This window comes from Harpia harpyja, chromosome 13, assembly GCF_026419915.1.
Source record: "Harpia harpyja isolate bHarHar1 chromosome 13, bHarHar1 primary haplotype, whole genome shotgun sequence".
Taxonomy (NCBI): domain Eukaryota; kingdom Metazoa; phylum Chordata; class Aves; order Accipitriformes; family Accipitridae; genus Harpia; species Harpia harpyja.
This window is the reverse complement of record NC_068952.1, coordinates 21,663,886-21,735,974: the sequence shown is the minus strand read 5'-3', so window position 1 is coordinate 21,735,974 and position 72,089 is coordinate 21,663,886.

Here is a 72,089-nt window from a genome sequence, read left to right as displayed (position 1 = left end):
CCTCCCACCCCATTTGAATGAGGCTGGTTTTGAGACCTAGGCTGTGTTAGTCCCAATCCATGCAGTATTTACAGGTAATATAAAGGCTGTACAGGTGCCAGTATTAATATGCCTCAGATGGGGTGGTCTCAATCTACTGTGAATAATCTCCTTGCAACTGTTGTGAAAAGTGTGTGGGTAAGTGTAAGAGACTGTAAGAGACTGTGTTGGACTATATTTGTCTCGACTTTGCTGACCATTTGCTAGCCTCAGCATTCTGTTGCTGTGGGGAGTATGTGCTGAAGGCCCTGAAGAAATCACCATATCTGCCTGAAGCTAGCAGTCTCTGTGGAAATGGCTGAACTCTTCGGAAAAACTGCGTACTCGTCTCTCGAAAAAGGAACTGCAAGGGACTGGAAAAAAGGAACTGAAAGGAACTGCAAGGGATTGATAATCAGCGCTTGAAACTGGGACTTGTCATCATCGTCTGTTTTCTGCAACCTGGAGCTTGGACCCCCATCACCTGCACCGAGACTGAGTCAACGGGACGCTGCTGGCTTCGTGGTGGTGGTAACTAGTCTTGCTGCATCTCTCCTGTTTTCTTGCTTAGGTCTGCCTCTTTTTCCTTTCTTCTTCCCTCTGTCCTGTCGCTATTATCTGTTGTTATAGGAAATAAAACTTGCAAGGTTGTACGGCATCTGACCTCATTTGTGTCTTAATCTCGCTCTTGGGATTGTTTAAGAACCCTCCCCGATATTGGATCGGGACAGTAAGCCCTTCTAAGTGGACTTTTAAAATAATCACTTAGTTTCTTTAAAGACCCCATATTCCCAGAGTGCTTTTTCTCCTTTCAAGGAATAGGCTATGTTCAAATAGAAGGCTATGCAAATGAAAGGCGCAATACTGGCAGATCTAGATACTGCCACCCTCTGTTCGCCTCCAAACTTGGATAATCACATTGGAAAGCTTCCTTGTACGGCGCATCCCCAGGCATCTCACTCCTTATCAGAGGAGGCCAGCACCATGTGGCTCAGGAGGGAAGATGCTCCACAGACTGTTCTCCCCTTGGACTCTGTGAGGACTTTCTGCTGAAGAACAGAATAGAATTACAATGGACTTTGTGATTAAATTTTTTTTTATTTGTTTGGCTTATGGTAACATCCAGAAGCCTGAAATATGTACTTGAAGTTGTACAAGTTCAAAAGAAAGGTTAAGTACATATGATAAGAATATGGAGAAAAGAAGAATGTTCCTATTTCATGGATGAGGAACTGAACCTCTAAAAAAATAAATTCAGATTTCTAAGGGTTCTTTGACATCTAAAGGCACAAGAGAATTGTCAAAATTCAATGGTTCATCAAAATCACTTAGATCCTCCGCATCTTTAGGTGTCTGCATACTTTTACAACTTCTATACACAAGTTTGGGTTCATCTCCCTTAATTTTACCGACCTAGAAATGAGTGTGCAGAACAAGCTCTCTGCCTGGATTCCTGCTATAGGCTGTAAGGACAGATAGGTATCTTCAGTGGCTGATTCAGACAGTGCTATATTGTTCAGCAGAAAATGACTTGGTGTTTCCATAACCTATAGCTATTTGTCAAACATAAAGTACAGATCACATCTGTATCCCACAAATTCCAAACCATTGACTCATTTCATAACAAAAAAGTTAGTAGCCTTCCTACAGAAACAGTAGCATGGTGACTCTGTGTTGTAAACCGTACAGGTAGGCAAAAAAATTGGTTGTAACAACTCAGACTCCAAGCTTTATAAATCACTAGGCTTTAGGGACAAGAAATTTGTGGTGTCTAAGCTCATGTGGAGACAAAAGCACTAACAAGGCAGAGGTTGCATTAACCCTTTGGCCACATGCAAGGAAAAAAGCCAGTGAAGCATTGGGCTTTAATCCCAGTAGTGATGCTGCCATGCATTTACTTAGTAATTATATGTCTCAGCTGTCACATACTCTGGGTAAGAGGGTTGGGGGGTTACGAGATAATCTCTTCTGAACTTCATCTGTAATCCCTCAGGAAAAACATGTCTTTTTCCATGGGTCATGATCAAAACTTAATCTACATGTAGCTGCCAAATTGCTCCTGCTTGGGTTTGGGTGTAACTCCCAGCCCAGGCACTGGGGCTCCTGCCGAGGGCGGGTTGCTCAGCGACACAGCTTCTTCCAGCAGTAGCCTCCCCCAGCAGAAACAGTGGCTGATTTTTACTGTCATTGCTGCTGTATATTTATTTTCTGTAAAGAAGAAGCACTTGTTTTAACTGAACTCAGTTGAAAAACAGGCACCACTTAATTGCAGTTGAAAGCACATCGTGCAAAGAGACTGGAATCCTTCAGCTGCATAACAGAAAAAGCACCTCTCCTTAAAGATAACTTAAGGCGTATCACCAATAACCAGATCAAAACCCTCTTAAAAGGAAGGTCACCACAATCCTTATTGGACAGAGCAAATTACTCTGATGCCTTTTTCCTTCAGCTATGATTTTGTGCACTGACCTTTGGGAAGTATGGTCAAATAGCTTTTAGCAATAGTAGTAAAGCATAAGATCATTGCACGGATACTGACTTCATTAGGCAACCCTGTATAAATTAGCATTACTTACTGGGGGGTGTGCAGCTAATGGTACTGAAAAGAGGTGAGGTCTTTTCATTCTGTGTGCTATGCCTGTAAGTGAAGCCTTCCTGTCTCTCTGCAGAGACACAGCTGCCCTTCCGTGGTTTGCTGCAGGTGTGAGATGTTGTACAGAGTCCCTGTGTAAGATTGTTTTTTCTGGCAGAGACCATGCAGACCATGCAAGGGAGAGAGTAGCAGCCATTGATTCTTATGAAGCTACTCTGATTTAGCCCAGGTAAAGATTTCCTTCACTGTCAGATTTTGCACCCTCAACTGAAAAAAACTCAGGTCAGATTTGTCCCTCCCTAGTGTCTGAGCACTTTTCAAGTGAAATGGAACAAGCAACAGTGAAATCCCTTGTAACCTCCTAAGAGCATCCAGCACCTCTCCACCACAGGGGAAATCTGCCTGGAGTTTGGCCCTTCTGGATGTTTTTTCTTCTTTTAGCTCTCTAGGTTCAGGCATGGGAAGGGTTTCTGTTCTGGCAAGTGCCATTCTCATGATGGCAACAATTTTTGAAACAGAAGGCTTGTTGGACACATACTAAAGATTTTTAGAGCTTAGGTTTACCTGATTTTTTATAAGATTATTCCCCAGCTGAATCCCATCCACTAGGGCTGCCAGCGCTGTGCTGGCAAAAATGTCCTCTACATAGCTGAGCTCCCACCATTTAAATATCTCTAAACCTTTAAACACCCTGAAACCACCCAGCAGTTTCAGATTTGGTCTGTTTTAACAGATGGATTAGCATTCAGGGTCACTTTTAGTTTTTATGGACGAGTTTGCTAATCTCCTATGAGAAAAGTTAGCTCTGTCTGAACATCAGAGGAGGAAGAGAATGAAAGATTAACAATAAGACTAAAATTAATCAGAGAAAAGCTTGAATGAATTATAAACAACCTGCCAGTTGTGGCAACTGTAGAATAGTTACTAAGACTACAGAAGAGAAAAAAGCACAGTTCTGATAGAAGCATTAAAAATTCCCATTTCAGTTGCAATCCTGACACTCAAACTTGTCTAACTTCTTTAAATGATTGTCTAAGTCTGTCCCCTTCTATACTTCAACTAAACAATAGGAGCTAACAGATGAGAGAGGCATACTCTGCTACACAGTCCCTTCCTTTGATCACATTCAAGAAGCTGATGGCTGTCAGACCCCACAAAGAAAGTTTGAAAGGCTCAGGGGTATGTTTTGTCTTCAGTAACATTGACTGGAAACATGCTCTATATACTTTCTCCAGTTGCTTGAAGACCACGACTTGGAGCTTTGTTATCCATGCATGTAAAAATCATATCTCAAAAGGTAGCTTGACATATTTTCTGCTACTAAAGAATGGGCAATTTTCACTCTCTGCTTTACTTCCCCAATGTCTAACTTGATCCATGATTTAAAGTAGTGTAATGGCAGCAGAGTTATCTTCCTTACATATTTATGCTTGCTTTTAGGAAGAACTTAAAAATGCTGGGTGCTTTACTTGCTCTTGCTCTTCCAATTCAATTTTGCTGTGGTGGTGACAGGTGAAGCAGGGTACTCTGACACAAAACCTGGGCATGTGCAAACTTCAGACTGTGAGTTCACTTAAGCACAAAAACATGCCCGAGGAAGAAATCTCTCTTCTTCCCCCTTTCTGTGGACAGGGAAGCAGGAGCAGCTGGGGCTGAAATGGGGACAAAGGACAAAGTAAACTGGGTCTTGGTCTCTGCATTTAGGTGAGAGGGTGACCGAGATGCTCGGGCTCATCCCAGTCTTTGTCTGCAGCACATGCTACTATCTCCTTACCTCTATATTCTGTAGCTTGCCTTGATCTATGATGGGCTTTTGTCAGTATCTCCTTGCATTTTCATGGGCAAGCTAAAGAAATGCAGTCCATATTATACTATTGTAAGAAGGGAATTAAATCAATGTTCTTTAACTTAAGTTTCAGTTTGGATCCATTTGCAGCTGAGACCTTTCCATTTAATTATAGTCTGAGATCCACAAAGCTGCCCAGAACAGTTAAGGTTCACTTCCACTTCAGGAAAAAATCAACAGCTTGAATCAGTTTAGTCCGAGGCTAATCAGTGACTTTCTAACAATAGTTTTGGTTCAGGTTCAGTTTGAGAAATGAGTGATATTTCAGATTTTCCTTGAGAGGTAGGCTCACCAGATACTCTTACTATTAAGCAATGTTCATGTGTTATTACAGATCTGTCCCAGCAAATTCTCATTAGTAGTCCTCTGTCATACTGGAGGATGTCTTGAGTATGGTTTCAGAGGGTCTGGTACTATCCTGCTGTCTGTACTTCCATTCATAGACCCAGTGATGGAATAGAGTGCACTTTCTAAATTTGCAGACAACATAAAGCTGAAGGGGGCTGCAGCACTCCAGAAAACACTAATAGAATACAAAGTGATCTTTGCAGAAAGGAAGATCAGTCTGGAATTAAAAAGGTATAATTCAATAAACTCAAGTGCAAGATAGTTCAGTCAGGCAGGAATACACAACTGGCCAAGTGTTCACTCTGCAAGAAACATTCTTAAGTCCACAGTGGGTCACAAAGAGAATTTTAATGAATCGTGGCATATTACAGAAATCAAAAAAGTTCCCAGACTCTAACATCACCCTTAGGTGTACAAACAAGGAGATGATATATGACACTGAATATAACCCTTCTATTCATAAGACCTCAGCTGGGATACTGAGTCTGGTTTCAGGCATGGAATTTCAAGAAGAGTATAGCACATTTGGTCTGAGAAGATTGATGAGCATCAGAAGGCCAGAGATCTAAAAAATGTGACCCAATTTGGGGGGGGGGGGTGCAGAATAAAGAACGAAAAAAGGAATTACTCAGCTCAGAGAAAAGATGTCAGGAAAACATAATGTGGAATGCAAAATCACCCTGCAAGGAATAAAGGATTAATCTGTCTGTGCACCTGGTGGATAGGACAGGAGGTAATGTGTTAGGAGGTAAGGGACATTTTCTAACAGTAAGGTTAGGGAAGGACTGGAGAAGTTTCCTGTAGGAAGCAGTTCCATTTTTTCACTGAAGTTCTTGAAGAACAGATAAAACAAATGTCTGTCAGGGATGCTTTGGGTATAGCTGATACTGCTTTGGAGTAAAAGGATGGGTTAAGATGACCTCTTGAGATGGCTTCCAGCTCCCTCTTAGCTCTAGTCTCTGTTCATTCCACCATTTCTATGTACCTACAGCAATATATCTGAAGGCAGTTAAAACATTAAAAAGCACATTTCATATTTTTTCCTCCTAAAACTAGCAAATTAATGATACTAATAAAAATCGTTTGCTCACTGAACTCCCTTAGTGTGCTTTAATTACAACATTCTGAAATATTTGTGCTTCATATGGGAGCTCTGCTTACTATTGAGATCCATACTTGTGTCATCTGCTTTTTCATAGCTAAATCTGCAGGCAGCAATAGGCACAAAACCCAGTCCAATCTTAGTGAGACCAACAGCAAAGGAAATACGAGCTCAGCCATTAGTTATCTTGGCATAAATAAGTATATACCTTTCCCAGACTAACAAAAGCTATCATGGATACATGGTACACCATCACAGCTATTAGCCTGCCTACCCTTAGCTTGCATTGCCCTTTACCAAGTGTCACTGAGCACATTAGCCAAAACTCATCTTTCCTGACATTTCCCAGTGCAGCTCTAGCAGGTAATGCCCATGTTAAATCAGGTTCTTTCACTGGAAATGTCTGCTGGGTGCCCGAATTACAGCAGTCACGGAGTATCCCCGAGCCTGCTTGCCGGCACTCCCGCCTCCGCAGAGACTCAGCCAGCCCAAGCTTTTTGGCGACTGAAAGCAAGTTTTGTCATCTCAGCTATGCAGCAACTGCTCCCATTTGGCAGGATCTGACTCTGGCACACACACCTAGGCTTTTCCTGGTTATACTTACAAAAGGCTCCCAGGATGGTGCCTAGATAGGGTCAGGTTATTAATGCAGAGCACAGACTTAAAACAGCATGGCTGTCAGAGCAGCCCTCGGGATGCTCATACAACAAGAGGCATCCTCGATCAGATGCAAAGCCTTGTTTGCTCTGCCCCGACCTGTGCTCTGTGCAAGGGGCCATTCCTGGCTCCTTGTTTCTGCTCACACAGCAGCTTCATGCTGCTGGGTATCCTTGTGCACAAGTGTACATTTGGTCTCCCTTAGACGACGACTTTCCCAGAAGAGCAGCAGTCACATCGCCCTTGCCATGTGACCTTGAGGCAGGTATTAGTTGCCTCATTGTCAGAGTGGAAGTGGGAGGTGATGGTCCCACACGTGAAGGGGCAAGGAACGGTCCCAGTTCTGTGGCCAACTCACAGGGTCCTGCTCCTGGCATCCAGAGCCCTGCGCCTTTGACGTAGACATTCTTTTGTCCTATTTACTGGGGGTAGCAGCAAAAATTTTCCAGCCCAAATGAAGGCAATGCCTATAGCATACTCACAATACTGAGTAGTCCCAGCACCTAGTGCAGGACCATATCACAGCAGTCCTCCTGAACCTCTTACAGTTAACTGCTCACATACTTTCAGGAAACAAAATACATTTCTGGACTATTACCTCACAGTTTTACTCTATATCCAGTAAACTGCCTGGCCAAGAATAACAAATAAAAAGAGAGGATGTACCAATCTTTTATATCTGGAAGGAGAAAGAGAAGAAGTAAAAAGAAAATAAAAGGAATGGTTAACTATTCCACCCCTTCTGGCAGCCAAAATACAGAGTAAATATTGGGAGGGCATGCCTCAGAAGTCTTGTCTTTTATATGGAAATAAAGAATGTGCTGTTAAGACTAGATTAACTGGTCTGAATTAATAAAATACAAAACCTGAACATTTATACAAAATTCAGGCCAAACTTCAAGCTGCTTTGAGGTTCACAAACAAAAACAAAGACTTGTACTACCTCCCCTTTACATTTTCTTTTCCCCCCAGCACTGAAACACTTCAGTGCCTGGGCTCTGTCTAAGCAAATCCCAGTCATGCTGGAATGCCACCAGAAAATCCTCACACATCCATCCAAATTTTGCACTCTTGGGAGATTCAGGTAAGTGGGAAAAGATTGCAGATTCTTTCACCTTTCAGAAGCTTTCTTGTCTTCAGTAATTTTTCATTTTCTGAATATTTCTCTACTTTGGCACAGAGAGCAAATGCTAAGGATGTGCCATACATACTAACCACTAGTGAAACTAGGTTGAAAGAGAAAGCTTTTATCGATTAAGTTGTAAGGGGAATTAAGGGAAGACAACTCCTTTTAATCAGAGGAAGGAAGGAAGATTGTCCTTCCTTTCTGAACATAGGTATTTTAATACCGACAGTAAACCTTCCAAGACCATGGAGAATTATTAGCTTATAGCACACATCAGCCAATGGTATCTTTCTTGGTCTAAGAACAGAAAATAGATTCATAGTATTGTCTTCTTCCAAAGACTGTTAATACAATGACTTATAGGGAACACATCAGGCTAACCACTACCCATTTACAAAGACTTCTTCCCTTGCAACATCCTCTCCTTTCCTATATGCACTCTCCCGTGGGAAAAGAAAGCAAACCCATCCTTAACAGAGAATCCCCGCCAGAACCAGCAGCAGGAGAAATGTATGTTTCTGCATATACACTGAGAGTGGGGGTGCTGGATGTGAGAGAGTGTATCAGAAGGAAGAAATCAGAATTTTCTTTTATATTTAAATATAATACTCCTATTATACCCCAACATGGATCACAATTAAAACACTGTTTTGGATAATAAATGATCATGTCTACTAATTTTACTCCTTTTTAAAGTCTAATACATGGGAGTTTTGAAATAAATTGAAAGTCAAAGAATGAGAACTTAAAATAATGTCTTTGCTTTTCTAAATGACAGTGGCTCACAAAAGTGAGATTTGTTACAGTAACTGACTGGAGGAAAGCTTCTGACTGCAGTATAAGAAAACTGAAACATTATCCACTGAGTCACAATTTACCCTCAATGCTTTAATTTTAAAAGATATCAGGAGATAAAGTAAACTAAACCATAAAATACCGGCTATCATATCTTTTTGTTGTGGCACAGAAGACAAATGTTTCATCTTGTGAGTGTTAAGGATTTTCAGCAATGAACAGCTTTATCTCAGCTCTTGTCACCTCCTCTACGCTTTCCTTTCACCCTCCAGAATACCCTAGTACCACTGTTAATGACACAGGTCCTCTTGCATGTTGCTGCCATAAGTATGTCCCTGAAGACTGTATGACTCAGCAGCCATCTTATGCTGGCTGCAATTAAAATGCAAGAGTGTTACGGATGCACGACTAACCAAATCCAACAGGTGTTAAAACTCAGATTTGTTCTTCAGCAAAAGTTAGTTAGAAGTCCGGTAACATCTTATAAAACCACAGGCTCAATGATGTAAAGAGAATTAATACTACACGGCCGACTTAAGAATCCCCAAGATTTAAAGTGATGGCTCAAAATGCGCGTATCACTCACCTAAAAGCTGAGGGCTCTCTCCCTCGAGGAGTTACCTCGGGCGGTGCCCCGACCCGAAGGGGAGTCCCCAACTGCTGACCTGCTGCTCCGAGGAGGACTGCCAACATGTCCTCTGGTGGGACCCCGTCTATACCCCTGTCAAATCTGACCTGTGGTCATTTAATTCTATTGGCTAGGAGGGTCACCTTGGTGTACCTGGCGCATCTTGACTGGCCAGTTCAAATTTCAACCTGCAGCCTCCAGGGTTTCCTTCCCTTTCTCCCTTCCTGGAGAAGTTTTGTTTCCTGCTGGCAGGATGGGGGGTGGAGTGGTGGGGGGAATGTACTGCCACAAAGAGTGGCAGGAAGTTTCAAAGGAATTTCCAACAATAACTATTCTGAATATCTGTCACACCCCCTCCTCAAAGATCTCTCTTTTAGGGGTATATAAGTTTAATATCTTATTGCACAGACAGGGACCAGTTATTTCTCCGTGGTAATGCAGAATATCTGTTGAAAGTGGATTAGAACTCCAGTGTCTCACCATTATTTCCATCTTTAACCCTAAAATCATCTCATTTTTATGAAAGAAACACAGCATTTTGGATGAACCAAATTAACAGTGACTGGAAATTGCTAGATTGATGGCTCTTGGTGCAGATCTTCTATTATTGTGGTTCTCTAAAACATCACTACAGTTTTGATCATCAGAACAGGGAAGTCAGAGCTGAAAGTTATGAGAACTCTGTTGCACCAGCAACAGGGCTGAATCACTTCAGAGGGGATGTTAATAAAGTAGGTAGCCAGTGCTATAGATAACGGACGGATTAGCTGTGCTATAATGCACAGTTTTGAGGCATGTCAATGCAAAACGTGTCATCCTAATTTACAGAAAGTGGTGTAATGTCCATAATAAGATGTGCTAAGGGATGCATGCAGATACCTAATCCTGAATCATGGTGCTGCTAACAAGACAACAAAACAATGCTAACAAGACAACTGCAGGATGCTACAGTTAACAAAAGGGGAGTAATATATGTGCAGATGGCTCACCCTGACCCGGGGCACCACTAAGGGGCAGCTAATGTAAAATTGTAGGACACTATATCCAACAGTTGGGAGGTGTAAGCTTGGCAAAATTGATAACCAAGGTAGGAAATACCAGGGCAGCCCTATCATAAATACTACTTAAAGGTACATAGTCAACAAACCAGTGCTTAGAGGGGAAAGAGGAACCAGGGTTGTGCTTCTCTGGGGAGGGGATAATGGGAAGGACTTGGTGGTGAGCAAATGGAGAAAAAGGGAATGTAAAGTGAAGCCACTCAAATGATTGGGACTGACCTGCTGCTTTGTTGAGGGCATATGAGGTGCTTACCCTAGTGCTGACCAGGGAGTCTCCAGAGGGCATAGAGAAAACACCCTGACTTGTCAGTTCGCTCCTTTCCTTATTTCACAGTTGCCAGTGCACTGGTATTTGAATGTATACTGAAAGCAATGGTAGATGCTGTGTATTTGAAAGCCAAGGATGTTGTACCAAAGAAGCTGTGCTAAATCAATGACTGGTTTGCTCACCCTAAGAACACTGCATAAAGTCACAAGCCTCTTAGAGCCTGAAAGATGCCAGTAAATTAGAAAGGACACAGATAAATGCAACAACAAATGATTAAGAGACAGGTGGACTCCTGAAAAGAAATAATATTAAAGAAGTAAATAGTTGGGATAAAAGAAGGTCATGCAAGGAAAAAAACTGTAAATAACAAAGATAAATTATTTAAGACTGTAAAAGGAGATATAATCCACTGTCACTGAGCAGAGGAAAATTCAGTCAGCAAATCTGGAAAAAAATGTTTCTTTTCTGGTCCAGTAGGTTGAAGAATAGCCTCCCAAAGGACATGATGGGTATCCTATGGCCTGAAGAAATTTAAACTTAGAATTACAAAAATCAAGAAGAATAGATGACAGCAGGGGTGGAAAATCAGTCTGAAAATAGTGAGGGAATTATATGTGCTAAGAGACTGCCCTATTTCTCATTTCTCTTTTTTACATCTTTATTGTGGCAACAGTGGGGAAAATCGTATATGTATGTTTTATTGTTATTATTATTTGGTGTATGTGTTGAGGAGAACTTCCTTAACCTGCAAGCTAAATATTCATCAAGAAATTGTGTTTCCCTCAGAAATATTTGTATTGTAATGATACTATTTCAAATGTTTTGAAGTCAGGGATTGATCATGAATATTTTGAAGTTCAACCTGAATGTATTAGAAAGGTTAATGATTCATTTTCCTTGACTGGATGATCACTTGCAATGCAAATATTAGTATGTGAGGATTTAAATCTCTGAATTTTGGAAAAATGTATGCATGTAGCTTTGAAATTTGCCTTTTAAGTTTGTGCCAGTTGCACAACCATCAGGTGACAACACCAAGTGAATACACAAGAGAGCTGCACTTATTCTTAATAGAAATAAACTGATTAAACATATTTATTCACAGAAACTTTCTTGCAGTAATTTCCTTGTTCTAATTTAATTATACAGCACTGTCATTCCTGCTGAACAATAAAGATTGCTGCAATTTTTCAATAGACATACAATGAACCAGGATGTTAAGTACTGATTCTGCAGGGGAATCTGGAGTAGGCCCTGTGGCCACAGCTCAGGAAAACATTTAAATCCACGCATTTTCAATGCAGTAAAAATCAAATATTTTATCAGAACAAGAGACATTTTTAATTGCCTCCTGAACAAAGGACTTAGGACTGAAAATTGTTACATGTGGGCAAATGGGCCCTATAAATGCTTGATCCCACCATCATACCCTCAAATAATCATAGAATCATAGAATGGTTTCAGTTGGAAGGGACCTTAAAGTTCATCTAGTTCCAACCACCCTGCCATGGGCAGGGACACCATCCACTAGACCAGGTTGCTTGAAGCCCCACCCAACCTGGCCTTTAACACTTCCAGGGATGGGGCATCCACAACTTCTCTGGGCAACCTGTTCCAGTGCCTCACCACCCCTCACAGTGAAGAACTTCTTCCTTACATCTAATCTAAATCTACCCTCTTTCAGTTTAAAGCCATTACCCCCTGTCCTATGACTACATGCCCTTGTAAAAAGTCCCTCTCTGGCTTTCTAGTAGGCCCCTTTAGGTACTGGAAGGCTGCTACAAGGTCTCCCTGGAGCCTTCTCTTCTCCAGGCTGAAAAAACCCAGCTCTCTCAGCCTGTCTTCACAGGAGAGGTGCTTCAGACCTCTGATCATTTTCATGGCCCTCCTCTGGACTCATTCAAACAGGTACATGTTCTTCTTATGTTGGGGGCCCCAGAGCTGAATGCAGTGGTCCAGGTGGGATCTCACCAGCAGAGGGGGAGAATCACCTCCCTCAACCTGCTGGCTGCGCTTCTTTTGATGTAGCGCAGGATGTGGTTGCCTTTCTGGGCTGCAAACACACATTGCCAGGTCATGTTGAGCTTCTCGTCAACCAACACCCCCAAGTCCTTCTCCTCAGGGCTGCTCTCAATCCATTCTCTGCCAGCCTGTATTTGTGCTTGGGATTGCCCTGACCCATGTGCAGGACCTTGCACTTGGCCTTGTTGAACTTCATGAGGTTCACATGGACCCACCTCTCAAGCCTGTCAAGGTCCCTCTGGATGGCATCCCTTCCCTCCAGCATGTCGACCACACCACACAGCTTGGTGTTGTCAACAGACTTGCTGATGGTGCACTCAATCCCACTGTCCATGTCGCTGACAAAGATGTTAAAACAGCACCGATCCCAAAACCAACTCCTGAGGAACGCCACTCGTCACTGGTCTCCACTTGGACATCGAGCCATTGACTGCAACTCTTTGAGTGTGACCATCCAGTTAATTCCTTATCCACCGAGTGGTCCATCCATCAAATCCATGTCTCTCCAATTTAGGACAAGGATGTCAGTGTCAAATGCTTTGCACAAGTCCAGGTAAATGACTTATCCACCAACACTGTAACCCTATCATAGAAGGCCACCAAATTTGTCAGGCACAATTTGCCCTTAGTGAAGCCATGTTGCCTTTCACCGGTCACCTCCTTATTTTCCATGTACCCTAGCATAGTTTCCAGGAGGATCTGCTCCATGATCTTGCTGAGCACAGGGGTGAGACGGACTGGACTGTAGTTCCCCAGGTCTTCCTTTTTTCCTTTTTTAAAAATGGGGGGTTTGTTTCCCCTTTTTCAGTCAGTGGGAACTTCCCTGGACTGCCATGACTTCTCAAATATGAGGGATAGTGGCTTTGAAACAAGGGGAGTCAAAAGAATCTCAGTAGACATAATAAGGGGGGATGAAGGATGATGTTTAGTGCTTACATTGTTGAAATTAGCTGAGGCAAAGACAGTCTTTGATAAGAAGAGCTAGTCCCAAGGACCAGCCAATGAGGTAAAGACAGCTCCTGATAAGAAGCAGGAGCAGGCCCCAAGAGCCAGCTAAGACTGGTCTTGCGGCTTGGGTGAATACCAAGAAATCACTGAGCCTGCGCAAGAAAAAAGGTTACTAGCGGTGACGAAGAGGAGTCATCTATCTTCATCTCTGCGACCACCAGATGACCACCATAAAGAGGCACTGCGCAAGCGCAGTTGAGAGGAGACTATGGAAATGACCTCTCGGAGCTAATTTTAATATGGAGCGGGGATAGGTCATGTATATGTATAGGTGTATTGTGAATATGTAACACTTGACTGTATAAACTTGAGACAAACTGCCGAGTGCGGCGCGCACGACTTTGGTGGGACTACCCCCCGTGCGGCCCAGCGCTGAATAAACATACCTACTTTACAATCTCACTGATTGTGGAGTCTGTTTTCCGCATGTCAGCTTAGCAACTTCATCTGCCAGTTCCCTCAGGACCCGCAGATGCATCTCATTAGGTCCCATGGACTTGTGCACCTTCAGGTTCGTTAGATGGTCTTGAACTTGATCTTCTCCTACAGTGGGCAATTCTCCATTGTTCCAGTCCCTGCCTTTGCCTCCTGCGACTTGGGCAGTGTGGCTGGAAGACTTGCTGGTGAAGACTGAGGCAAAAAAAGTCATTGAGTACCTCAGCCTTCTCCACACCCTGGGTAACCAGGTCTCCCATTTCCTTCCAGAGAGGGCCCACATTTTCCCTAGTCTTCCTTTTATCACTGACGTAGCTATAGAAGCTTTTCTTGTTGCCCTTGATGTCCCTGGCCAGATTTAATTCTATCAAGAATATCTATTCTAATTCTATCTAGAATATCTATTCTGTTATATAATTAGATATAATATTATTATAACAATTGCTCTTAAAATGTTCTTCATGGGAAAGGCACTTGAGGAAAGTGCATCTCCTGAGGAAGCAGAACAAGAGTTTGTCACTATAGACTTTGTGCAAAATGCTTTGGAGGATGGTGGTGGGGGTAATATCAACAGAACCACTTCTCACCCTCATGACCACAAAGATGCTTCCTGTAATTTCTCATCTGTATCCCACAGTTCAAAATAACCCAGCCACTTTCATGAACCAGGGTGTGTGCCTGCACTAGACAGCAGCATGCTAAACAGTAAAGGAACAAAAGATACAAGAACAGTTTTCTGTAAGAACTCCAAAGGTATATTTATGCTGTACCTACTGCATCAGCTAAAATGAGATGGACAGCCTGATGCTGGTCATTTTAACCAAAGAGAATTTAAAAGGTAACTTTAAAATCTTATTTGAAAGAACTGTTTTCTTAGCTCGGCGTGGAGTACATTGTTCAGTTGTCACCTCTAAGATTATTATATCCCACATGGCCAAGTGGTTCCACTGTTTTGGGATCATATGTTTCATTTTAAGTGTAAAGCATATTATTAGGTGTAATATAGAAATGACTTGTCAGTGTTAGCCTCCCTGTTCCCTTAAATTAGCCTGTTTAAAGTATTCTTTAACTTTCCACTTAGGCAGAAAAGCCACTTTCTCTTCTCATTTGCCTTCGGATAAAGTCAGAATTACTCTGGCAACTTTAACAGAGTTACTCCTCATTTCCATCAGTGAAACTGGAGGCAAGATTTGGTCCTTGAGATTCAGATACTGCTTGCATACAAAGGAGTCTACTACCTCTACAACACTAAGGTAGAACATAAATAATTTATACTATAAATAATAGCAATAACTCAATAATGAGGTATCTATAGCTAGATTTGGTACACAGATCATTCAATAAGAGTAACTCAGACACTCACAGGCTTAGATAAAGTACCTCTTCATCGTTGCTGGGGCAAGTAAGCAGAAAGAAGTAAAATTGAAACTAAATGGCCTGGTTTTGTTGTCTCTTTTCAGGTGAATGCCCAGAGTTAAGTCAATGAGAAATAGGATTGTACATAATTTCTACAAATCAGCCCAGAGATTTAAATCCCTAATTTATATTGTTTCAGAATTTGGCATACGTGGTTTGCCTGGAGATGTAGAAAGGATGAAAACCCCAGGCAAGGAATTTGCATTTTGGGCATACACTAATTAGCTCTGTGTAAACTGTTGTGTCTACAGAGCCTTGAGCATCACAGACCATGTTAGTCCAGGCCTGGAAGTAATACAATCTTTTCAGCATGGCCCTCCATGCAGACTAAATCAGTCCAGCTTTTCTAATTGTTTCAAGCATGGCTGACAACACAGGCAGAGCTGCACTGTGCTCAAGACCCACGTTGACTCATTTAGATACAGATCAAAAACCTGTGCACAGCATCATTTTCCTCAGCATAACGTATGTAGAGTGCCTCATCTTGGGAACTGGGAGGTTGGGAACTAAACTCAGCTGCCCTCAGTCGTAGACCAATAGTTTAGGAGTGGACAGCTTAGTTATTTCCCTCTTTTATTTAGTCAATTATTTTGAACAGCTAGCTGCTCTTTGCAAAGCTAGAAGTGGGGACAAGTAATTTCAGCACTGCAAGGCTGAAATGCCTGTAGCTTGCTATGCAGCGTATTCTCTGTGTGTATGTGTGACTGTATACAAAGGCAGGGAAATGAGAAATGTATTCTACAGGAGCTATTTAATGGCCAAAGCAACATCATGTTTGAACAGCACAAAACCTCAATTTTTCTCACTGTGCCTTGATATTAGGGTAGGGACTGACTGACAAGGAAGAGAGCATCCAACTGAGTCATGAGCAGTGCTCTCTGCATGAGTCTCATGAAAGCTGGGCTTCCAAAGACTGAGCAGTACCCATGTCATTCATCTCAGTCATGACTGTGACAGCTCTTCCCTTCATTGATTATGACTAACTATGGCTGAGCAAACCAGAGGAAGAGAGTAACTGGTTCACAACAGGCAGAACATTGACCTTGTTTGGAAGGGTGATAGCAAAACTGGTGGCCGCAGGAAAAGGCGCCTGAAAAACACAGTACCTCCTTTAATAACGCAAATACTACACACAGGAAGAGGTCTCTCCAAAGGAAAATGGCATATACTTGTCTTGAGCCTCCTTCCTCACCTGCATCAACCTGAATTGTCCATCTCTTTCTTCCACCTACAAGCTAATATGCATGCACCTGCATTTGCTGCTATTTTTTTATGTGTGGCAGAAAGGATTCTCCAAACATTCACCTTCCTAGAGCCAGTTAGATGATGAACTGATAGTTAGGGAACAGCCTCACTTATCCCCCCACATTTGGGACACCAGTGTAGTCATGTTAAAGCCCTCAGGACTGAGAAGCCAGGTGGATGAACAGATGAGATGAGATCATTGTAGAAGAGCCATCCACTGCCTACCATTTGCTGCTCCTGGGTAGGTTGAGATGTGTGAATCAATCAAGAGGGTTAGCTTTTCTTCCTAGGCAGTAATGGATTAAGTTACCTATCTGAAAGTTACATCAGCATGCCATGTGAGGAAAAGCCTTTGAGATTATTAGCTTTTTTTAATCACCGAAAAAGGAATCTTTTTCATTTAAGACTTCCATGGTCCATTGCCATCCTTGTTTCTCTGCATATCCAGACATGTCTAGAGCTGTCTTGAACACTGAGGGAGAGGTCCATTTTCAGGAAAACGTCCTGTGCACTGTGATTCTAGTTGCCAATTTGTAGCCCTGTTAGTTACCTGTCCAAAAAGAGCTAGCTGTGTTTTGTACTGCAGTCAGGAACAGCGTTGTGAGAGGAAGCTATCACCTACACAGCAAAGGAGATATTATGGTGGGATGGCAGGAAAAGTGACACAGAGCTATGAATGGCTGCATCCAGACTGCAGTCATAAGTGAAATTCCTATTGCCTCCAGCTTGGCTGGGCTTTTATCTTGCAGATAACAGGGTAGTTCCACGCTTTACCAACCTTACGTGTTCAGCCCCTCCTCAATGTATTTCTTGGAAGATAAGATTGGTTTGGCACTGAGCCACAGAAGTTAGAACCATCTCTGATGCACAGAGATGGAGATGGAGGTTTGATGAAGGTGTCAATCAAGCTGGAAAGTTCAGCCTCATAGGGAGATCTAGATAGCTTGAAAGTTCAGATGAAGTTAAGCAATGCTTCTAAAATCTAAGGATAAAACCATAAACAAATACTATGCTTTAGAAGGGGGAAGGAGAAACAGAGGGGAAATAATCTAACAATCTCTTCCCTGTTAACATGATTTTAGAAGAAACTTCAAAAATAGCACTCACTTACAAGGAAGGAGTAAAAGAAGACCCAGCTTTCTGTATCTTTGAGAGCTAATGGACTAAGAGAAGTGACAGGCAGAGTATAGTTTAGAAAGCTGTATTTTACTTGATATTTTATTTACTTTTTTTTTTGAGTGTGAAACTTCTATCTATAGAAAGCCCTTTTGTATAAGGGCATGCCTGTCTGCCAGATAAAGCAGCATGCAGGACAGAGAAAAATACTTTGAAGCCTCCTAGGAGAAAACAGTTCTACCTCAATGAAGTCCATTATGGAGCTCTGCTTTCAGCAAGGCAAAGCACTTTGAAAACACATCTAGCAATGAAAATGAGACTCTCTCATGAGGTGTAAAAGTTGTGATAAAGCAGCTACAGATGGAAATGACAAGGTTTTGCCTGCCGCAGACAGCTCATAAAACATCCCGAAGTGTACTGGAGCCACAAGGAGTTACTGGATTTCAATCAGGGCTCAGTGAAATCAAGTGCAACTGAAAATGCATTAGCTGCACCATGCATGTATTTACAACAAGGTAATAAATACATGAGGATGCTGTTTTCTTGGCATTAACTCTTCAAATGTTAGGGATGCAACTACCTGACTGAGGCTGGAAGGTTATTTCTGTAGTTATGATGGAGGTATAAGACTCAGGAAAGCAGGTTTGCTTTGCAGCCTTATGCTGCCCAATTCCTGCTTGACCTTTTGCACATTTTTTTTTTTGTATGCTTTAGATCCCTCTCTGTAAAGTGAAGACAATACTCTTTTATTTATTTATGTGCTTATTCTTGTATAGCATGCATTTTCTTCTTCGTACAATGGAAAAAATTGTTTTATCTTGAGGTTTCCAGGTTAATAAAGGGGAAAGAATAAAAAAAGTGTAATAATGTTATGAGCTAATTCAAGATGGTGCCTTCTGCTGACTTTATTAGCTCTGCTGTTGCTTGGAACAGAGTGAAATCACCTTCAGCTAAGAGTTTTACTTTTGACATTTTGAAGACACCATTGTTGCAAACTGTTATGAATAAAGGAAAGCCAAGCTGATCTAGTTTAAAAAAGACACCTATAAGACTGAATCTTTTGGCAATACCAGATCTCATTAGATTTGCAAAACTATCCATCGCAGCTATTATGTCCATAACATCTCTAGGTCACAGAGGTCTGGCACTCTCTCAATTGGAAGGCCATACTGATGAGATTTCAAATGCATTGCTGCATGTTTTATAGATTTGGAGCAGGTTCAAACAACCAAACCCAAATTCCAGCCGGATTTTTTCATCATAATAGAACAAGTGTTGTCAATCTGCTACAGAAGGGGAGGGTCCTCAGGTTCTTGCACCTGTACAGTATGACTCTGTGTACATGATTTGTACTCTTTTTCCATCTGTAAAAAGGTGATAAGAACTTTCTACTGGGCTCCTGTGTAGCTTAAATAAGTGTTTTGAGATCTCTTCTACCATCTCAACCTAGCAATGCCTTGCTTCCAGAAAACTGAAATGTGTTCTGTAAATCTGCTCTGAAGTTCATACATCTGACCTCAGATATCAATGCACAAAATGACTGTGACTTTCATCTGTGGCAAAGAACCTAATGCAAGGATTCCCCTGAGAGTCACTTCTGTATCTGAAAACAAAAACCCATCATCTTTCTGGCTGCTGCAGTCTGGTCTTTTCAGTTTATTCATAAACTCTAACCCTGCCAGTGTGAAGACTGACTGATTTGGGACATTAGAATAGCAGTTCTATGCTTCTAGAAATCCTTTACATGGTAATTCATCTTTGTTCATGCTGTCTTTGCAAGCAGAACTTAGCCTCATAATTTCTATGAATTCTCTCCTTCCCTCTCCTATATATTAACTTCACCTTCCAGACCTCTAAAACCAAGTCACTTTATTATTGATGAACAGCATTTGTATAATGTTTGTCAAGAGATTTCATCTGAAGGATCATAAACTTCATGTCATAATTTTTTCAGCCAATACTGATATGCAGCGCTCTCCAGTGTGGAATAGAGGAGTGGCCTAAAGATGCCTTGCAGATTAGAGGTGAAAGAGAAGAAGGTTGCAGATGAAACTGACCATGAAAATTAGTGCTACGGAAAAATTTTATTATCTATTCAGACCCCAGGTTCAGCAGTTTAACTAAAATACCCTGAGTTTTTCATAAAGTACCAAGGACTTTTATCCAATTATAAAAATTGGATAATGCCTATTCTGTGGACCACATGGCAGCTCCTTCCCGCAGCACCCAAGCAGCACACAGCAGAGAGATACCTATCTGGAGGAGGGACAGGAACTCTCCTTATCATGGCTTATGGCCAGCCTGCAAGGCTTCCTTCCACAGCATCATTCCTACAGCTTCAGGTGGAGGTTTGAACCAAGACACATGCCTGAACATATCTAAACTTTCTGTCACTCTCACTGTTTGACACTGAAAAGATGATAGGAAGTTTAATTGGGGTAGGAAGAGGGCACATTTCCCACAGAGTAATTTCTTTGAGATCACAGCCCTTGTTTCCTTCACCCAGATCTCCTTGCCGGTCAAAACAAACAACTATTGTACTTACAATAGGATGCTCTGAGGCAAAGCATCCTATTGAGTAGAAGTCCCCAGACTTTTTTGGAGGCAGCATGCATACAAGCACTGACAAGACATCCTCTTATTGAGAGTCTCTAAATCCCTACAGCTACATACAAGAGGGCTAGGGAGAATGTGTGGCCATTAGATTGCCATTAAATCACCCTCTTTAAGTGGTAGCATGGTGCCTTGACGTGCGTTTGGCCCACTAGCACTCTCCAAAATGACGGTGAGGCATGAGCACAAGGATGAAGGAGGGAGCACGCAGCTCAGGTGACAGAGCATACCAGGGACTTTCTCCTGTACTCAGTATAAACAGTTGTGGCTCCCATCTCCCTACAAAATCTTCCAGCACTATCCCAGCTGGTTTTGACCCTTCCAGGGCCAAAACATGCCTCCACCCAGAGCCAAGTGTTATGAAGTCTGAATGCAGGCAGTTCGTGCCATTGCCCTTCAGGCCAAAAAAATGGTCCCTGGAGATTTTATTTAGCAGTAAAAATGTATGCTCTGAATTCCAGCAAGATCCCAGTCCGATTTGCATGGTAGTGGAGGGACTAACACCTTTACATTATTTTTCTTTGAATAAAGCAAGTAGAGACAGAATTCATTTTTCTTCATTGCTGTCATGTTTGATGGATGATCTCAGCTTATGGTGGATTTTCAGTTGGATTTAGGAGATTTACTTTTGTTGTGATAAAGGGATAATCTCACTTAAAGAGTCCCTCTCCTCATTTGCTGCTCATTCTCTTTACACAGCAAGCAGAAAAAATAAACTTGCAAGAAAATGACAGTAGTAATATTAACAACAATAACCACCAAACAACCTGGGGACAGGAGAGAAGTAAAATGGCTTATGTTTAGTTTTGATCTTCACATCAATAAGGAACAAAACAAACAAGAAACTGCTGAGTTATCTTAAACCATGCCTCCATGTGCAACAGAAGGGAAAAGTCACTCTGAAATCTGGGTTAACTAAAAATTTATTGTGTCAGGAAATATTGGATCTAAGACCTAGTGCTCATGTCAATCAAATTAATTTTTTCAGATACACTGCAAAATATGTCTTTCCCAGTGTGCAATATTTAATTAGACCTTCATGAGATTTTAAAACAGGCTCCAAGGATTTTCATAACTCCATCATCTTACGAGTTCACATGCCAAATTTACATAAATGGAGACAAAGAAATTAAAAAAGCAGGGAATGTAATGAAAAATGCTGTCATCTAAGACCTTAGGAGGAACAAAAGGGATAAGAGGAAAAGATCCTTAAGAAAAAATCATGAAAAAAGAGAATTGATAAAAGAAATATGCATGAAAAAGATATTTAAAGAAGAACCCATACCTTATGAATGCCTAACAAAAATAATAATAGATCTTTTAATCTGTAGATCTGGTACTTCAAAGTGTAAAGGAAAGTTCACTGTTGTGATTTTACTAAAAGGAGGAAGCTGAGGTATCAGTTTTGGTTGGCCCAATGAGGACTCTGATTTACTCAGTGACAAAAACAGCATGCTGGCTGTGCCTAAAGAATGATCTGTTTCACCTCCCACGTATTGCATCTATTTCCTGCTGCCTGCACATCCATGCTGTCTACAGACTTCTGTCTCACGGAGATGCTGTTCTTAGTGGTTGATTGCAAAGGACTCCAGGTAATGTACCTTGCTGTCATGGTTTAACCCCAGCCAGCAACTAAGCACCATGCAGCTGCTCACTCACTTCCTCCTCCCACCCAGTGGGATGGTGGAGAAAATCGGGAAAAGAAGTAAAACTCATGGGTTGAGATAAGAATGGTTTAATGTAACAGAAAAGAAGGAACTAATAATGATAATGATAACACTAATAAAATGACAACAGTAATAATAAAAGGATTGGAATATACAAGTGATGCACAATGCAATTGCTCAGCACCCACTGACCAACGCCCAGTCAGTCCCCGAGCAGTGATCCCCCCGCCCCCACTCCCCCCAGTTCCTATATTAGACGTGACGTCACATGGTATGGAATACCCCGTTGGCCAGTTTGGGTCAGCTGCCCTGGCTGTGTCCCGTCCCAACTTCTTGTGCCCCTCCAACCTTCTCGCTGGCTGGGTATCATAGGCTGAAAAATCCTTGACTTAGTATAAACACTACTTAACAACAACTGAAAACATCAGTGTTATCAACTTTCTTCTCACACCTAACTCAAAAACATAGCACTATACCGGCTGCTAGGAAGGCAATTAACTCTATCCCAGCTGAAACCAAGACACCAGCATAAATATATATATAGGTTATCCAGAAATGGTCTACCTCATATTCTTTTAATCCTAAACTTAGTTTCTCTTTGAATTATGAGATTCCTCAGAGTTAAACTCCTTCTCAGGCCAAAGCTGGGGCTGCCAAGAGACATCATATTTCTGTCCTGGACAGGTTGCTTACAAGTGACTTAGCATGTTCGGTCTTCAATGCCGAGCCCCACAGAAGCTGGAACCCCCTTTCATTGTACAGGGTCTGTAGCCTTGTCAGTACTTAAACCGTGAATAATTTTAGACAGACAATAAAACAGAAGGTAAGCAGAAAAACAGTAACAAAAAAAGACTTGATGAGACTTGCCCATGGCCAAACAACTAGTCACTAACTGAGTCAGAGACATTTGAAGGCAAAAGGGAGAGACATGGAATTGGGCTGAAGATGACACTGTTGCATGATCTTCCTCCAGTATCCCTCAGAGCCACCTCTCAGCACTGTACCTGTGAAAGGGTGACTGCTCCTCTCCTTTCTCTCTCCAGCATTTAATCCCCTTTCATTATGAGTCAGTTTTCTCACTTACGCTTCCTAAGGGAGACCCAAGAAGACTTCATCTTATGAGGTCAGTGAGAAGCAGCAGTAAAAGGTGGACAAAACCTTGGTGTGTTGATATCAACAGAGACGCTGTCCTAAGCTGGTGCCACAATGGCAGAAAACATATTGTGCCTCACTGCCTCATCCTTCCTCTTCCTGGTGCCAACTGGTTCCCTCATTCTCTTCCTTTTTTTCACAAAAACAAGTTCTAATCACCAGTTTCTTTCAACACTGTCTCCAGAGGGGAGATCACCATTTAAAAACTAATGTCCAGCCAATGGCATTCCCCATTGTCTCCAGCAAGGAACTTACTTCATGTCTACAGCTCGGCTCAATTCTGGTATACAGCTCATGCAACAGGATGTTAGACAATTAGAGTCAAACTACCTCCACATTCCTCTCTCAGTTCCCAGAACAGATTTTAGACCATTTTCTCACTCCCCTCTAAACATAAAAGGGGCATGCACACTGACTATAAAGCATGACATGATAGTGTCATGTTTTCCCTGCCACATAGGAATTTTTCCTGCACTTGAACAAAGAGGTTTTCTATGGCTTTCTTAGTTCAGGAACAGCAAAGAAACATGCTTCATTTGGCTCTCTGCTCCCACTGGCTCATGCTGGGATCAAATATGTATAAAGCCAAATCCAGCTCTTTACAGAATGCTCTCACTAGGCTGAGTTCTTGAAAGTAATTTTCTGCATCTCTTCAGGGTGCTCTCAGCAACTGAGTCATCACTGAGTAAAAAGATGGGGGAAGCAAAGGAGAGAAACCTGCAAAGAGATGACAGAATATATCATAAAAGATATAGGTTTTTTTAAATAGATCTGAGAGGTAATCATTGCCATTGTGTACACTGCAGGACAGAGGCTGAGTTCTTGAGAGAAGGTGTGAAGCAATGAGTAAATAGCAGAGTTCAAGCAAGAAGAGGAGTGGATGAGGGCTGGCATTTGAGCAGGACCATACTCTGGAGAGTCAGAAGGCAGAATCTGTGTGTGTTGCAACTCTAAATGCTCTGCCACATTCCTGGTCCCCTTATCCCTCTTTCTTGGTATCTCAGCTGTAACAGGGACTTATGTCACTGAACAACATGAAGAAGAAGTTCATGTAGGAGTGACAGGGAACAATGAAGATGATTTTGCAGCAGCATTTTGCATTGCTTGACGTGGACTGAGACAAAAGCAACAACAAAAATGACACCAGTCAAAGTGAGAGGCAATAAGAGCTGAGAAGGCTGTTAATAGGTTAAAAAGATTTGCAGTAATGCAATAAGAAAAAGCAAGGTGACTTTATGCCTAATGATTGAAAAATAAAATTAAATTATGTTGATGAGGAGGAAAAAAGTGCCTGCAGACCTATTCACCTAAATAAGATCTGTACAGTACAGAAGTAAAAACCAGCTTTTCTTCATCCTGAGCAGACCTTGATTAAGAGCACAGACAACAGAGTGGAAGGAAGGTCTGGATTTTACAATTCATAATGATAAAATTTCCCATAGCATGTCCTCATTGGCCTTCCCAAGGTGGGCAACTGGCAGCGAGGCCATCTTTCTCCCCTGGGAGAGATGGACAACAGGCAAGTTGTCACTGCATTTCTTCCTACTTTGTGAAGCTAGCAAAAAGCCACTGAGTTTCTCGGTCACCCTGGCACTTGTCCTGACCATTGGTGAATGGAGAAAAAAGAATAGGTAGGACAGAAGGAAGTTCCATCCGAACATAAGGAAAAAACTTTTGTACTGTGAGGGTGACTAAGCAGTGGCACAGGCTGTCCAGAGAGGTTGTGGAGTCTCCATCCCTGGAGATACTGAAAAGCTGTCTGGACATGGTTGTGAGCAGCCTGCTGTAGATGGCCCTGCTTGAGCAGGAGGGGCTGGGCCAGATGACCTCCAGAAGTCCCTTCTAACTTCAGCCACTCTGTGATTCTGTGGAAAAATTTCATGAGTGTATGGAGATTTTTTATTTTTGTGCCAGATTTCCTTACGTCTCATTTTGAGTTTGGACAAGTTATTTCATCCCTTAATGCTTCCCTTTCTTCATCTGTAAAGGGGGGTTAATTATACCTACTTCACAGGAAGAAACACTTCATTAGGAGTGCAATCCACTCACATGCAGAAAACCTATGCACTGTTTAAACCCCCTAAATGGAACATAAGCGATGTCCAGACCTCGTGGCTAGTCCAAGGAGCTGGGATAAAAGTCACTCTCCATTTGCAAAACCCCTGGGATCCTGAAATCAGAAGAAGTATTAACAGTGCTAAACATTCTCCCTGTTCTCTGTGTGGCCTGGGGAATGCCACAGCTACCAACACTTTTATGATTCCAAGACATTAATATTTGTCTGTTGTCATAATCCTTATGCTTGGGTTGTTATTTCGTGTAGCTAAAATCCGAACATGCTTCTCCACTGCAGCTAATTAGTGATATGCACATGGGAGATGTTACAGCTCCTAGGCTAGTCTTTGCTGTGACAGAGTTGACAGTGATGGCAATGCAGTCTGTTCCAAAGAGGGGAAGGGGAACAGTGTTATCTGGAATTGATTTTTGTCTTCATTAAAGTCTGTGCTTATTCACTATTTTCCCCTAAGCATACCTACTGCCCAGATTTATTTGAAAGTTTAAAATTAACTTTTTACTGGTTCAGTTTCACTGCAGGGGTTTTTATGTATTTTAATGTACTCACTATTCAGTTTGAAGCCTTTGTGAAAGCAAACTCTATATCCATCTTCTGATGTTGTCAGGGTAAACAGCATACAAGGAGTTTAGTGTTTACTTCTGGATGCCAAAGGGTTACATATTCTAAAAGATGTGGGATATCATTATTCAGAATATTTGAGTTACAGCAGATTATGAGGACAGTTAAATCAGAAAATTGTAGGAATAGTAGTCAATATCTAGTGAGCTGTTTCGGTAATTCAGTGGAAAGGGAGAGTGAAGGTGTGATAAAGGTTTTTTTGTGATGATGATGCCATTATGCTGCTAATAATCTGCTCCAACCTTCCAGTTCAGTCCCATCTCTTTTCTCTTTCCTTCTAAACTATCAAAAACACATTCCCATTCAGATCTTTCTTTAAGAATAAGGTAGTCAGACTTCAAACTTCAAGATCTATTCCTGAGACTTTAAGAGAACTACAGAAGAGTCAGACGGTTTCATAGAAAACACCTTTTTTATTCTAGCTACTGGACTGTGCCTTCATTTTCCAGCTTCTGGGAGGACAAACCACAAATCAAAATCCATATGGACATTTATGAAATGTTACATGTGCCAAACAGTGAATTGGATGTATTTTGACTTTTGTAGGTCACGGAAGTTAAGATTTGCATTGTATGTAGTTCGGTATCTGTTACAAAATGTCGCACACATTTAGCCAGAGAAGAGTGTTTTAGTGGTCCATTCACACGCTCTTTATGTCCAGCCAACCAAGTCCATTTTATCACTTTGCTCTGGTATGTCCATTAGTGATCACATTTGGAAACAAGATAATAAACCTGATATGCCTGTCGTGATTGATAAAGCCACACTGAGTGTTCCCATCCACAGAGCAGCAATGTGATTGCCTAACTTACTCAGTCAAAACATTATTTCAAGGGATGTCTAATAAACACTGCTATACCCAGTGCCCCTCTCTGTATGGTGGTAGCTACACAGAGAAGTCCTCCTCCTCCCAGCCTACCAGATCCATCACAATTCTCGTACCTTGCAATATGCCATGTACCATACTCTGAAAATTAATGGATCCTTCTGTCCTCGGTACTTCCCCCTAGAAGTCAAGACAGGTTGGCTCTACTGCCAGCTTAATCCACTTTCCAGTTCCTAAAAGGATTAACCCCTGTATCTGCAGGCAAAAATAATGTTTCCCTTAAAATCTGAGTTTCAGGTCTTAGAATATTTGACCACTGATGTCCAGAGCCTCAACATTACAAATTACACAGCTGTAATGATGACTCAGCTGTAGGTCATAGCTGTAGAGCATAGGTATGTGTCACCTATGCTTGATGACTTCACAGAGAAGCATGCATCTTCCTCCTCATCTCTTTCCTTGTTTTTGTTGTTCAGTTTTATATGCACCTAAAGTCTTCTGGCTAATTTTTATCCTGTCTCTAACTCTATTGACAAAGATTTTCTTGTCACCTGCATATTCAAAACTGACTCAAAATACACTATCTACTTGCAAAATTTTTTTTCCATGCACCATGAGGTCTTGGATAAATGATCAAAAAAAAAAATCATTCATTCTAATTATTCCAGTATAGCTATCTGTGGAACATAACTGAGAAAATGAGAAACTGCTGCCCTCTGAAGATTCACAAAGTACTAACTGAAGCAATACCCTATCATACCTGAGTATTACTAGTGGCATCCAGCCACATTATATAATTTTTAAAAAGAAAAAAAAAAAGAAATCCAAGTCATGTAACAATTAGCAGAAGGAATGATATATTTCATGTACATGTATTAATCACAAATATTAGCCTCCAAGACTTCAGAACTAATTACTAGAAGCAGTAAGAAAAGTTGATAGGGATATGACAGCTGTGCAGACTTCCTTTCCTTCTCAACAGGATTAGCTGAGCTGAACATAGCATGGTACCTGACACCACAGTGCAGGATGAGTGCTAGCACTAGAAAATCACCTGTTACGTGGAGAGGCTTGACAAAGCACATGGTAGGATGTGTGGTACAAGTACAAATTTGGGGGGTTCAGGGACTGAAAGCAAGCTTTAGAGCTTTCAATCTAGGAATAGGTATGTAGGCATAGGTAACATGGTTGATTAAAACTGGCACAGAATTAATACATTCTTTTCTTTCCAAATCCAAGTTTCTGTCCACAGCTCCTACCTCTGGATGTTGAGAGATTACACATTTCTGTAACCATTCTTTACAACAGTTTTGAGAAGAGTTTTTTTTCTTTTTCAGAGAAAAAAAAACATAGTGAGGAGCCTAAGACACATATTTTGGGAAAGGACTACCACTAGGAGAGAGCAAGAAAAAAGAAAGAGAGGAAAGAAGGAGATGTCAAAGAATATGAGCAGAAAAACAGAAAAGAAATATGAAGATTTATAAAGATGCATAAGGAGAGGAAATATTTTTGTTTAAGGCTCATGCTCATCTTTTCATTCAAACAAAGGTGTATCCTCACAAGTGGGTTTTTACTTTTGCACAGACTCTGTTTTTCAAGGGAGTGAAGCCAAGAGGGAACTCAAGTGTTTTCATGTCAGTGGGGTTTCTTCTCTCCTGTTCCGGGTAGAAGTGGCATCAGCCATGTTGTGCAAAATGCAGCTCATAAGCAAAAGTACAGACAATTGTCTTGTGAACAGACAGATGTTCAGCCCGTGTCAACATGAAATTGTAACTTCCAGAGTCACCAGGGCTGTGAAATGGAGAAATAATATTTGTTGTTTGTGGAGGGAGGGGAGTGGGAAAAGAAGGGGAGAAGACAAAAGTGAGAACAAATTTTGCCCTTTCTTAGAGTCACACAGAAATTCTGAACATTCTCCGGTTTCAAATGAAGCAAAAATCCCTGTCCTGAAATTATGGGGAAAGAAGATGTTTCCGATTTCCCTTTGCCTTAAAATTTCCCTTCGAAATTGTTTCATACCAGTACCATCAAAAACTTTGCAAACACAGAGCCAGGGGACAGACATAAACCAGGTTTATAGTGAAGTGAGGCAGAAAACAGGTGAGGATGGCTTTTTCCCCAGCTATTCCCAGCTTTGTAATGAAAGATTTTTCAGAGCTCTAGTTATAAATCAAAGCTCAAGTTCTTCTGTGAATCAGCATTTGAAGGAGCTGCAATTTTGCCCTTTAAAGCATTTCCTCAGCCAGACAGTTGGAGGGGTGGGGAGAAAGGTGATTTTCTATGTTTTATAAGGTGAGCAGAGAAGGACAGTCAGCTGCAGAGAATAAGGCAGCATGGATGCCCCACATTAAAGACGGGCAAGAACAACCTTGTGAATAGCTCAGGCAGGTGGATTTATTTTTCTCCTCATCCAACAGCTGTGGTAAAACACAGAAGGCAAAAATAAGTTTCACTGCTGAAAGAAAAAAAAGCTGTTTGACTCCAGTCCATGACAAAAAATGTTGTGTGGGGAAAGGACAGATACATGCAAGGAATTCTTCACCTGACTCAGTGGAAGGAATATGCCTCGGTCAGCGAGTTGCTGGGTGATGTTAGAGCACATTGCCAGGTCTTTCTTTAATTATGCTTTTCTAGAGAGTAGGTATTGGAGATCATAACAAGTCCTAGAACTGTGGTGCAGTGAAGATAAGATCCATGGAGGGTTATGAAACATTCAGATATTGAAGAAGTGTGAACAGAAACTTTTAGCTATATAGAAAAAGAAAAGGGTAATCCACTCTCATTTACAACAGGATGCAAATTGCTTGAAAAAAATCTCCATGATACTATTAACATGACTCCATCTCCTGTTTGAAACTCAATAGCATCTGGGCAATACCTGTCACAGTTACATGGGACTTTTGACAAGCTTTGCCACTTATGAAGGGCCTCTGTGTTTGTGAAGCTCATTCATTATGTTCCCATAATGCTGTTTTTCTCTGCACTCATTTTTTCAAGGACCAAAGCTTTCTGATCATCAATGGATCTGAATGGATCCAATGGAACAGTTACCACTTTAAGGACATTGGGAGTAAAGCTCCCTTGTCATTCAGCTGTTTTTCTCTACCCTGCTTACCAGAAACTTCTCATCATCATCTCTCCATAAAGGGAGTAGACAACTCCCTCAGACCAGATTTCCCCATGCCCCAGACTGCATGTCAGTCATGAACAACTTTACAAAAATCAAGCAAGAAGAAAACCAGTCCATATGAGACAGGCAATCAAACTGCATGCTATTATACTTTACAAAAACTCAAATATTGTTGATAGCAATTAATGTGTAATGAATTACATGATAGTAATTCATATAGCCCTATATCAGCTATAATGGCTTGGATTTACATAAACATCAAGGGATGCTTCTGAGTTACCACATCTGAGAATCATTATGAGAATTAGAGGAGTGATTGACGTCTGTGCTTTTTCTGGCAATTTCACGTTAGCCTTTTCCCTAATTGCTTTCCCAGACCTCTACAAGCTCTCCTCATCACAGGAGCCTTGGGAAGAACTGCCCCACAGGGGCAGGCTTCTGTTCTCCAGATGGTGTGAATGCCTGTTCTCACAGCTGTGTCCAAGTGTAGGTAGCCTTTCCTTACAGCAGGAAGGAAAAAAAAGCAAGCTTCCTTGTGTACATGATTTATAAGGAACCCCCAGGAAAATACTTGTGAAAAAAACCCACGTTATCACTAGTACAATTTGAGGAGCAGAATGATTGTATGAAAATCATACTCAGTCCTGCCATGGAGACAAGCTTTGGCAGGCTTAACAGTCTAGACTCTAATATGTCTCTCATCTGAAAATGATAATTTCATTCACTGGGATAGGCCAATAAAAAAAAATTGTTATAAAATTGATTAGTGGAAGGGCAATGCATGTGTCTGCTTTTGCAGGGTTTATTTTTCTCTCAAAAAAAATTAAATTAATACCAGAGCCTTTATTTAGACTAAATTACAAAGAGAGGAATATTAAAAATGTGATGCAACAGTTAGAAAAGCTAAACAGGAAAATTACTTGAAGTGCATTGCATATTGAGTGTTCATATTTCCACCATGAGAAAAGGAATCAGTTCCACGAGCAACAGAGAACAGTGCAGTTCAGATGGTTTCAAGTGTTAGTTTCCAGCTGGTGCAGAAGTCTCTGATTTACTTAGTGGCATAAACCACATTTTTTCCAACATATTAGGGTCTAATCAGTACCACTGGATCACAATGAATGTCATCCCATTGTGCTGGAGAATACGAGTAAGTTAATTTCATAACTAGAGAGGTAAAATAAATCTTAATGAAAAATTCTTCTGATTCATAGAGACTCATTTTTAAAATATGTTGTTCACACTATCTACTTGCAGTTATTTAATATGTGATTTATGTGCATTTACTCTACCCTGTGGACAGTATGGCTTGTTTGATATGAGGTCTACTGACTCTTGCAGCTGAGTGTCTGTGTGTATTCCTGTCACATGCCACCTTAGAAAGGGTTTTAAGAAGAGTGTAACACCTTTTAAAACAGAGTGGTTGAGTGGACCTTCTCCTTGTCAGTATAAGCTGTGCTTAAAGAAATAGGGCAGAAAGACAACAGCTGATTGTCCTACAGACAACGAACTACTCACAGTCTCCTCATGATAAAGGTTGGCCCCTGACTTGTAGAGAAACAATAGCCAGAATACACTTGGTTTTTTGGAGGAGGACCAGGGATACCAGTATAATAGTAACTATTATGCTTGAGAGCCCAATATTTCTGTAAAAACTGCTTCCTGGAGGAAGTCCATCTGAAATCTGCAGTTACCAGCATCTGCAGCACCAGCAGTTTCCGCAAACAGTTGATAGCACAAAATCATGCTTATATTCATTTTAGCATAAAAGCAGTGTTTTTGCACAGGGCATTTGGAGTTTCAAAGCATAAATAGCAACTGTATAAGGAGGGACAGCCAGAGGGGAAGATTTGTTCATGAAACACTCAAGCCACACTGAGACGCCCTATTCATCCCCAGATGCTTCTGTTACAAATACGTGTTCCTCAGACCAAGGTGCTCACAGAAAAAAAATCCTCTTAATTGCACCAGTGCCTTTGTTAGGGCTTCACTTGCCCCTTGCTAAAGCACAGAGAACAGTCCTGTTGTATCTCCAAGGTGGGGCATGGGAACTGCCACAAGAACAGAGGCTGGGCAACACCAGCACTGGTGTTTCCCCTCTTTCTGCTTTCAATGATGTCCACCTGCTGCTATACAGCCCCCCACAACTAATCCAGTGCTCATCACAGGAACAGAGGCAGCCAGTCCTTTGCCATCACTTCATGTCAGACCAGGCTGGCAAATCTCTTTCCTGTGCTTCACTACAAGAGTGTATCGCATCCCAAAGCATTGTGAAACTGGAGCTGTCTTCTTCCCGGTCACACTTAAACAAATGATCCTTTGTTTTTACTTGTTTAAAGTAATTTTTAAAATGCATTGTCCCAGTAAGTAGTTTATTCCCTCTTCGGTAATGACCTTATTATGTGGCAATAGTTTAAAAAAATTACTCGCAGTTATTAAGGAGATTTTAATTTCCGCTTTAGAAAAAGGCCAAATTATTTGTTAAAATTAAGTGCTTGTAACTTTTAACCAGACAAATATTGGGCTTAAAGTCATCTATTGCCCTCGTACAATATAACAGAGTAATTGTGGAAATTGTAATACATTTCTCAGTCTTGAAAGTAATTATTTTACCTGGAAAAATTTGGGAGAACAAACTTTTCCCCTACCTCCTTCAGTTCTGCAGACTTCAAGGTGTATCTCTGAAATGTGAACATCTTCTATTTCATGTTGTTTACTTTGAAAAAGAATAATAAAATCCTAGATTTACATGACAACATTCATCTAAAACAGTATAAAATCTTTTATAATGCTACAGTGCAGGTTATGACATTGTTGAGAGGCAGGCATGTAGATCTGTATGGATATATACACACAAGCATACCTTTATAAATGCATCCACATATATACATCATGCAATGTGATGCTAGTAGACAGTTATATTTGTAATAGACATCATGCAATGTAATGCCAATAGACTTTTATATTTGTAGTAGGGTGGGCAAATGCTTTTAAAATACAGCTATATGAAGAAGTAAACACACACAGTTGGTGCACAGGTGAGAATGTCCCCCATATGGGTGAATTTCAGTAGAATTTAAAGGAACTAATAAAAGCATGCAGGAAAGCATGGTGAGAATGACTCTGCAGTATACACCTGCACTCTAAGCATCTTTCTTCTCTCTGCCTTGTACCCTGTCCCCTCAACCTTTTCCCTTGCTCTGCTCCCCAGAGGTTCCTACAGCACTGTCTTTCAGCACATGGCCCTTCTGGCAACTTGCCTTTGCTGTTTGAGACAGTGTAGGGCTATGTTCTTCAAGTGAGCACCCAACAAGCTCTCCCCTGGAGCCAGACTCTCTGTAATTGCATTAGGACATTCATACTTCTGTCGGAGCTGACATTTCTGTATGGTGTTGTCTTTGTACAGAACAGGTGTGCCCACGCTTGCAGAGATTTCTCATGGATCACTGTAAAGGCACAGAAAGGAGAAGTGCTTTTAAACAGTCCCATCAGAAGAGAAGGTGCTGGTCTCACCTGCTCTCTGTCTCCCCACACTCTGCAGGGATCCTGCTCCATCACCTCTTTCAGACTCTGCATGTTCTTCCACAGGTCTCCAGCACACCATGCTTTCATCTTCCCATGTTTCTTACTCGTCCTCAAGGAAGCCTTCAATCCTGCAAGTCTTTTAGACCATGCCTGGCAGAAAATTGAAGACTTGCTGAAAATCAGTGATAATGAACAGAAGCAGGAAGACCAACTGTGCAGAAAGAGAGTAGGCCTGGAAGCAAGCTCATTTATGCAAATCCATTGCAAAATGTTCTCTCACAGCTGGGCTGAAGTTGCCTGCATAAGATGTCCCAGCCCTAGATAAAACCAGTTTTAGGGCCCAGCCTCAAAAAATAAAATAATTAAAAAAAGGACAATTAGAATAGTGATTTGAAGCCCATGCTGATGAATTTATCCTTTTCAATTGCCAGTTTATTTTTCTGAGACAAAAGGAAGACTCTTATAATACCAGAAATACATGTTTTCAATACATGAAAGCTTTATTTAGGAGATACACTGAAGCTCATCACATATGCTGGGCCCTTGTGTTACATGTCAAAGCAGCTAGGAGCAACAATAGGTGTAAGATATTCTAACAGTAAGCAAAAAATATATCCACTATGTTTCAAAGTTATGATAGGTCTTCACTAGTTCTTTTCCTCAAATTAGTTTTGGGGAGTTTTTTTGCACTAAGTACAAACCTGCTTATGATTTTCCTTTTTGGGGGAGAAAATATATTATTCTCTAGGAATTGTAAAATCCATTGGATGATAAAACAAAACCAAACCAGACCCACAAAGGCAAGTTGAACACAGACTTAATCAAGGTAAAAACCCACTGGTTTCAGCAACATATGCAGACCTGCTATGAAAACGCAAGGAAGTCCTGATGTCCTTGCTCTGTTAAATAGAAGCACGTGTATCAGAAAAGCAAATCTCCAAAGTTCAAAGAAACCACCAAATCTCAAGTGAGTCTATGGTCCCGACCTTCCTGTCAGACCTAACTCTTAGACCACTGACAGTTCCTTGATGTTAGAAACCAGCCTCATAAGCAAACCAGGAAAATGTGTTCTCAAATGGATGCAAAACTGCAGTTAGAATAGTTGACTCATGGTCAAACTGGAGAGGATTTTTAAGCATTACACCACAGGCTTTTGGTCTGGCTTTGGTTTTATTAATGATTTTAATCGTCCAGAACAAGGATGTTTGCAAAAGTAAGTGTAAAAAGCAAGCTGGACAGGATTGCAAGTTCCTTGGAAGACAGGATTGAAAATAAAATGTATTGGAAAAGTGGAAATCCACTCTGAAATCCGTAAGATTAAATTCAATAGGCACAAGCCCAAAATAAACCAAGTGAACAAGTGACTAAGCTGACTGCACAGAGGAGAACTAGTGAATGCAGCACAGCACAAACTGCATATGATAAAATTAATAGGATGCTGTTGCAGAAATGGAGGGTCTCACACGAGACCATATTATGCAGGAGTGTTGGGCAGAAGAAACCACAATCACGATTCCAGTTCAGCTCATACTGGTACCAAGGCACAAATGACTATCACCAGTTTTGGAAGACACTTTTTGAGAAGAATAAAAGGAAACTGGTTGTATTGGCTTTGTGTGGCAAGGTTTTGGTAGTGGGGGGGGTTACAGGGATGGCTTCTGTAAGAAGTTGCTGGACGCTTCCCCTGTGTCTGACAGAGCCAATACCAGCCGGCTCCGAGATGGACCCGTTGACGGCCAAGGCCGAGCCAATCAACAATAGTGGTAACACCTCTGTGATAACATTTTTAAGAAGGAAAAAAGGTTGGGACAGACAAAAACAGCAGTCGGAGAGAGGAGTGAGAACATGTAAGAGAAACAACCCTGCAGACACCAAGGTCAGTGAAGGAGGAGGGGGAGTAGATGCTCCAGGCACCGGACCAGAGATTCCCCTGCAGCCCGTGGTGAAGACCATGGTGAGGCAGGCTGTCCCCCTGCAGTCCATGGAGGTCCACGGTGGAGCAGATACCCACCTGCAGCCTGTGGAGGACCCCATGCCAGAGCAGGTGGGTGCCCGAAGGAGGCTGTGACCCCATGGGAAGCCCATGCTGGAGCAGGCTCCTGGCAGGACCTGTAGATCTGTGGAGAGAGGAGCCCATGGAGCAGGTTTTCTGGCAGGACTTGTGACCCTGTGGGGGACCCACATGGGAGCAGTGTGCTCCTGAAGGACTGCACGCAGTGGAAAGGACCCATGCTGGAGCAGTTCGTGAAGAACTGCAGCCCGTGGGAAGGACCCACGTTGGAGAAGTTCGTGGAGGACTGTCTCCAGTGGGAGGGACCCCACGCTGGATCAGGGGAAGAGTGCGATGAGTCCTCCCCCTGAGGAGGATGAAGTGGCAGAAAATAACATGTGATGAACTGACTGTAAGCCCCATTCCCCGTCCCCCTGTGCCGCTGGGGGGGGTTGGTAGAGAATCCAGGAGTGAAGTTGTGCCCAGGAAGAAGGGAGGGGTGGAGGGAAGGTGCTCTGAGATTTGGTTTTATTTCTCATTACCCTACTCCGGTTGATTTGTAATAAATCGAGTTAATTTTTCCCCAAACTGAGTCTGTTTTGCCCTTGACGGTAATTGGTGAGTGATCTCTCCTGTCCTTATCTCAACCCACAAGCCCTTTGTTATATTTTCTCTCCCCTATCCAGCTGAGGAGGGGAGTGATAGAATGGCTTTGGTGGGTACCTGGCATCCAGCCAGGGTCAACCCACCACACTGGTATAAAGAGAAAGGCAACAAGAAAGGTACAGAGATGAACAGACATAACCTATGATGAAAGGCTAAAGGAAATCTAACTGTTTAGGCTAAGAAAGAGAAGACTAAGGGAAGACATGGTAACATTCTTCCATTTTACAATTAGCTGCTATAAAAAGAAAAATCAATAGCTCTCTGGAGCCAGTAAGGATAAACAACAAACAAAGGAGGAGTTTTTAGGAGTTTTATTTGGTTCAAAAAACCCTGATTCTTCCAGTTAGATATTAAGGAAAATCTAAACCAGAGTGAAGCACGGGAATAGACTCTGTTGGGATTGCTGCAAGAGATATTTCCCTTGAGCTTTATAAGAATAGGTTGTACAAATACCCAGCAGGTATGTTCACAATATATTTAATGTGAGGTAAAGCAGAGAGACATTTTCATCTCTTGAGGTCTTTTCCCATTCTGTGTTTCTGTGATTCAGTGCTCACAGGTATTTGGAAGATTATTTTTAATGAACAAATTTCACCTTGTGGATTTGTTAAAAATTATTCTTTGTTTTAAACAATATATATTGGTCATGTCCTATAGTACATAAATCCTATGGTATTATTTTTGTTCTCTGATAATTCAACGTTCTCAAGTATGGTACAGTAAGCTTCTGCTAGAAATATATTTCTGCTGTGGGTTTGAAATTAATTTTTTCTGAAAGCTGATCAAACTACTGAGTGCTATTTTATGTAAACATTTCTATTAAGATTTTAAAATTCTGACAAATTATAAGCATCCCCATAAATTGTTTGAAAATGGTCATAGATGCTTATCAAATTCTTACATTTTTCATAAATATCATTTGGTGCATTTTTAATGAAAAAATATCAACATGATCATACTTTTCTTTTTAAATGGAAAAAATGTCAGCTCTACTTTATGTAAACATAACACTTCTCATGCAAATGTTCATCAAGAGCAAATACAAATTGCTACAGGCATGGCAAAAGCAGAACATTACTTGCTCCAGATACTTCTAATCCATTTCTCCTCATATTAATCCAGTTTCCTTCACAGGAGAAACAAAAGCAAAAGAAGTAGAAAGAGAAACAAACACAAAAATACCACTGCCTGGAGGAATCAAGGTTTCCCCTACTTACAGTTTTGTAATAGCGTTTTAGTGAGCTGTATTGCTATTTCAAAGCCAACCGCAAGAGTGCACTACTTTTAGCACGTGGAAAAGTGTTCCAGCAAAAGTGTATATATCTTTGTAACAGCACAATTGCCCATTATGATAGAAAAAAAGCACAGGTTTTCTGGGATAGTTAGATCAACATTAGGATGAATGTTAGTATAGTTAAATCTGCCTGGGAGTTGTCCTCTTCCCAGCCCAGATCTACACAGCTGTGCTAGCATAAGCCTGAGGTGTTGATTTGGCTTCAGACATTCTGCAGTAGGCACCTGACTCACAACCTGGAAGTATCTATTTGTCTCAATAGCCTCTAAAGGAAACTCAGTACAACTGGATTGGAGTCATATAGCAATCTTTTAGATGTACAAATGAAATTGCACTTTCCCCAGTCTAAAATGGAACAGGAATTGCTGTCACTTTCTTAATATCAAACCTCACAAAATGACTGTAAAATCAGAACAAAGCCTTGAGGATTACTAGAAATGTTACCAGTGGAGTTGTTTTCTTGGTGAGGACTACAATCATTTACTTGATATAGTTAGAGTGAAAAAAGAACAGACATAGCTCCACAAAGGTACCTGAATACTCATTTGCATAGTTACCACAAATCCCCTAAAATAATAATAAAAGATTGCTATCAAGGAAGATTCTGACTCCCTTTCTTAATAAAAACAGCAGAAAAGGTCCTGAGGCCACCAAAAGCACCTACAACAGTATGCCTAATGGCCATGAAGTCTGTGACTGCCGATCAGTTCTCTCTAGCGCTGCAAGGGAGGACAGGATTGTCTCACTGAGTCTAAGCCCACCAAGGCTTAACCTGTAGAGAGGCATCTCCCCATCACACAGCAAAAACAGAATATTGCACAAAGAAATGGCCCATTCCATTAATTTTTACCTCACAGTGTCTTAAACTAAACTCAGCTGAAACCACCTTAGAATTCTGACTGCTGATGCAGACAACCTCAGGAAACCTACCTGTCTTACTGCTAGTCCCTGATGTAAGCATTGGACATGGTGGTTGTTTGCCAATAACTCAAAATGAGTTATTTAACACGAAATACTTGAGCATGCTGAGAATTGATTTGTTCTAAAAGCAATACAAAAGAGCAAGTCAAATACAACCCTGGTGAGCAGGGGAAAGCTGACACTCCACACCTTCGCACCCGTCATTCCTCCACACTGTGAATGTCTGCTCTATCAAAAGCCTGACCTGCCCAATACACCTGCCAGCTCATGCGCTTTGAGATCTATAAATGTTTCTATAAATACATTAGCAACAAAAAGAGGGCTAAGGAGGATCTCCATCCTTTATTGGACGCAGGGGGAAACATAGTGACAAAGGATGAGGAAAAGGCTGAGGTAATTAATGCCTTCTTCAACTCAGTCTGTAATAGTAAGACCAGTTGTTCTCTGGGTTCCGAGCCCCCTGAGCTGGAAGACAGGCATGGGGAGCAGAATGAAGCCGCCGTAATCCAAGGGGAATTGATTAGTGACCTGCTACACCACTTAGACACACACAAGTCTACGGGGCTGGATGGGATCCACCCAAGGGTACTAAAGGAGCTGGCAGAAGTGTTCAGCAAGCCACTTTCAATCACTTATCAGCAGTCCTGGCTAACCAGGGAGGTCCCAGTTCACTGGAGGTTAGCAAATGTGAAGCTCATCTACAAGAAGGGCCGGAAGAAGGATCCAGGGAACTACATGCCTGTCAGTCTGACCTCAGTGCCGGGGAAGGTTATGGAGCAGATCATCCTGAGTGTCATCATGTGGCACGATCAGGTCCAGTTAGCATGGGTTTATGAAAGGCAGGTCCTGCTTGACTAACCTGATCTTCTGTGACAAGATGACCTGTTTAGTAGATGACTGAAAGGCTGTGGATGTTGTCTACCTGGACTTCAGTAAGGCCTTTGACACTGTCTCTCATGGCATACTCCTTGAGAAGCTGGCAGCTCACAGCTTGGACAAGTGTACTCTTCACTGGGTGAAAAAACTGGCTGGATGGCTGAGCCCAAAGAGTAGTGGTGAATGGAGTTAAACCCAGTTGGTGGCTGGTCACAAGTGGTGTTCCCCAGGGCTCAGTATTGGGACCAGTTCTGTTTAATATCTTTGCCAATGATCTGGATGAGGGGATCGAGTGCACCCTCAGCAAGTTTGCAGACAACACCAAATTGAGTGGGAGTATTGATCTGCTTGAGGGTAGGAAGGCTCTACAGAAGGATCTGAACAGGCTGGATCGATAGGCTGAGGCCAATTGTATGAGGTTCAACAACATTAAGTGCCAGTTCATGCACTGGGGTCACAACCCCATGCAATGCTACAGGCTTGGGGAAGAGTGGCTGGAAAGCTGCCTGGCAGAAAAGGACCTGGGGGTGTTGGTCAATGACCAGCTGAATATGAGCCAGCAGTGTGCCCAGGTGGCCAAGAAAGCCAATAACATCCTGACTTGTATCAGAAATAGTGTGGCCAGCAGGACTAAGGAAGGGATTGTCCCTCTGTGCTTTCAGCACTGGTGAGGCCACACCTCAAATACTGTGTTTGGTTTTGGGCCCCTCACTGCAAGACAGACATGGAGGTGCTAGACTGCATTCAAAGGGCAACAAAGCTGGTGAAGGGTCTAGAGAACAAGTCTTATGAGGAGCAGCTGAGGAAACTGGGGTTGTTTAGCCTGGAGAAAAGGAGACTGAGGGGAGACCTTATCGCTCTCTACAACTACCTGAAAAGGGGTTGTAGCGAGGTGGGTGTCAGTCTCTTCTCCCAAGTAACAAGCAACAGGACAAGAGGAAATGGCCTCAAGTTGCACCAGGGGAGGTTTAGATTGCATATTAGGAAAAATTTCTTCACCAAAAGGGTTGTTAAGTATTGGAATAGGCTGCCCAGGGAAGTGGTTGAGTCACCATTCCTGGAGGTATTTAAAAGATGCATAGATGTGGCATTTAGGGACATGGTTTAGTGGTGGACTTGGCAGTACTAGGTTAACAGTTGGACTCAATCTTAAGGGTTTTTTCCAGCCTAAATGATTCTATGATTCTATGATCTGTCAGAAATATTTGATCCTGGAGATTCAAAATCAGAAAGCCTTCCACACTTTGTGACAGGTGAAGTTGACTTATTTTGAAGCCCTGTCGATTTATCAAGTTGTTGGAATGGCAAGATTGTCACTTCCTATTACTGATGACATACAGTTCAGAGCAAAGTTGGCCATCAAGTTAACTGCAGGCAAATTCACTGGGACACCAGCTGCAATACAAACAAAAACCACCACCCCGTTAATTGAGGTATTGAAATGTAAGTGATTTCTGGCTGAAAGCATGAAAAAATTCATAAAGCTCATGCAGCTGAGGAAGAGAAGGCAAAGGAAATTGTGACAAGCTAGTTTTAGGCAGTGTGGTGGTTTAACCCCAGCCAGCAACTAAACACCACGCAGCCGCTCACTCACTCCCCCCCACCCAGTGGGATGGGGGAGAAAATCGGGAAAAGAAGCAAAACCCATGGGTTGAGATAAGAACGGTTTAACAGAACAGAAAAGAAGAAACTAATAATGATAACACTAATAAAGTGACAACAGAAATAATGAAAGGATTGGAATGTACAAATGATGTGCAGTGCAATTGCTCACCACCCGCCGACCGACACCCAGCCAGTCCCCCGAGCAGCGAATCCTTGCCCCCACTTCCCTGTTCCTATACTGGATGGGATGTCACATGGTATGGAATACCCCGTTGGCCAGTTTGGGTCAGGTGCCCTGGCTGTGTCCTGTGCCAACTTCTTGTGCCCCTCCAGCTTTCTTGCTGGCTGGGCATGAGAAGCTGAAAAATCCTTGACTTTAGCCTAAACACTACTTAGCAACAACTGAAGACATCAGTGTTATCAACATTCTTCGCATACTGAACTCAAAACATAGCACTGTACCAGCTACTAGGAAGATAGTTAACTCTATCCCAGCTGAAACCAGGACAGGCAGTGTTTACCATCTCTCTCTATCACATCGTGCTCAGAAAACATAAGTTATGACAGGGGACAACGGCACTAGATACGGTTGTGAGTTCCCCTTTCTTTACACCACTTGTATGTCTCTACAATACCACAGATGTCAGTGAAGTTGCACCAGCATAAGGCAGTGAAGAATCAGGCCAAGCGATTTCATCTGAGTTTTGTTTTGATGCATTTAAAAAAAACTCACACTTTTGAAATTTTCATAATAAAAGCAGCATCATTTTCATCAGCTTTCTGCATTTACAGAATAAATAGTGACCTGTACAGCCAGTTACCTGTGCATAACAACATGGGTATGTTCATTTTGGGGTCTGTTTTATCTGAGCGAAATACATCACTATGAATACTTAATCTGTAAAGGATGTGAATCAATGGAATATAAGCTCAAAATATCCCTGGTATTTTGAAACATTAAGTTAACCTGATATTTCAGTTGTCAAGGAGTACAGTTGCCTTACTGCTAGCTAATTCCAGTCCCAGTTAGTGACTGGTTGTGAAGCCTAGGATGCCTATTGCCCCCTGGGGAAAAAAGTGTGCTTTCAAAAGTGGCAAGACTCTGCTTCACTTTTCTGACAGAGATAATAAATCACTCCCTTAAAAAAGGCCACTGAAGTTTACCCATGTATGTTTTAAGGTGCTTTCAATTCCTTGGGTAAAAAGACAAAGCTTTGTTATTGCTGAAATGAATGCAGATATGTGGGAGAAGAGAACCAGCTAGTTAAGCAGAGAATGTTTCCCAGGTGAAGAGGCAAAAAGAGCAACCCTCCCTCATGAAGGTCTCAAAATACTCTGTTCAACTGAGGCCTCATTATAGAAAGCTTAATAATACTGCATTGTTAGGACGGGATAACTTATCCTTCCTTTTATGCTAGAGATAGCATTGAGAATGATGAGGATGTTCCTGAATTATACACATAATTTTCCAGGAAGATAGGAGAGCAGGGCTACACCTGAGACAGGTGCTAGAAACGTTGCTTACTGCAGCTTTACTATAATGCCAGATCTTGATGATCAGGGAAATAGAGCATGACATATGAAAAGGAGATATTTAAAATTCTTGTATGCTGAACTCATCCCTCAGAAAATGTAACCATGCCAAACAAGGATATATAGATGGTCACACTTTTTCAAATAATAATAAAAAAAGGCATAACATTTCCATGTTGGATTGAAAATGAAATCAGAATTGCTCATTTTTCTTTGTTTTTCCCTCCTGCTTCCCTTTTTCCCCCCAAGTCCAACTTCATAGGAAATAAAACTGAGCTGCTGCTATGTATTTCTGTATTTCTCTGCGTTACATTGTGTGAAATATATTGGAGAAAATCAGTAGGATTTTCCATCTCTACTTCCTTTTAAGCCATCATTTTAAAGGCAAATTTATGCCCAGAGCCCAGTTTGGTTCCCCCCCCCCCAACTCCTGTTGTTACCCATCTTCCCCCCTCCTCTTGGCATTCTCAACTTTTATTTTTAACATCTGTGTCAGCTTGTAAAGGCCATTACTGTGCTGCTAGATTCTAATCAGAAGAGACTTTGTCAAGGTGAGAAGACAAAGCATCAGTTTCATCAAATGTGAGAAATCACAACCAGGTTTGTTGCAAAACCACTGGGGTTTTCCTGTACTAGTACTTCCTCTCTTTCCTTGTCCAGCTAGCATAAGAGCAAGAAAACAGCTTGGCAAAGAAGAATCAGTCTGAACCCAAACAAAAACAAAAACAACAAAAAAATTGCTCATCAGCCCTCCTTTACTACAGCTGAAATATCTGATTGACAATTTCCTTAGTTTCATGTTTTCTTTTACAGGTTGCTGCATGCCATTGATTAAAAATGCCACCCAGATTCCTTGCAATGTGTGTTGTTCTCAGCCCCAGGTGATTCTGTAGGCGTTCATCTTTAGAAGAAATCCTTGTGAAGCATGAGAGGGAAGCAAGAAGTTGGGATTCATCCTAGTATGCCATCACTTGCTGTAAAGACCTAAGGCTCAGATCTGGTTTACTCCCCTTAGTTATTAAGCTGCAAATGTTTGTGGTCAGCTTGTCATGGAAAAATTTCTGATAATCCTTAGCTTGTTGAAAAATCCTTCTCCCACTCTCCCTGCCCAGCCCTTCCCCAATTTTTCTTCTTTTCATGGGGAAAATTTATACTGAACTTTGGTGAAGGCCTTATTCACAGCATCGTTGTCCCAGACTGCCAGGGCTCTCACCTTTGCGACTAGAGAGCAGAATCCCTCTCCTCAGCCTGAATGTGGGTCACCCCTAAACAGAAGCCAAACATTAACTATCCATTTCAGAGGCTTTCTTCCTGTCACCAGCCTTCAGATCATATTGAGAACTCATCTGTTTCAGGCTGCTGAAGATGCAAACGTTGTTCTGTGCCTACATACTGGCAAGGTGTGGAATTGTTTTTCCTCCCTGCCTGATAGTGCAGAATTATTGTAAACTGTATATTTTGCTCATACTTGTCAGTGCAACTGTCTCATGCTTTTTAGCAAAAGGAGAAAACTCATAGCTGTTTACAGCTCTTGAGCTCTTATTCTCAAAAGAAGGCAAAAATCACTGACTCTTTCATACCCAAGAGTCCAGAAAGAACACATCAGTGAAGTTAAATGTAAATTTTCAAAGGAAAAGGCTTCTGTATTAGATGAGCATGGTAGCTAAAACACAGACTGGTAGAGAGATTACCAAAAATATTTTTCTTTCATTATGAAAAAGCAATGATCTCCACAGTTGGTTTGAACATGGATCATAGGCTGAGAGAAGCTCATTCTTTTACAGAGAGTGGCTTTGCTAGAACTGCTCAAACCCAATAGCAACAACACTTGCTCTTTCTGTAAGCAGAAAAGAACTGCAAATTTTGGAGGAATCCTTTCAAGCAGCTCATCTTAAATTATAGAGGATGCATGGGCAACATTAAGACAGTTGATTTTGTAGCACAAGGGAATATTGATTGTTAAGATTTTTCCTGGGAAATATAGCTGCAAATGCCTTCTGTCAGTAGAGGCCAGAGGAAAGGACAGGGACAGATTCTTTCAAGCTTGCAGTTCAGCTTCCAGTTGCTGTTCTGCTGAAGCATGTAAGGTAGTGCTGAGGGTTAACCCAGATGTGGGTCAAGAATGACACCCAGTGGACAGACCATGTGGTAGTCCCAGAAGATTTCTATGGGTGTCTACCCTGTTCTTTTTTCCTGATTTAATGTAATTCCAGGTAATGAGCCATATTAGGGTATTAAACAGTGTCTTAGAAGATGGAAGCATCTTTTTCCCCCCACCCCCCTCCAAAATTTGAGTCCCCAGTTAGGTATTTCAGAGGTTTTTCTCTTTTTTCCCCCCACTCTCAGCAGATTTTTATACATACAATATGGACAGCTTCCCTTAAAACCCCAAAACTATTTAGAGCTAGATAAATTAATCAGTCATATGAAGAAACTGACCGATTCAAATAGGATTTTCTAACCATAGTAGAACATGTTCATAAAAGTTTATATTGCTTTGGTAGAATGCTCAAAGGGTTTTCTTTTGTCATTACACCATTAAAAAACCCCCAGTGACCAGGAAACCAGCCACGCATTGAATCTGGTCTGATTCAAATCCATTTTCCTCACCCAACAAAGGTTCATTTGTACCTCATATACAGCAGTGAGGTACTATGCTCTTACCTGTACCATGCTCCACTATCCAAAGGAAAGAGAGCTGGCAAATAGTCCTGCTCTGCACTGGGGCAGGGCCAAGGGACTGGGATTAGACCCAAATGAACAGTGACAGGGAAGAGAATGAAGAAAGAGGTGTGAGGGAGACAGAAGAACTAATTTCTGAGTATGAGTCCAGACAAGTGGGAAAGAGGGTCATCTCGTGAGCAAAGCACAAGTGATACAGGAGGGAAAGTAGGGATTTCTGGAGGCCGCTTGGTACAGCCAATCATGCTAAATTGCCTGAACAGCTTTTAGCAGAGCCTAGACTCCAGAACCCCCTGGCCTCCACCCTCATAACATCAACCTCGTTACTCCTCCTTTAGGTAGGTTTTAATTTTACCTATATCTTCATTGCACAAAGAGAGAGTGCAAACCAGAATTCTTAGCCTTTCTTCTGTAAAAGACGACAATATGTTAAAAAACATCTCCTCAGAGAGCAGCACATGCTTACCTCTAGGCCTCAGGGTTTGGTACTATGCCCTTTTTACTGACAGTGCACTGCTAATCTGAACAAACATGCCATGCTCCTTGTTACAGCAAGACCTGTGAACTGCCTAGTGCCAAGAAAGGCCTAAAGGCATTGAAATTTATGCTTTCTTATGCACATGGAGAAGGACTTTCAGTAGCAGCAGTGGAAGTGATTTCTTCCTGCCTCACCTCCGCCTCTCCCTCAGGGTGGTACAGTAGCAAGCAGGGTAAAACTCAGCACAAATGCATCTCATTCCCCCTTTGTTTGTTCTTACTGCTCAGATAGTCCCTTCTCTGAGCAAATAATGCTTTTTCATACTAATGCCTCCCTCTGTTTGGGTATGTCTCCTGCATTATTAATATCTGCAACCTGCAAAGAAAATTAACTGTAGAATTTGCCTCCAGAACCAGTGTTAATTCCCAATGAGCTCACACCTCCTGACCTTGTTAACCTCATCTTTGAGCATCTAAAACTCCTGCCTAGCAGGCCATTTGGGCTCGGTGGTTAATCTGGGACATTTCTCAGGTCAAAGGCTTCAATTTAGCTGAGGCTCTACTGCAGCACATCTGAAATGCTCCGCCCAGGTAAAGAGCTTTGGAAACCCTCAAAAAAGGGTCAGAAGCAGAGTTTACAGCATCATATTTTATTAGATTCTTCTCCAGGTGGCTCTAAGCAAAGATCTATTGCACACAGCAGCACTCTGCTCTATCCAGCCAGGCCCAGCAGGACACTTACTCATAACAAATGCTGATGTCAGCAAACCATCAGCTCACCTAACACACTGGCCCTTCCTCAGGCAGCGAGTAGTGCTCTTCTACCACCCTCATCATCAGAGCCTCCCCACACTTTCTTCTCCAACAAGAAACTCTTCTACTATCTAAGTTTGATGTTTGGGCTTTTTTCTGATTGTGGTTTTGGAGCTTTTTTTTTTTTTTTTTTTTTGCTTGTTTGGGGTTTTTTTTAAATCCACTGATATTTCTATTTAACCATCTTCCACAGCAAATTGCTTTATCATCTGCCATGTTTTCTACACAGCTACAGCTATACTAAAGACTTCCTCCATTAAAGATTAAAGACTCAGAAGCACCCCCTCACACACACTGTTCCTCACTGGGACAGTAGGAACAAAAAGCAAGCAAACTTTAAACTTTCTTATTTCAAGATTATCTTTTGTTTTTTAGGAGTCTACTATAAAACCAGCTAACCCCATTCATTATTTCTTACCTCAAATTCCTCACTGTGTTTTTTTTTCCCCCACCTTTGTTAATAGGAACAAGGCAACCATTCTGCTACACATGCTTCTAAATAACCAAACTTCTTGCACTGCTACCCACCTTTTGTAGAAGGAGTAGGGATGCTAATTAATTCTTCACACCTGATAGAAATTATTCTATCAACAAGAGTAGGATTATGGTTGGCCTGGTGTTTCGTATTCTATGCTCTTATTTTTTTTCCTTTTTTTTTAATTGATAAAACTCACACATTGATGGAATCTCAAATTTAAATATTTGGGAGTTTGTCAACATTAAAGGTAAACTCTCTCTTTCCCCCCATGTGTCTTAAGGGATCATCTGAAGTCTAAGAGAGTGCTTCTTCAGTGGGAAAAGAAAATGAAAGAGGAAAATGAATATAGTTCTAGAGAAAGTTTTTCCTTTTAAAGATTTGGCAAGCCGCAACAGAGAGCTTAGGCAGATAACCACGCAACCAGCAAAACCATTGCAGAAGTTCCCTTTTGTGGCATATTCTGTTTTAAAACATTTTAGTGACATTTGTTGGTAGTGAGTGGTCAAATGTGTCCTGATCATGAGATGAAGCCAAGAAGATAACATCAGGGTATATAAACATGCCCCACATTAGGAAGACCAGCTTATTCATACAATACAAGGGGAGCCCTCAATGACATTTAAAAGCAGCAGATTTACAATGGACAAAAAGGGCATTATTTTCCAACACAGCAATCAGTAAAACTAATCTGCTTATTATGCAACTCTCAGTTCCACAGTATTATTTCTCTTAATAAGGCAAAAAGCTTTGTAAGTTTGAAGAAAGGATTTGGCAGGTATATGCACAAGATTAGCATCTGCTGACTGTTATCCAGGAAAATATCGCAAGAGAAAATATCACCATTCTCATGCTTCAGGACACAAGACTGTCAATCTTTGGAGGTCAAGGAGAATTCCCTTTATACTATTACAGAGTTACACAGTATTACTACAGTGGTTTTTTATGAGGTCAGGTCATATATTTTCAAAATGTGCAATCTTGATAAAAAATCCAAGCAAACCATTAACTTCAAAAAATAAGTGTTGCTGTGAAGACTATTTTCGATTCTTTGAACATTTGCCAGATTTGTTGAGAAATGCCTATATTTCATATTTTTAGAGGGTTTTATAACATTTCTGAACATTGACACAGAAATTGAAGATGTATTTCTTACTTTCCATATTTTGCTTTGACTAGTGAATGTTCACACAAAGCTTTGGAGAGAGGGTCATCACACAGTGACTCTCTCAAATAGGCTTCCTTATTCTGTGCTTTTCAGGAGTGTGCCTCCCTGCCTTTAAAACCAGTCTATGCACCTCAAAATCTACTTGTGTATCTGCATACTGTGCAGTAAACATAACGGTGCAAGAATGAATCTAGGGCTTGGTTATTTGTATGATTAAAGGCACTAGCCTTTAGCCTTAGTGTCCAGTTATCACTATTATTTATAGATCATTATTTTATACTAATAAAGTGTATCTTCTGCAGAACCTCCAAGAAAACTAAGAAAGAGAAAAAGCCAGTGGAAGAAAACCCAACTGGTACATGAGCACTTTTCCTCTTTTTTTCTGTATTCTTCAGTCATCAGTCCCCTGCGATTATTTCTGGTTTTGGCTATAACAGTATTTGTAACTATTTCAGTTCCAGACCTAGCTTGCACTGGCTTTTGATACAGCTGGAAACAGAACATATGAAAAGTATAGACTGGCCAACCCATTAAAGGAAATCCTATACTCACTTGTAACAAACTGGTTTTTCTTAGTAGACATTTCCCTGAGTATAGGACAGTAGAGGTCATATCCTTATAACTGATGAATTGATATGTGTATAGCAGCATGTATCCAGACACTTTATTGCTAATTTCTAAACTTAGTATCTTCTGCATCACATATTCCCCACATAATTACCTGGATACTAAATGGCAAGTGGAAGTGTATCTCAAAAGATGAACTGCTTCTGGGCTTGATACATCTGATTTCTAGAGGCAGGAGATACTGAAATTTTGCTGTGAAGGAAAATTAAGTTTTTAAAAGATTTATTTTCTCTTGACCTCAAACAGAACTGCCTTATATCCATATTTCTGACAGCTACACAAATTTCTAGGGCTTTTGGAACTACCAAATGTTTCATCTTGGTAGTGTCAAATTGTTTTGGTTTCCTGATGTTGAAATGTTTCATTTAATTATGTCAAAATAATTTATTCTGTTAATGTGAGAACATTATAACATAATCTTCAATCTTCAGTACAATATACCATTTAAAAACTCATATAAATTCAATATAAAAATTAATATGTATATAACAAAAATCAATTAATCATAATGATGCAGTCAAAATGATATGTTTTTACCTTAGCAAAACAAAATGTTTTGACATCATTACCAAAATAAAACAAGACAGCTGAAGCAATTTGTTTCAGCTCCTTTCGAATGAAAATTTCATCAAAATTGACATATTCTCAAGGAGCATTTTGGTGCTGATGAAACAACATGTCACAATGAAACACAGTTCTATTTACAATGTTTTTGTTGCCCTTAATTTTAGGAAAAGGAAAAATACATCCAAAAGGCTGGCTGCAATGACACAGCAGATTTTGCAGCCATACATTTACAGGTGCCTGGAGGTACTAGCAATTAAAATATTTCTGGCCACTTACATTTTTAATTCTCCTTCTAAAAATAACCCAATATGTTTCCTAGATTGTTCCTTAGGTAAAGGTGACTCTAAAAACATTTGTCATTCCCCATTCTTTGCTACAGTGAGAGCACAGGAATAGCTGTAAGCATTTCATGACATCTCTTTTCTTGTCTTCTTTATTTTATGATTGGGGGTGATTTTTCCCTCCCACACACCTACCCTTCATGCCTCTTCTTCTCCTCATTTCCATGGTACAAAATCTTGGGCAAGCTCCCCTTTACCTTCTCCATAAGTATTCATAGTCTAGTTAAGTTAAATTCAGATTGTCTGATTTAAGAAGTCCTATCAGGAATACTTAACCTGTGCAAATAATATGCATAGACTGAAGTATTCCTTCTGAATGCTAATTAACTATCATACAGGACTTCATACATAATCAAATGTCCAAATGTACCAGAAGCCTTACAGGGAAAGGAAAAAAAAAAAAAAGGAAAAAAAAAAGAAAAAAAAGAAAGAAATGAAATGCTTTAGAAAAGGTAACAAACAAAAATCCTATGCCAGCAATTCATAGCAACCCAATAACCCCAAGCACATATCGTGAAACTGCTTTGTATTTTTAACTGGGAAAGGATGGAGCTCAGCCATTCCTCCACCTGGGCTGCAGAGACTGAAAGATGGTGAAGAAGGAATAAAAAAACCTAGGAGGGTCATTCAGCCTTCTTCATTTTCCAGAACCATATTTTTAAACTGAATATTGCAGAAAGTAGGTGATAATTAATTGTTTCACTCTTTTTAGAGTGACTACATTCACATCTATGTATTCCCTTCAGTTTTTTCCATTTTTTTTCTTCTAGAGCTTCTTACCTTAGATTACGACTGCCTTAGGCCATAGCTCTATCTTTTTAGAGACTAGTCCTCCTAATATTCAGAGAGGACTCTAACCAGCCAGACTCAGACCCGAGTAGAAGGCTGCCATGAACCTGAATATCACCAAGAAGATCCCAGGACTTGTCCACCTGGACAGCCCACAGGGGCACTCTGACTCTGGCAGTGTGATTGATCTCACTGGACCTAAACATATTTGATGTACATGTAAAATCTGAGCCCCCTGCCCAGGTGCTGCCTACAATGAAAGAAAAAAAAAACAGAAAGAAACTTTGGGACAGGAATCATTCAGCCTGTTTCTGGCATCTGCATTTGGGTGAGATGAATCATGCTCTAGGAGAGCCTCTTTCTCTCCTGTGGTTGTATGGGGAGATTAGTACAACGATGCCATCAGTCAACATCCATGGCCTGAAATCAGGTGACATAATTTCCTCATCAGGTTTACTAGGTGGACCATGCTGTGTCATAGGGTACCAACTTCACCCACACCAGGACCGGGCATGAGTATGCCAGGGTTCTCTGTGTCCCTGTGCCTGACGTTTCCTTTGAAACCAGGATGAGAGGTGCACATGTGAAAGGGCTGGTGCCCACCAGACCATGCCCAAACACAAAGTCAGGATGTTGGCTGTACAATATAACAGCTCTTTTGGACCCCCATAGACTCCCATATCCTGATGCATGAAAACCTGGAGCACTAAAAGCTGCAAAGCACTTCAGTCAGTGCACCTAAAACACCCAAAGCCTTCTTCCTACATGTGTTTCTCATTATTGTCCAATTTCTTTCACTGTTAAGTAGGTCAGTTCTTCTCTCTCTTAACATTCCATCTAATTCCAGTGGTTCTGTACTGTAAGAAGTCAATTTAAGAATCTTTTGCTTCTATCAACCTTAATTTTTCCCTTCCACAGTTTCCAACTATTTGTTCTTATCCCTTCATCTTCTGATACAGTGAATTAGTTTTTCCTTTCCACCTTTTATATTGCTATTATGAATGCATCAGGCTATGATCAAATCCTTTTCAGCTTCCAATCTTGTCTTGTCTAAATTTGTATTTTCTCTATTTTTTTCAAACCATTTCTTCTTTCTCAAGCTTAGCATGGAAAAAAAATGGACAGTTTTGCAAGGCTACACAGAAGGTCCCTGTTATCTCCACAGCTTTGCATGAGATCCTGTAAAATGTATAATCCAATCTATATAGTCCAGCTAGACACTCCTGTGTTCTGTTATGTTCTCCCCATTCTCAGGCACACAGTATCCAGTTGTCTTTTTTTATCTTCTTCCATCAACAGAAATTTCTTTTATTGTAATCCTCCACTATATAGGCATGGGAGTCCATTACAACATGGGACAAATGGACATGATAAGTTTTATACTCAGGTAAATTCTGCTTTTGTTTTGTTCTGCTGCAAAGTAGTTTGTTCAGAGTCAAAGTCCTAAAAATTATGGTAGGAACATGGTATGGGAAGGCCTACCATTGCATCTTGAGCAGGAACTGGATGCTTTTTTGTTTAGTTCTCATTGCTATAAGCATTTCTATTTTCACATTTTAAAAAAATCCTTCCTTCTGTCTTCTTTTCTGCTCTTAGCTCAGAGAATATTCTAATATCCAATGCTGTTAATCATGGAGAAATGTACATAATTATGTGTAGTGTGTAAAGATACAATGGTTTACTATGCATGAACACCAGTATATTAAGAGAGAGTATATTAACTGGATAAAGCATACAGAAAAAGTTGACTGATAGAAACACTGATGGGAATAATTTGACTGATAGCCCGATGTGAATGACTAATACATAGATATATTGCATGGATGAACTGGAAGGACAGATGGATGAAATAAATCAACAGACAGATGGACTGATGAATGGAGTGTAGCTGTATTGAAGGGAAAAACAGGTAAAAGAAACATTAGAGAAAGAGTGAGTGCAAGTATCCCTGTGGAATTTGTTCTGCCAGAATAAGCCCTGATGGATCTTTGTGGGAATCAGCTGGTTAAACGCAGCTCCCTTTTAGCAGCGAAACTGGGTTCACTCCACAGAGGTGCAAGGAAGATGAGAACAGGCTTTGAACGGAGAGAACCCAAATTTAGAACTGAAAGCACAGAAAGGTATTAATGAGAGGAACACTCAGACAAGATTAAATCTTAGCAGAAGACCTAGTCAGGGATATAACATGGAAAAACATAGAATAAAGTTGCAGGTAAAATGAAATCCCTTCTTTCTTTTTTTTTTTTTTGTTTTGTTTTGTTTTGTTTTTGCCAGTGAAACCCATAACTTGGATGCAGCTTTCATTTCACCTATGTTTTCCTAAAGCTGTCACACATTTTAAGGGTCAGGATTTCACATTTTGGACCTTAATGACATCGAAGCTTAGCAAGAGCTGGGCCTTTCATGTACAAGTGTGATGCACTGATCTGTCTGTATTAACACCAAGGGTGCAATATGATGATATGCGGTTACTCCCCCTGACGTTAGCATTTGCTGCTAACCTTTGCCATTAACAGAACTAGATAGCTCAAGAAGCTCAAATTTAAACAGCTTCTCCTCTAAGCCTCTGCATAAATCTCCCCAAGGAGGTAATAATTGTAAGAGTACATTTTTTAATTAATCCCATTTTGTTTTTCAATATTCACTTGTACAATGCTCTGTGCATGCACATGGAACAAATATTTGTGGGACTTTAACCTCCTAGGTAACAAATCCTAAACATCTCCTGCTCAAGTCAGCCATGTGAAATAACCAGAAGCTGCCACTCAGCTCTTTAGCAATCCACTGTCTCATTTATGATAGAGATAAGGCACAGCTTCAACATTTAGTAGCCAGCTACTCAGTCTGCACACAACTTTTCAGAAGAGATCAAAATAACTGATACAAACCCACAACAGAATTCCACATACTTTAATTAAAAAAAATTATTTCTACTGAAGCACATGTACTCTTTGGCCAGTATTCACCAGAAAACTGATGTGTTTTGAGTTGGCTAGGCAACTCACAGCAACAGAAGTTAGAGGACAATATTCTTTCTACTTATATAAAGAAGACCTTTGAGGGGATAAATATGCAGGGGTAGAAACAGCATTTTTCAGCTGACTTTGCTGACTTTATTCTCAGTTACAGTCAGACATGATTTTTGAGGCTATTAATTTCCACATCATTTTAAAATCTGGTTGGATGTGAGAAGCAACATTGCAGAAATGAACCATGGTACTTCCCATTACGTGCTCTCAGTAAGTCTTCTGAGTCATTTCTGATTATCTTGCTGGAAACATTACATTGTCAACAACGCAGAGAAAGCCAGCTGTGTTATCTTTTTGTCTTCTGAGCAATGCAACGTCAACAATGACGAGCTGACTTCTGATTCCTCTCTATTTTTCACTGCAATAGTGAGGTGGTGTGCTTTTCACGCACTTGGTAGGGTTACCTTTCTAAAGGGCTGAAGAAATTAATTTTGAGCTGGAAACCAAAATATCGAGTTCACTGAGAAAGGATCGAGACAAAACGCCAAGACGATTTTTTTTATTTTTCATTTTTTATTTCACAGCATCAGTTTTTGGCTTTAACCACACAGAAGGAAAAAAAAAAAAAAAGAAAAAAGAAAAAATCCCAAATTTTTGTTTTCTAAATTTATTTAAGTCATATATTAAATGCAATTTTTCTGATGATAAGGGATGTTGCAGTGATTGCTCTGACAACAGATATCATTTTCTTCTTCTTCATAAACCAGCTACAGTAAAGCTCCCAGCTTTAGCATCAATTCCTTTATTGAAAATGTCCTGTTCTTCTCTGCATCAAAAAGAAGTCTTTCATTTTCAGATCCCCAGCATAATTTCTCTTCTTTGCCTCTGTCCTGCTACGAATGGACTTCCCATCCTGGAAGAATAGCTGGATCCTCATATTCCCATATATTTCTATCAGATGATAGGCATTTATTTCCAGTAATACTTGGTAATTCACATGAATACATCTGTTAACCAGGAAATAACCCACATATACCAAGCTTATTTCTCAGTTACAAATGAAGAGCTATTGGATATTAATAATTCCCCTGCATGGCTGATCTTAAACAATGTGAACTAAAATATTACTGAATATGGTCAAAATGCTTCTTTTATTTTCTGTAGAAACTTGGAAAATTCTACTGTAAAACTCAAAACTAAAATAATTCCATCTCACATTGGTGTCTCTGTTCCACAAAGGAACTGTGGTGGAGGAGTCTTGAGTTCCCTCATGCCACCCAGCTGAACTCATTCTCCCTACTGTTATGGTCTTCCTTTTTGGCAGAGGAAGCTGTCCATCATTCACTATGTAATTTATTACACATTGTTCTTAAATCTAAAGAAAGATTTATACTAATTTCTGTCTTCCCTTTCAATCTTTACTTTTTGATTTTTATAAAGAATTAGTATTCTCTTCAGGAATTAAACAACACACACATATATAAACAGTACCAAAAACCCTACCCAATCAAAAATCCAATTTCTCTAGTTGTTTCAGAGGCTACTTCTGAGGGGAAAATGCAGATAATTTCTAATTTTTCAGTCTTCCTGAAAATGCCATTGCCTTCCCAGCCTGGATTAATCTGAATATTACTGTGATTCAAATGCCATTGAACTGATTGCTGAGGTTGGCAGAAGCAATGGTGGCACCTGGTCAACCTCCAGTTTTAAAAATGAATGAGTACCAGAATAATTACACTTTATTGTACCTGCTAATTTCTCCTGGAAAATACCTTAATAAATTGATTGCATGTTTCGAGCAAACCTGTAATGAGAGGATTATTTACAAAGGCTACACAGAAGCTGTTATTAAAAAGCAATCAGAAGGAGAGAGGAAAAATGGCAGGAGGGCTCAGTGGGGAGACCTTAATGGTGGGGAGCTTAGCTTAGGATTTGGTTTGAGTTATCTTGCTGACATTCTAATTAAAATTTATTTCTCCCATTTCATTACTGTCTCACACTTTATCTGAATTAACTTGCACACTTGGTTAAGGAGAAAGCAATTTTCATTACATGTCAGGTTGAGGCAGTGCCAATCTCTTTCCTTTTGTTTCTCACACCCAATCCTGCAAAATCCTAATGTTCTGATCTGGATTCTGCTGATGTTAGGTTTGAGAGTGCTGCATGAGAGGTTTTTCTGGGGCACCTGCAAGCAGCAGGGTCCAACAGAGAAGTGGCCCTATGGCTTGTCAAATGGACCCTGCAGTCCTGCAGGAAATGGAGGCTTTAGCCAGCCCTTTGCAGACACAAAGTTGAGCCTGTTAGTTGATTTAAGATGCTGACAGCATGGAGAAGCCAACCAAATTATTCAGCCCAGTCCTGTTTTAAATGTTGAAAATTTTAAATTGTAACTGAAATAAACTCCATATTACACAAAAATGGCATATTATGTCAGATTACCCTCTCCTCCCCCTCCTCCAATTAGTAAATAGGTTTTAAAAACAAACAAAAAATTAGGAAGCCGGCAGATTTGATGTGTGAAAAAAAGGATTAAAAACCCTAAAGATGTATAAGTAGTTATAATTAATTAGCATATGTTTGCACAGCCCCCAGTAAACCCAAGCTCTACGTAATTGCTATAGTTACAGGGAAGGAGGTCTAAATGATTAGGAAGGCTGGGTTTAGGATAGTGGTACCAGCATCTGAAGAACATAAAATCCAAGAAGGGAGAAGAAACGTGCAGGATATGAGTAATGTTCCCCGGGAGAAAACAGCAGAAGGACGAGTCTGAACCCCACATGGATGCCAGGCAGGTTCAAAGCTGCTTCCCTGGGCAGTGCTCTCAATTCTTTCCCCTGCAATAATGCAGCCAGGTGGGGAATGGCTGGTAGTTTACCCTGGGCCTAATTGTAGAACTGACATAAAGGATTTTCTAAATTCTTCTCATTTAGTTTTTGTAGGACTCACTAAGGAAGCTCTTACAAAATGGTTTTGCTGTTGTTTCAGAATAGTTCTGGGGTGAGGTGGGAGACGGGGGAAGTAACTTTCATGGAAATTATGGAAATTCTTGAAAAAAACACATGACCAAACCCAGAATGTTTTAACTGGGAAGCAATGTTGCAGTATCTCATGGGAGCTGCATGTTATGTCCTGTTTGTGCCTGTGCACAAGTTTTACAGGTCAGACTTCTGCTCTCACAACACACCAGGGTGAGTAACCACCACTTCTTTTTTCTAAGGAAGGATACTGCAGAGCATCATAGGAAAGATGCACAACCACCCGTCCCTATTCACAAGGCTGGAAGGAACCATGAGGCCCACAGATAAACTCTGGGACACGATGACTTTCCTATACAGAGTTGGCCAGTTTATGTTAGGATCTCTTCCTAGAAAAATGGTAAGGTGACATTATCTGAATCACTTACAAAGAGGCTGGCTCTCCATCACCACCAAAACCATTCTGAGTCCAGTTCCTTTTTCCTTATCCACTTCAAAGCTAGTGTCATGTTGCTTGAAATGCTAAAAAAAGTCCATAGGTGATGAGGAAGAAGTTGTTCTTGCTGTGTGTGTAATAAGACTATACAATAAAACTCATTGTGTAGCACCTTTAAAATAACTGTTGTCCAGAAAGATTCAGGATTAAAAATTGAGTGACAGCAGTGTGTATAACTTATAGGTTACATTAAACCAGGCTATAAAGTGAAAAATTAACACAGCTTTCACTTATGAGTCTAATAAGAGACTTCAAAGAAAATGAGAAAGGAGAGGTAAACATGATGAGGCACACTCTTAGCAGAGATGCAAAACGTGGTGAAGACACAGTGATGTAAAGCGAGACAGGACATTCTTCTAGGTAGCAAGAATTACAGAGAAGGAGCTCACATCAAGAGCAGCAAGCCAGGAACAGATGGTGACAGAAGCCACAGTAAAGATAAGGAAAGAGAAGCCAGGAGGGTGGCTGCAGCAGATCTTTGAAGGACAGTTTTGTACCAGGATTATCAGCAGAAAATAGCGCTGCTTCCCAAGCCTAGGTTCCTTCTGGGCTATAGCAACAAACCTGCCAGGTACTCAGATCAAAAGTGAAATCAAAATCATCTGCAGTCTTTTAGCAGCTGCTTGATAGAGTCCTGGTGGACAAAGTCTGGAGATAATATTAGAGTCTTGGCAACAAAATCAAACCAGAGGTTGAACTAAATGAATATGGACAGGTCTGGTTCCTTTGATGCAGCTTTTCCCTCCAGTATAGCTGTGAGCATATATCTTTGTTACTTTCCTACTGCTTTGTTATTATTTTTCTTTAAGGTGAAAACAAATTTTACTCCAAGGCAAATGTCACTCCCACTTGTATGAGTTCACTTCTCACCAACAGCACTTTTTTCCACCAACCTATAAATCCTCTGAAGAGTTAAATGTAACAAAACCTTGTATCTGGCAGTTTTCTTATAAAATGCACAGGCTTCTGGCAACTAATATAGTAGAAAATTATCATCATCATTACACTGCTTAGTTTTATGGTATGTTAAACTACTGATGTACTGATTCAAGAAAAATGCCCTCAGCACATAGCTCCATGTCAAGGCATTCTTTGAGTCATGGAAAAGCTGACTCTACCAAGGATCTGCAGTACCATACAATAAGCTCTAATCTTTACCCTTATTAGAATCTATCTACTTCTTTACTGTGGTACCCAGGGATCTTTTATGATACCAAATGTGTAGCAGTTTTTCAAATAAGCATAACCTCTAACACTCTGCACATAACGTTGTATGCAAGCCTACCAACCACCGTGCAACATCCCTTCCCCCGGAAGCTGGGAGGAATGCATTGCAGGACATTAAGCCAAATAATTTTAAGTCCAAACCACTGCCTGACACTTCAGCTGAAAATTCATTTAGCAGTCAGTACAGTTTGCTGAACACTGATATAAACTGCTGGTCATGGAAAATGTTATTTTGATTTCTGCAGAGTTTCACACCAGGCTAGAAGTTCCCAGGTAGTTTCAGGAGCACAGGAAAAATAATGAATTTGTCCACACTTGAGATGACAAAAGTTTGGCTATCTGGGACCAGATTTCCTATTGGAAAAAAGATGCCCCAGCTGTTTTCTGAGCACTGAATGGAAATGCAGTTCTGACAGAACACTGATTCCTGCCTAGCAAACACCAAATGAACTGACAGGGTCATGAAATGGATTTGGAAATGCAAGTACCCCTCTAGACACATTTCCTCTGTTAGAAATGGCAGAAAAACAAGTCTGCAGGTTTTCAAGTTCTCAGGTAATACTGATATTCTGAAATTTCACCTGAACATTTCCCCTCAAAATGATCACATGCAACAACTCCCCACCATCCTCCTAAAACTCAAGAGGTAGCTGCAGTCAGATATCTGCTTGTGACAGACATAAGTTGCTTCTTTTTTTTCTAAAAAAAAAGCCCTTCATATTCTAGGAAATTGCATTTTTTGATGCAAATTTATTTTGTTTGCTAGACTGTTTTCAGTGCATTCATCTGGCTATCTCTGCAAACCTCTGTCAAAGGAGACTGTGAGCACCAATACTAATGGCTTGTTTCAGACACCTCTGAGGGAGAGAGTAGTCACCGCATACAGTTCAAGGAGAGTACAGAATCCTCTATTCACATGCAGCAAGTGGTCTCTTGCATGAGCACAAAGCCCTGGTAGTGCTGGACCACCATATAACTTCTCTTTTTTTTCCTCCAGCACACGTGTCAGTGGAGACGTTGCACGTTCCCTAGGATTTACACAGAGTGCTCCTTTCTAAAAGGTTAGCTGATGAAAAGAGGCTGCTGAGTAGTGTGGAAACACAGTTTAGGGCACTTCTTCAAGTGAGACAGTGCAAAGCTGTGTGCTGAACACAGATCTCTTGAGCTAGACTAGTCTCTCAACAGATGCCTTTACTTCCTTGCAGCTGTACAAACACCAAAATAAGGTCCAGGCTGCAATTCCCCTCTCCCTAGGCCTCACCAAGCATGAGAACAGAGGACGTAACAGAGGAATAGGGTCATGACTAATGGCACAAAGTCCAGCTGGAGGCCAGTAACCCGCAGTATACCCCAGGGGTCATTACTGGGTTTGATCCTATTTAACATCTTCATTGGTCATCTGGATGATGGGGCAGAGTTTGCTGGTGACACAAAATCACATGGCAAGACTCTCCAAGCAGATGAGCAACTGCCCAATATTTCCACCAGTAAGGTTTCCATCAGCCAGAGGCTTTATCAGACTTTTAAGTCCCTCTTTCCAGCTGGTGAATAAGCTAAAACTTCCCATTACACTGAGTTTGTAGAGGTTACTGTCGTGGTTTAACCCCAGCCAGCAACTAAGTACCACGCAGCCGCTCACTCACTGTCCCCCCATCCAGTGGGATGGGGGAGAAAATCGGGAAAAGAAGTAAAACTCGTGGGTTGAGATAAGAACAGTTTAATAGAACAGAAGAAACTAATAATGATAATGATAACACTAATAAAATGACAACAGCAATAATGAAAGGATTGGAATGTACAAATGATGCACAGTGCAATTGCTCACCACCTGCTGATCGACACCCAGCTAGTCCCTGAGCAGTGATCCCCCACCCCCAGTCTCCCCAGTTTATACACTAGATGTGGCGTCACATGGTATTGAATACCATGTTAGCCACTTTGGGTCAGGTGCCCTGGCTGTGTCCTGTGCCAACTTCTTGTGCCCCTTCAGCTTTCTCACTGGCTGGGTATCAGAAGCTGAAAAATCCTTGACTTAGTATAAACACTACTTAGCAACAACTGAAAACATCAGTGTTATCAACATTCTTCGCATACTGAACTCAAAACATAGCACTGTACCAGCTACTAGGAAGACAATTAACTCTATCCCAGCTGAAACCAGGACAGTTACATATCAGAAATCACGTAAGGGTTGTGAATCAACAAGTCTGTATTGATCCAGTCCACCCAGACAAGTTCTTAAAAAGAAAGAAAAGGAGAATAAGACCTAAATTTCATAACCTTTCTTGGGACAGATATAGTTCTTTTGGAGAAGTCACAGTCAATACAAGAAACTATATTTTGTGTATGCTTCTGTTAATAGAAGTGACTCATCAGAAGTAGAAATATGCCATCCTCCAACTCCCAAAATTAGATATTGTGGGGGTTTTTAAAGATAATCCTACCATTCCCCAAGAAACACCATTTACTAAGTCATACATTCAGTGATACCTGACTCTTTCATTTTTTAGTATAAATCAGTGCAGCTCTGCAGTTTGTTTCAATGTATTTCTTGGGCCCAGTCAGAATTATTCTACTGTCTTTTTTTGTCCCCCTGCTATAGTCTGGGAAGCTTTAAATATTCCCTTCCACATCCATAACTATCAAATATACTCAAACTCAAATAACTACTTTCTATCTCTTCAGTATTTAAAGACCTTACCAACCAATCTTAAATCCTGCGGGGTATGTATATATTATAGTTTGTGGTATATCTTCAATCCCAACTGTACCAGTGCATGTGTGAGTGCATATTTCTTTGTTAAATAAAGATGAGAGCACACTTGCAAATATAGGTACAGATAGCTGGATGTGGATGTGTTCACATGCTTTTTATAGCTTACATATACATATACATATACATATACATATACAAGCGGGAGTGTATCTGTCTACAAAGCCTAAATTACCAAAGTGACAAAGAGCTTGGGGTTACCTTTGTTTTTAATGCTGTTTAAAGTACCTGGAATTTCTGGTCAACAATCCTTAGAATATTTGCCCCTTTTCTGATTTTTCAAGGTTGGCATTCAAACAGATATAACTAAGAGCAATAGGTGTTTTGCCCAATGAATGTTTATTCAAACACACACGTACAGAACACAGTGATGTTTATGTGCATATGTCCACATGCCTGCATATACATATATGAATACTACTGTGTATACAGTAGCGATCATAACGACTCAGTCTTTTAACTGGAATCTTGAAAGCTCTGGAGGAAGATGAATGCATTCTATTTCAACATAATTTATTTTCCCCATTTTAGTGGTAAAACAGTTGTGACTTAAACGGTAGATAGCAAGACAGAGAAAGGTCTTGAAATACTGCTCAAACCTCCAACATTAAAGCTGTATGTGACTCTACAGCACAGCTAGGTGGACTTATAAGTAAAATAATTGATAATTACAGTTGCAGATTTACATCAGCTGAGAGAAAACACACAGAAAGCCCTGGAAGTGAAATGCTCAGGCAACTAACTTTGTTTAAGTCAGTAACTTGCTGTAGTGTTACCACATCCTAACAGCCATGGCTACCCATATGAAGATGTCATTGCACCATTTAGGAGCTGTTTCGTTTCAGCTTTTTATTCTCTTTCTATTTACCCATATTGAAAGTTGCTCCTTTAGGGACACCTGCAACTTCTCTCTTTTGTGATAATGCATGGGCATGTGAGGCTTTGAGAACTATTTATGTAATATTTCCATTAACAAGCTGTAATTAAACCATCTAATTAAAAAAAGCAGGAGCTTTTCTTTTTTTAAAGAAAGCCTAACAGAACTATGATTAAGTTTCTCTGTTAGATGAGCATTATGGCTTTTCATAGGGCTCTTAATTACTCAACCCAAAATGTCAAGTAAATGAAATTAAAGACATAATTTTATTTTTCTGAAAAGAAAAAAAAAATAACACACACTAGAGTAAAAAGCTGTTCCAAAATATCCATTAATATAGTAGGAATTATTTTTAATGTGTTGTGCATTTCAGCCTAGACAAAAGCCAATTAGTCATGTAAAATATAGTGAATAAAATCTTGTACTTATTAGACAAATAAATAGGTAATTGTACTTTTTATTCCCAAGATATGCCTACTATTAGAGCACAGGAACAGCCCTTTTGGGCCACAGAAGTAGCCCCCCCAACCCTGCACTTTGCTCCCAGCTGAGGTAAGGTGAGAAACTATGCAGGGAGAGCACACAGGCCTGGACACTTTCCTCTGTTCCCTTGTGTTTCCTCAGCATTCACCTTTGTTAGATTGGGATGTTAGGGAATGAATCCCTGCTTCTTGCCTTTAGTGTCCCTTTACAGCTCTGTTGTCTGGGAATTTGTCTAATCCCATTTTGAGCCTGCTGATGCTGTCTGCCTCTGCAGCCTGCTGGGCCAACAAATTCCAGAAGTTCCCTATCCACTTTGTGAAGAGCTGCTTTCTTTACCTGTTTTAAGCTGTTGTTCTATTAGTTTTTGACAAGTGCACTTTAGTTCTATTCTTGAGGGATTTAGTGAATAACAATTCTGTATTCATCTTATCTGTGATCTGCATCTTACCATAACCTGATCAGAAATACTTATTTTATTTTGCCCTATTTTCAGTTTCCAGTTACTTTTCCTAAACATAATTCTCATCAACATTTCCCAGGTTGATTGTCTGCCCTCACTCATTCATGTTCACTGAGACAAATGTTTCTGAGGGCAAAAGTCAATCAGCTAAAATGGGGTGCAATTTCCCAGAATGAAATCATGACTTCTTCTCTGGCTAAAAAAATAGACTTGTACTCTACTGAGACACTTTGGAACCTCTGGTCTTTGCAAAGTTTGACAAGAATTCGCTGCCATGTGGGAAAGGTATTTGACACCTGCCTAAAAATCTCTCAGGCCAGTCATGCTCAGTCCTGATGTGGTGGAGCTCAGTGCTTAAATTTGCACAGACTCTTAAACTCCCTGCATGTTTGAGGGACTCCTTGGGCAGCATCCTCCCAAAAAGACCAGGCACGTACTGGCCTAGGGCTGTCGGTGTTGTAATTAGGATGGAGCTTTTTGGCTGCTGCAAGGCAAGGCATCGCAGCAGACACAAGGGCTGAGAGCAACCAGTGTCTCCTGTGTTTCTCAGTCTGCCCCTGCTGTTTACACACAGGCAGCATGATGGAGAAGGAGGGATCAACCTAATCTGAATGCAAATGGGAAGGGGAAGAGAGAAAATGAAGAAAGAGAAGCTAAAAAGAGCGGATTTGTGGAAACAAAACACAACCCCGCAGTTCAAGCATATTTGTGGACCTGCTTGGTTTGGACCCATATCTTTTGCCGTGTTAGGGTTTGCCTCACTGCCAAGCCCATCAAGAATAAACAAATTAGGCCAAAGGAGGGTGGTGGTGTTTAGTTTGAATACAGAGCAGCGATATGTGAAATGAATTTCTGTATACTTAATCTTAGCCAAATGAGGCTGTCAGATGTTTGTTTCTCCAACCTGCCTCAGCACTTTATACCAAGAGGAAAATGTTCCCTGAGTGTAAAGCATGAGCAAGTGAAACCATGAATGCAAATATTTGTCATTTTCTTTCTCATTAGCATTCCTTGCCCAAAAGCCAGAACGTGCTGCTTGTGCCTCCTCCATCTCTATAAGCTGCCTGGCTACCTTGCTGCTCTTCCCACAGGCAGTAACTAATAACAGCCTGCCATATGACATCGTGTAGGAGTGGTCCGGAGAGTAGGAGGGGGTTGCGAGGGTTGCCCCGAGACACGCACCCAAACTTCCAAGGCCTGTTGCCCGTGCCTCACCCTGGGAACAGGAATGTGGGTTGCAGCTGAAACCACCAGCTCCCCGGCAGTTTCAGTGATCTTAGGCTGACCTGCAAGAGTCTGGAAGTACCTCTGGCTCCTGACCGGGCCCTAACTGCCAGTCAAGGCAAACAGGACAAATGATGTTTAGATACAGCTCAAACAGAGGAAGTCAGGGATCAGGTTTCGATGCTGAGCTTTGAATTGCAGGAATTTTGGATCAAGGGTGCAAAAGCAATTCTTGACAGATCCCTATTCTCAGTTACAACACAACAGCACCCTTTAAACAGGACTGATCCACTTACGTGGACATAAAAACCTAGGCATAAAGTCACATTTGCCCAATATGAGCTTACTGGCACCAAATGAATGACAGGTTAATTTGTGGTTCAGCCCAGGTTTTGATCCATGTTGTTCCCTAGAGAGACCCCTTCTGCAAATCTCCCCCACACAGGGATCGCAGATGTCCCATAGGAATTAAATCAGGGAAGCCACATCCAAAACTTCATAACCATTTTCTCTGAGCATTTAGTTGCCCAGGTTTTGGGTGAAACGCAGAAGGCATTGCTGACCCAGCACTGTCCTGCACTCTGCTCCCAGACAACACTGAAGCAGTCACAGCGGTGAGTGACAGCCATGTGCTGCACATTTGGGTCTGTTCATTGCCTGCTAACAAGAAGCTGATGGAGTCCATTCAGAAGTGACTGGCGTGCCAGGGACAAGGACATTTCTGCAGGCAGAGCTGTCTTATTTGAAAAAGGGAAGAACATTTGCTTGGATTGCAAGGTCATGACCTCCAAATTCCAAGGGTTTTTTCCTACCAGAACAAAAGAAGAAATATGTTTTGATGTTTAAAGAAAAAAAATAATTGGAAATGTGGTTCACACATTCCTTATCCTACTTTTTTTTTTTTTTTTTTTGTGAAAGAGGGCAAGCTTATTCCAGTTTTCTGGGACATCACAGACTCCAAAAAGCCCAATCTAGGCTAGAATATCATAATACAAGAGCATCAGCTAGTTTGAATGTTGCTAGATATCTCAAAGCCAAGAGTACATGGTACCTGCTCATGTCAGAGATGGGCTCACGCAGCTCATGTACTTAAGAAACTGCTCTCAGAAATTGCTTGCAGAAACAGCTCCCTGTTGTGTTACTAGCCTCGTCCAAGTCCCAGCACGAGATGCTTGTGTTCAGTGAGGTATTACCTCCTTTAGAACTACTGGGAGGATCTTAAAAGATAATGGCCTACTTCTCACCTTGTGATGGTCTCCCACTGTTGACTTCAATTAAGTTATTGTGGTTTGAACTGATGTGATGTGATGTGAGGTCAGAACTACTTTCCTACAAGGATATTTAAATACAGCACAATGAAAGAAATGGAGGTTTAACACCAGGAAATAACTTTATAACAATAAAAACACTGTACAGGAACAGATTGCCTGATGAAGATGTGGAATATCCAACAATGGAGACTTTTAAGCACGGATTATGTAAAAACATTGCCATGCATAGGATAGGTATGCGAGATCCTGCATTGGGGCAGAAAGAGGAAGTGTATGCCTTCCTGAAGTCCTTTCCAACCCTATTTTCTGTGATTACTCAGTTCATGTTAACCATATTTAACTAAGTTGGATAATAATTTTGGCAGTAAGTCAAATGTCATGTTTGACATCTGAAATTTGATTTATTACACTCGTAGGCTGCTTCGCTCTTCCTAATTCTTCCTGTACTGTTTCCTGGGCCTAAATCTCACAGACCTGTTTACCAATCTGATTAATTAAATTCTTCCCAGGATCCCAAGGAGCTATCATTTTTAGAACCAGCAGTGCAACATTTGATTTACTGCATGAAGCTTCCTTTTTTTTGGTAGCAGGCAATGAAAATATGTCAACAGTCTCACATCAAAGAGAATATCAAGGGGAAAAATACCCATGCAGCCAGCTGGTTCTTTCCAAAGCTCATTCACATACTCTGTATGTGTGTGCTTTGGGGAAAGAGAAAGGGCAAGGAAGAAAGTTTAAGATGGGAGCCCAAAGTTACATAAATCTGGAGGAAAGATGAGAAATAATGAAGTTCTTTATTCTGCTGGAGAGTCAGGAACCCTCACAGAAAGTGGAGATCAATTTTGTAAGTGGTAATTATATCACTATATTGCTGAATGTAAATTCTTCTTTTTAAAATATACTGATATTAAACGTACAGGTAACAGGAAATGAAATAGGTTGCATATAGAAGTTGAAATTGATTTGTTAATTTTCATTGTGCAAAAAAAAGAAATATAAAATGACAAAAGGTGGGAATGAGGAGACGAGAGAAGAGAGGAGACGAGAGAAGAGAGGAGAGGAGAGGAGAGGAGAGGAGAGGAGAGGAGAGGAGAGGAGAGGAGAGGAGAGGAGAGGAGAGGAGAGGACCCACAACAGGAAAAAAAATCATCAGCAGTTGTGGAGAAAAACAGCTTCATGATTTGAAAAGGATTTTTTTCTTTTATTTTTCTTCCTTGATTCTCTCTTTATTCTTTCATGTTTTTAGGAAACTATTGTTTCTTACATTAGTAGCTCACAATGTGTAGTAACCCTATGATACATGGTTTCTGACCATTGTTTTACAACACAGTGTTATTTTTAAAGACAGATTTTAAGCAGGCTTTTTAAATGCATGTGTTGCGGTTGGCATTATTTCTTCAGAGGAAATTAAACTTTATATCTAAATTTCAGCTACTTCTTTACAAAAAGATAAAAATAAATCCAATTCTGCTTCTAGAAACCCTGGCCAAATCCAAATGTGTGTTGCCATTGCAGATTTAGGCTAACTGAAAGCTCTTGATATAAAATGGTAAGAACCAGCATTTTGTTTCCATCAAGTATTGGGGAACAAGACATTTGTGCATTACAAGATGTTTTTAATCCTACCTAAACCCTTGACAGAGAGGTGCACTGAACACTGAGAGTTCTGCTTGCCTGGCAGAAGGGAAGAGGGGAAGAAAAGCAAGAGGAAAAGACAAGGACTCTTTCAGGGAAGAAAGGAGGAGAAACTGTCAAGCCTGCATACTGATTCCTTTTTTCGAAAAGCACTGATTTTACAAAGCACTAGATGTATAACACTGTCGAGAGTATAGAAAGATGCAGGAATCAGAGCAGCATCTTTCTCCCTCTTATTTTCCCTGTGCTGCCACAATAGATTTTTATATCTGGACTCTACTAAATGAAAAATCCTTTTCCCCCCAGATTAATGACACAGAAAACACTTTGGGCTGGAACCTAAAACCTAAATAGGACTTTATTCCAGCTAGACTCAGGAAGTAAGAATAACTATAACAGCAGCAGCAAAGTTAATAACAGCCTGACCGTACTGATGCTGTTGTCTATGTGAGCTCTGCATTAGTGATTCTGTTCCATTGCTTTTCTGGGATGTAGGGTGCTGCAAAGAATGACAAAACTGTCTTTATCTGGTTATACTGGAGGTGCTACATGTTTCATAAGCAGATGACATCTGGAGCAAGAAAGCTGTCAGGGCAAGAATGATTCTTCCGCAGTATCTGCACAGGGTCTGTCACGGTGGGTCCAAAGCCCAATTAGATTGCTTGGAGCTATAGGAATACTGCACAGAGTGATACGTAGGATGTGTGAATGACACCCACGATATTCTTCAAATGAAGATTGATCACTAAGTTTCATTAGTGTTAATGGTTGCTACCTACAGAGAACAATTTATAACCCCAATCCAAATGTCTTTTATTTAGATCATTGAAAAATAATGAAGGAAAGATCTGAAGTAAAATACAATAGCAAGTATGTGACCCATGTGTGTTTTCTATCACGAACTGCCTGAGCTTTTCCACACAAAATGACAGTTGTCTCTGCAAATGATAAATTCTTAAAAATGAAAAAGTCTGGTACGCAGAAAGTGGAAAATCAAAATACTTGCCTAGCTTCATACCTAAAAATCACATTGTGCCGCATTCCAGTTTTTCTCCTAGGTCCATAGCTGAACAATTTTTTTCTATATTCAGCTACCACAGCTGTTCCAGAAAGAGGTCTGTGTTTGAACCTGGGTGTTGTCATAGATGAGAAATATGTAGCAAATAATCCATTTACTTAATAATATACATGGTTGGTGGCAGAAGGGTCAGTATATTCTTTTCTGTTACCTAGCCAAGAGATTCCCACACATACTGTTATGACTCATTTTACTCAGCTGAGTATAGAGAAGTGGTAAAAAATGTCCACTGAAAACATTCCTTGTAATCTTAATGAAGTAAGGGGAGATAACAAAGCCTGCGCCCTTATCAGAATAACACAATTAAGCAAATTCGGCTTGCAGCAGTATGTTATTTTGCATTTTGAATTATTTTTGAACAAGTTCCTCTCCTGCCTAAGGTGAGTATGAGTTGATAAGTAAATGGTCATTTCACATGTATAGCATGAGAATAACAACACAATGAGTACTGGAAAGGTTTAGACCCTTCATTTTGTGCCAGAAAATTGCTGCATATCTTTGACAACCCAGTGGCCTAGGAGAGATTATTTTCCACAGCTGGCCAAAACATTTACTGTGAATTGTCAGCTCTTTAGAAGGTCCTGTTGCCTTCAGTAAACATGAAATATGCTACTGAAAGGACTTTATCTGATTTTTCATTACGCTGGAGGTGAAGTGTCTCCTTGCTTGTAAACTGTTGAGCAGTCAGGCTCACTTTTTAATGATAGACATAAATGCATCTCTCCTGATTTTCTTTTATATGAATTATGTAAGGAGACTCCCTGAAAGTTAGTTAAATGAGACTAGTATAAATCTGGAACATAAGCATCTCCCTGCATAAATTTACAAGCACTGATTCCAAAAGGTTAATAATATGGCAGCTGGATATCACGATGTGTGAACTCAGAAAAGCCGAGAATTCAAGGTTTGGTTCTGAAAGCAGTTAAAAGTCTGAACATTTCCCCAGTCCTCTTGAGGAGGCTTCTTTGACTGACGTAAACCACCTGCTGCTTCAGTTCAAGCCAAAAATAGTCCAAGAACAGCACTTATGTGTCTTTTGCATTGCTTCTGCTCTTCATTTCATTGAGAATCTGAAAGCATAGAAGTAGAGGCAAAAATGCACAAGTATGAGCTATGCCATTTAAACAAATAAATGTCAGCCTCTGGAAGAAGTTAGTCTAGTGTCTAATTCTGGGTAAAGTTTTCAGTGCTCACTTTATGCTGAGATTCTTCTACTGGTAAAAATGTTTTTGCAATACCAGGAAAAATGTGCAAAAGCTGTTCCTGCATCCTTACACATCTGATTTCACACTGTGCAACTTTTCTTCCTGTGGATGCCCTCCTTTCATATGGACAGCCTGAAGCAAATGCAGAGAAGTGGAAAAACCTTAAACTCAAGAAAAATATATACATTTTTCTCATCTTTCTGTCCTTTTCATGTATTATATTGCTGTGGCTTTATTTACTCATCAGGAAGAGGAAGGATGATCTCCCATGACCTTGGGTAAGTAACTAACTACTGAAAATATGTGTACACAGCATAAAGTAGAGCTATGCAGATACCAAGCTAGGTCTGAATAAATGGACATGAACAGTGTAACTATACCCTGAGCCTTCATTTATCTTGGTCTCTGGTGGTGCATGAAGCTGAACAAGATTAGCACCTCAGGCCCCATACAGAAGGGAAGTCCCCCTGGGAAAAAGAGCTAACCTTCTCAGGCAGATTCACCTCCTGCACAGAGTAGGTTTGCCAATACATGTAAGGTGTTCTACTTTTAAGAAAGCCAAACATCTTTCTCCTCCTCCTCAGCATGGTGCTGTGTCTCCCTCTGATGGCATCTGGGCCACACTTCCAGGCTGATGAACAAGCTAAAGTCTTGCATAACAAAGTATGTCTTTTTAGCTCAGCTAATGGATATATTTAGATCAGAGGTCCTAGGTTTAAAACCTACTATTCTATCAAAATGTGATTTGCTCTCTAGCCCTCTCATAAATCAAATCATAGGGACTAATTTTCAGAAGGGACCAGTTCTCGGCCACGACTGAACGGAATTCATCTTTGCAACCCCACAAGGATAGAGGCATGAGGGGAGGTTTAACAATCAGTACTTGCTAGAAAAACTGTAAGGATTTTAGACATTTCAAAGTGAACTCCGTCAGGCTACTTTGAACATTCCAGTTTGTCTCAAGGCTGTAAAACAGCTACAAGAATCTATAATTTCTGTAAAGTGCCTCAGGACTTGCCAGTAGACTTGAGGTTTGAAAGACTTCCTAGTTACCTACAGCTTGTGTTTGGCACCCTGAGGACCCCAAGGAAGTTTTACAGCCGCCATGTGCTGCCTTACTGTCCTTCACACACTGCATCCTACTGAGTGACTTGGCTTTGAACCGCCATTTTATCACAAATGGTTGCAAAAGATTTGTTCGACTAGCAATTACAGGAACTCTAACAATAACCTCAAGACTATTATTTTATTTAAAATGCAAGTATTTACACTCTCTCTCTTTGCTCAGCCCAGCCTGGTGAAGTACTGCTGAACTGGGTAAGTTTATTAAGAAAAATGAAGTGTGTACATTTGCTGGTGACTAGAAGACTTCACCATTGTAGTGGGTTGACCCTGGCTGGATGCCAGGTGCCCACCAAAGCCACTCTATCACTCCCCCTTCTCAGCTGGACAGGGGAGAGAAAATATAACAAAAGGCTCGTGGGTCAAGATAAGGACAGTTTAATAAAGTGAAAGCCAAGGTCGCGCACGAAAGCAAAGAAAAACAAATGATATTATTCTCTACTTCCCATCAGCAGGCGATGTCTAGCCACTTCCTGGGAAGCAGGGCTTCAGAACGCGTAGTGGTTGCTCCGGAAGACAAAAATGCCCCCCTTCCCTCTCCCTTTACTTAGCTTTTATAGCTGAGCTGATGTCATATGGTATGGAATATCTGTTTGGTTAGTTTAGGTCAGCTGTCCTGGTTATGTCCCCTCCCGAGATCTCGCCCTGCCCCAGCCTACCGTTGAGGGGGGGGCAAAAATGTTGGAGGGACAGCCTTGATGCTGTGCCAGCACTGCTCAGCAGTAGCCAAAACACTGGTGTGTTATCAACACCTTTCTAGCTACTGATGCAGAGCACAGTGCTATGAGGGCTGCTATGGGGAGTATTAACTCCATCTCAGCCAGACCCAATACAACCATAAAGTGTCAGACCTTAGAAGAAAGGTTGGCTTAAGGTCCACTTGAATATTCTTCCATTATTAATACTCTGAAGCAGGACATAATAGGAAATTTCCACTAGTAACTCAGTACTCACTAGTAACTCCATTGATTTGGCTATGTTGAAAACCAAAGGTATGCTGAAGACTAGGTTCCTTTCTTCCACTTACATAAGCAACAACTGTCTGTTTACATAGGGTTGAAAATACTGTCTTCTTGTTTATTGCAGTACAGCACTTTAGCAAAATGTCTCAAGGCATTAAAAACAATAAAATTATAATAATCCTCCTGTAATGAAAACAATCAGTGATCTAGGATCTGGGCATAAGATTGAAGCAAACATTTGTTACAGGTCTCATCATCTGTCTGTTCCAGAAAAATAAAAATAAAAAACCTGTAGCAAGAAACATGTGGTTAAAATCAGCAGCACTGCCATTGATTTCAGTAAAGTCACTCTGTTTTTAATATTTTAGGGTGTACCACCAAGCTTCAGAAAGAATATCAACAGCTTAGACCTGCTGCCTCTAGGTCTGAAACCTTTCCCTCATATCTGAATCCATTTTACTCCTCAGAGACAAAACAACCAAAAAATAATGCTATAACACAAAAGACTGATATTAGTAAGAGGAAATTGGAATGCTAGAAATGTCTCTGCAGGAGCCAAGACTAGTGCCCTTTGATTCTGCTGGGGGCATTGATACAGAAATTCCAAGGAAACTGTCTAATCAGAAGTAAATGCTCTTTCTGCAAAGCTTTCTTTTTGTTTCTCTAAGCCGTGTGTTCATGGAATGATGACTGCCTGGTGCTAATGATTAAACCCAGGGGGGAGGTTCAACCTCTTCATTTGTGCGCCGATACAGATTTCGCAGAGAAGGTGGAGACTCCTTTAGAAAGTTCACATACAGAGATTGCTGCAAGCATGTGTGAATCTACTTTCCTTTGTCACTTTACATAGACCCCATAGAATTAGTTCATTGATCATCTTATTGAAAAGCATTCAAGTGGGGGATGTTTTTATATTTTGCAGGTGATATAAGCTTGTTTTGCCCCTACTATGAGGGAAAGGAACTCCCTCGACCTATTGCAAACGTGGCTGGCAGGTCTGTGACTGCAGCGAGCACAGAGCCGAGCACCAGCTAGCAAGCCCCGTTGGGTATCTGTGGATCTGGGACATGCCTAGCACTGTGTTCAGGCATGGGGTCCTGGCTGATTCAAAGCATGGGCAGATCAAGCCAATGTCTGCCTGCAGAATACCACAGTCATCCATTTACTTCATCACACCCTTCACTATCTGGCTTCCAGTTTGGCTTCATCTAGTGCTATT